Below are 72089 nucleotides of genomic sequence, written 5' to 3'. Positions count from 1 at the left end.
GATATTGTTTAGCAGGGGTGTCACTAGAAATTATGAATGGGGGGGCTGAGACCTCCTAGGAGAGTTGCAAAAATGAAAAAGAAACCATCAATTAACACCTGCCCTTAATTCGGCACTGTATAATGCAAAAGTAGTTTTCTTTTTAAGTAATGATACATTTATATGTTTTCATCAGTCATCGTGGTTCTTTTGTATCAGACATCCAAATTATCTATTTTCTTAACTTTTATGTTGACGTTACACAATCTTCAGTTATTTTCTCTTGAAACAGAGACGCTGTGTGTGAGATCCTCTGTGTCACACAAAGCACAACACAAACTGATGGAGATTTTAGCAATGCAGTGCAGAGCGATTGGTAATGGTGTCACAGACTGATCAAAGAGTAAATCTTTCAGATTCAAACTCTGGTTTCTGAGATGTTGTATGGCAGCAACACCTCTGCCAAGTCCTAATGCCCCTTTATCTCAGCATATTGTAAATAGCTTTGAAAAGCTTATACATTTGAAAAGCTAAGTCTTTGCAATCTATCATGCATCCATATATATATATATATATATATATATATATATATATATATATATACACACACACACACACACACACACACACACACACACACACACACACACACACAGTTGTTCTTGACCACATTGCACATAACCTTCATACTTTTACCTTATTAAAAACACAAAGCTAAATATTCTTCAATTCTATAAACCATAATCATTACTATTATTGCTCATATGTTTTATTCTACAGCAAAGAACTTTCTATTAGTTCTGGCATTAATGTATCCAGTTTTATCTGCATCACATCATTATCTGTTATAGTATGGGTTTTTTCCATAGGTCACATGGGGTGACTGCAGAAGTAACTTTAAATCTAATCCTAAATGTAAACATTTCTATATGATGTGTTTGTAAATACTTGTCTTTACACATGCACATAATGACCCTAATCTATCACTTTCAGGCAATTTTTTGTGCAAAGCAGTCTTTAGATTCTGGCAGTTGTATTGCTTTCTTAAGATGTTATCATATTGATTCGGTGACTGTGTGCATTTTCTCAGCCAGAACTGGATAAGAGTTATAATCTTTGCACTCACTTATATACAATATATGTTTGGTATGGATGTTATTGTCTCATGATGTTTCATCCAGGGGTATGCATACACCCCACCACACACACATGCACTCACACAGTGCATGGTATGTACATTCTTTGCTGTTTTAATAAGTATTCTGTCACTCATCTGCATTTCAATGCAATGTGCTGTAAAAATGAAGATGTGCTGTTCGCTAAAGAGTTTTCTTGGTCTGGATTCATAGATGTTCAGGCGAATCTGCATTCTGTAAGAACTTCCTTTTTTACACAACCCTATTAAATGAAAGTCCCTTTTCATAAATATTTCAATGCTAAAATTAATTTGGTTGTTTAAAAAAGAGAGCCCTGTAAATTCAAATTATTTTGTTATAGTGGAGCCAAAGCTCCCTAAGAAGTTCCTGTGATTTTCTTTGGTTTTACACTGTGCTATATTAGACAAGGCCAGACACAGAATTGTTCTTCCATTGAACTGTTCATCCAGGAGACTAGTGAAGAAAGCCATGTGTAAGATAATTGTACAGTGTAGCATAACACAGGGAGATAAACCGCTAAAGATTTAAGGTTCTTAGGCTGCAATAGGAGTAAAGCATGTGAAAAAGTGCCAAAAAAAGAGGCAGGGAGTCCAGACCAGGAGAGCTTTGAGCCGGTGGTCATCGCACATGTACAGAGAGATGAAATCATCCAGTGGTGTTGATTTTGCTGATAGGAGCCCATAGGTTGTTTTCTGCCTAGTTTTGGGCAAGCATGAAAAGATTCCTAAGATGCATGACTTGTGCCTGTATGACCTTGGGGTGGACATGAGAAGGGAAAATTCCACTGCTGGGAAGAGCCCATTCAGCAGCTTTCTGTGGAGGAGACGCTCCTACCTTGAACTGAGCTAAAACTCCCATTGTGTCTGAGAACCTGACTAGAGCCACATCATAATGTCACAGAAATTTAAGGTATCATGAAAATGAGAGATGTTTTAAAATTTGTCAGAGTCACATGCAATCTTGATTAGAATTATGCCATGTCTGTTGCATAGTCTTTTAGGTTTTGTTTCATTTTGGATTCAGTACCTACAACATGGTAAAATACAGTGTGCTCACTGGTGGTAGGCAGTGAGTGGTGCATAAGTCAGGATTTCCCTCGAATTTTCTTTCATTTGCTGTCCTTTCAGCACCGAAGGGAAGACAGCAGACAGGCAGGAGCAGCAGATTTAACGTGGGCTGTGAGGTGACGAAAGGCACAGTTCAGACTCTCCCATGTCTTCAAGGCCACAATGACAGTGACTTTAAATAGAGCAAAGTAAGGTCCACTTGAGAAGGATGTGTGTTTTTGTGCGTGCATGCGTGTGCGTGAGCATGTGTGCACGCACATGAGTGACTGGGTAGGTGTGTAACCATAGATTCATGATGACAGATTGCCAAGCTATAAGATGGTGGTTGGAGTGTATGATTCAGGTGCAAGATAAATGTGAGGTTTTTTATGTAGGGGGTGTTAGTTTTATTAGGCTGGGACAGACACAAGAGAGAGCATGGTTGTGTGTGTAGTTCTGCTCAAGTGAGCCTGAAGAATGCCTGTGGAGTATGAACTGGAAGAATGAGCCCCTTTCATCACTTCGAGCATGCCATGTCTCTCACACACAGGAAGCTTTAAAATAGATGCAGGTCTACTGTCTCTCCCTGTATCCCGACAAATGTCCCTTGGCGTGTAGTGAAGACACACATGCACATGCAACACATGCTTGCTCATGCCACAGTTTTTCTGTGTAGGAACTGGGTAATTACATTTAATGGTTTCCATTTTCGCGTGCTTTTCAGCCTGACTTTGAAGTTCTGATTGAATTGTCTGTGCTAGGGGGAAATTGCGACTTTTTGACTGTGTGATTGTGTGCGTGTGTGTGTATGTGTGAATAAATTATTAAAAAGGGTCCATGGGCTATTGTAATGCAATCTTAAGATCCAAGCTAATGTAACAATAATTATAGCATTTACAGATTTATGGTGGCAGTGGCAGAAGTACAGTGCTTGTGGCCCATGAATCCGTAAGATAACTTGAGGTCTTGAGAAGGCTACACATTAACCTGAACATTCCCGTCAAGTTCACTGCCAGCACGGTGAGAAGAAACTCCATTTGCTGCTCGTAGCCTTGGCATAACTTTGGACAACCAGTTGTCGTTCTAAATTCATGTTTCAAATCTGACCCAGTCTTGCGGATTTCTCCTTTGTTGCAACTCGTTACTTACTGGTCTTGCTCTAAAATCCACCGGACCTCTACAACTTGTCCAGAATGCAGTTTTAAATCTTCACACATCACTCCGCTGCTGCGTTCACTTCATTGGGTTCCAGTAGCTGCCTGCTTCAGATTTAAAACTTTGATGCTTGCATACAAACCCAAAAATGGACCAGCCCCTCCATACACAATGTCAGTGGTCAAAGCCCGGTCCACACCTCATGTACTCTGAACCTCAAGTATGGCTTGGCTTGAGACACCATGTTTCAAGTCTCATGGAAGCATAAAGACTATTCTCTGTCCTGACTCCCAGATGGTGGAACAAACTTCCACTGACTGTCTGGACAGCAGAGTCCCTTGCAGTCTTCAAACACAGAAGAATTTTTATTTATTTGTGGAATATTTAGAATGACCATTGATCCTCCACCTGTTGGGTAACCGATCTCTAGCATGTATAGTTTGATATTGTTTGTAATTGCACTCGTCGTTGTCTGAGATATGTGTTGTCTGAGCTTATATGTGTTTTGCACTTCTAGGTATCGGAATTAATCTCTGTATTTCAGCAGTATTATAGTTCAATGGTATCTAGAACTTTAACCTACTCTACCGGCTAGGATACTTTCTATGAGTAAATAACAAAGCGCCTTTGTACGGTGCTCTGGACAAGAGCATCTGCTAAATTCCAGAAATGTAAAAATGTAAATGTAAATGTAAATGTTGCAATGGAACTTGAGTAACAAAAGCCCTGGGACAGCACAGCTAAGTTGCCCTCATATCATCATTAAAAATCTGTTTCATCTGTCACCATTTGTTGCCCAGAGGCTGGAAAACTATAGACGGGATGGTGGGTAAAGATGCCTAGTGCAGCCAGAGGCAGGGGTGCTTTGGCAGGGGAGAGGGGAGGGGGGACCACCTGCGTAGGCCTCATTCTCCCTACAGGATTATCCTGGGTGTGTGGCGGGGTGCTGGTGCGCTGGTGGCAGACCCAGGCCAGAGAGTGAGTGGCGTGGAAAGCTGAGCTGGCGTGAGGTGCCAGGGGGGCTCTGCCACGTATCGCACTGTCCCCACGCTGCTCTCTCTGCGGCTGCTTTGGGTCCACGCCGTGCCGTGTGCCTGCCAACCCATCTTTCATGGACTGGCTGCCTCGGCTGTCCCTCCGAGGTGGGTGCTCTTTCTCATTCAAAACAGCCTTACTGAGTTACCCTGCAGTCCTGCACAAAGGCTCAAAGGGCTCCGCTCATCCCCTCCTGCCCCACGCCAAGCTAGGCATAGCTTTCCCACCAGCAGTCGAGTATGTATTCTTATATATAAGTAAGCTAGCCGATGTCTATAAGATAGCCGATGCTCAGAACCGGTACATTCCAAGGCTTTGTTGTTGAATCCCTGAGAGTTGCAGACCTTTGAGCTTTGATTTAAATTAAAGTGATAAGTGTAATTTGTTTGACAAAACTTCAGTGACCATTCAAAATTAAATGCTGTGTCCTTATTTCCAAAGATTATAGGACAAAACAGTCAAGTGTTTAGTTTGACAGGCAATATTCAGAAAGAATATTATCAATGTCTTAATTATTTTAAATGTCTTAGAAATGTCTTCTTACTATTATTTTCCGTAAGATAATAAAACAAAAACAACAAACTCTAATTAGGGAATTTCCCTTGACATTTGGCCCTTAAAATTGGTAGCTATATGTGTTCAAATCTGTCTAACCTGTAGACACTGTAGGAAGGGTTACCAGGGTCACTAATAACATATAAGTGTAGTGGCTGAGAAGTGTAGTGGCTGTAATGACAGAAATTACTATATGGAGAAACAGAGAGTGAGAGAGAGAGAGAAAATCTATGTAAATTCAGTGACAGTCAGGACAAACATTAGCATTAGCAGCATCGATGTGCGATTTACTTTCCTTTTAACCAAGTTTCCATTCATACTGATATATAAGGGATGCAGGACCAAGTCTGGAACGTTAATCTCAACTTGCTGTACTAGCCACAAGGGAAGGAAGAACTAACATTACTTCTTTGTACACGTGTGCTAAATTTAGCGGTCAACTATTTTAATATTACTTTTGGGTATCTTTTGATAAACAGCCTAAACTATGCATAGAGAGGAGGATGGCCCTGAAGTAAAGGATGTAAAACATGTTGAGCTAATTGTGATGGATCATCTGTGGGACGACAGACACTTCTTTGCCCTACTTGTCTAATTTCAAGATTAATAGTTTGTCTTGGTTAATTATTTTAGCTCTCTCTATTTGTTAAATGCTGAACCACATCTGACCTTCTGCTCCTGAGTCAATGTGTAATGACTCTATTTGGACTTCTCTTTTCACTCCCGCTAAGTCTGTAAACTAATAATTGTTGCTGTTTTAGTTTTTCTGCTGATTCAGCTCATTAGGGAATAGCTACAAACATTTTGTCCCAAGTATAGGCTGTACCAACGATTGATGGAGCACCTCTGCATGTGCTCTGTGACCAGTTCTTTTTCACAAGCGTATGCCAATCCATTCACACTAACCTTTTCAAAGTGGCAGAATTACAGACCTCGGCACCTTTGAAACCAAGCTGGATAATACAGCTAGAGAAAAGAAAAAAAGTTGAACAGTTTCTTGAAATAGAACTGAATAGTTTTTTTTTTTCCTTAAATATTCATTGTGGCTCCATTTTTTTGAATTCTTTGTATCCTGTTTAGGCTGGGGGTCGCTGGCTAAGCAGTCACAGTATTTTGGGTACCCACTGGGCACTAGCTCTGCTTTCAACCTCTCTGACATTCTAATCATAACCCCAATTCCATGGGTGTTCTGAGGAGAATGCTGGCCAGAGCTTCTGGCAGGCTGGCTCTCTTTGTGCCCTAGGACAGTGCCGCAAATGGGATTAAAACAGAGGATAATGGAGGTAGAAAAATGTATTTCACTCTGCAAAGCTCTGACATGAGGCTACATTACAGAGCAGCATGGGGAGAGAGAATGCAACTGTTGGCAGGGTTTATATATTTAGGTTGATGTCATGAATTCATTTCATATGATAATTGGTTTGATTATATATATTAAAAACATGCTGTTAAAATAGGTGTATTTAAATGCTGTATTTTGGTGGGAATTGCAAGTTTTTGCCCTAGTCTTCTACACTTCAGAGTTTAAAAAGGGCTATGTGCTCAAAGGTTGATGTGAATTCCAGTGAGAAACAGCATAGAAACATTCCTGACCACTTGACGGCTCTCACCCTCTCAAGTTTCAGCCCTGCCTGTGGAAATCTAATAAATGTTTGAGGGCTTAATCAATTTGCAATGCTCAAGGAACATCTTTCTAATTCAGTTCCTTAAAGACACAGTGAATAAAAGAAGAAATACTTTCACAAAGAGAATGAGTGAGGCAGAGGCATAAATCTTATTCATGGCACACAAAGTGGTCAGTGGGCGAATAGAGGTGAGAGATGGAGTTCTTTTTGGAGATCTAGCCTTCTCATTATCTACACGGCTTTCTTCCGAAGGAGTCTGGGATTGGCTTCTTTTGTGTGTAACAGCAGGTAGCAGAGGAGTGTTGGGTCAACCCGAAAGTCCTCACTCACCACCCCTCTTGTCATCCCAACTGGTAGGGGTAACTGGACGGGACGCCAAGACTGTATGAGGACCATGCACAGAGATCCCTGGCTTTGTTCTCTGTCAGATTAAACTGGGAAACATTATTTTTCATCCATTTCACTACAGATTACTGGAAAGCGGCATGCTGCTTTGAGTTTAACTGCCAACATTTCTATGAACTTGTAATATGGACCCAACACATCAAGTATATATACTAGCTATACCACATGGTTTTGATCATTCATAAAAAGGCATGTTACTCTGCCCACGAACTCATTCACACTTGGGAATGCAGTGGCAATCTGTTATTGCGAGTCCATTTTGAAAGACAGGTTTGATCTTGGCAGGGTGGTACTGCGTTGCTGTTGCCTGCAGTGACAGGAATGCACCCGTTTTGCTTCCCCGGACAGTTGTATTATTCAGATTGTGGTGCTGTGTTCCCTTTGATTCTACCTTGTCTTTGCATTTCCCCAGCAGTTAGCAGGAGCGACAGCCCCGTAGGAGGTTAGCTGCTCTCTCGGGCCAGAGAATGGAGCTCCCCACTTAGCGCTGCAGCTAATCGAATAACGGCCCCAGCATGGTGCCCAGCATGAGGGTTGTCTCAGTGGGACAGAGAAGGCAGCTCAACCGGAGACTGCAGGTACCTTTCATGTAGCCTTGCGGGCGAGCGGCAGCGTCCCGCTGCTGGAAATTAGTCGTTGGCTGGCCTCTCATTCTGCTGATGTCAGGCGCGGGCCCCTGATGAGAGATTTGTTGATATGATAACTCGATTAGGCCGCAGGCTGCAGGACACGGTAGCAGAGCCAGAGAGCAGAGAGAGGCCCTGCTCCTGCTCCTTAGATTCCCCTTTGGAGAGCAAGGCCTCTACCTGCAAAAGATCTGCAACTTAACCTGCAGTGGGTCCTCAGTGCTATTCACAGATGAACTATACACTAGAAGCCTTAGCGAAAATAATGATATCTTCAGAAATAAAAGTCCTGTTGGTAACTACATTTGTTTATACATACACTTTTTACTTATGTGGTCACCTAGAAAAAAACTGGAACAGTCTTCGTGTATATTTAAAAGAGTTTACAATTAAGAGCTCAGTAGCTCAATGTGACAGAATGCAGAAAAAGCTACACAGTGATACTAAAATAAAAAAAAAAATTGAATCAGAACTTTTATTTGGAAGGGCAGATTCACAGTGATTTTCTCTTAGTGCAGATGTTCTTGTACATTTTCATCCTTTTTTTTTGTAATAGTATCAATATAACATATGGTGGTTGTCTTACGCAGAGTTATACTAGTATTATTGTCTTTTCTCAGCACTACTGAACTGAATCATACTGAAGCATATCTAATTTTCCTGATTTTTGTTTAGTCTGGAGGTGGCAGGAATTCCATCACTTTTAAAGAAATGGTACCTTGCTGATACTAAATACTTATTCTGTCTCTCCTCAAGTTATTTGTGGCATGGCATTTGGGGGCCGTTCAGTCAATTAAGTTCACATCTCCGTTTTGCCAAACAAAAGTGTCCAGCATTATGGGCACGCTAAAGACCAAACAGGAGCCTCCCCTTCCCAGCCTGACCATTGAAGACACGAAACAAAGGCCAGCCCCTCTCTGTCTTGATGACTCCTCTCTTTGTTGCCTCCTTGGCCTCCATAAAGGAAGAGGGACGCTCTTGTTTGCCCAGGAGGTGGTTTAATGGCCCTGGGCAGAACAATGGGGCCACATTCAACCGCACTAGAGCGGCTCATTATAGGGGCCTGCTCCCAAAGCACTGGGCCCAGAGATGTTCCCACTGGGCTCACTGAATGGTAGCAAGGGACAGGGGGGAAGGTTTGAGGGTAGAAAGGGGCCATTGAGGTGATGGGCAGGTTGCATCTGCCCCCAGTGCCTCCTCACCTAGCCTCTCGACAGCCAGGGGCCTCTCCTCGCACAATGGGCAAATTTAGTGTGTCGGGGTGGCTTAAAATGCTCACTTTAGAAGGAGCCATTGAAGGAAATATCAACACTGTGGATGGGGGGATTGGTTTATTCTTCTATTCCAAACCCTTTCCATTGACTATGTTCCTTTTCCTTTCAGCTCCTTTCTTCTTTTTCCCCATTCACAGCATTTCTCTCATCCCCCAATCTTAAGACCTTGCTATTTTTCCCATACCTTGCAAAGGGGCGGATGACAAGAATTAAGTTAGTTCTGCCACAACCCTCCATTTTTGTCCCCATCTTGGTTGTGGCAGGTATCGGAAAGATTGATGAAATGGACCATTAATCAAAAATGCCCCACTGACTAGCTGACAAGGGTTAGGCTGGGTAGCACAAGCAAACAGTGTGGAAACAGTAATTGTTACATTGAAGTACAATACTTTTAATATGATCTGTACCTTTAGTTAGACTAAGCTTTAGACTGAGTTTTAGTCAGACTAAGTCTGACTAGTTTAAGGATTAAGTTTTAGCCTCAGTCTGACTGATTTAAAGATTATGAATATATATCAAGAGTGACTTCAATGTCTTCTGTAAAGCACAATATGAACAACAGGAATTGTTCCTGCACAGTCTTACTTCCAAGCTCTAGCTCAAGACTAGCCTAGTAGTCTAGTAGTCACTGTGAAAGCACCTAAGGTAATAGTCAAGAGTCACAATATTACACCTCCCTGACTCTTCAGAATAACTGTCCTTCTAGACACCCATTAAAAACGTTGCAGTCATTTCTTTTATCTGGACTTTTTTTTTTTCTCATTGGACTACATCAGGAGACATTTACATGTTACATTACAGATCACAATTTAAGTACCATTCATGTACAAATCCAGAGAATTCTAATAGATTGACAATATTACTCTGATCATCACTTTATACCCTCTAGGGCTGTTCTGGCAACCTCAACAACCCTGCTCTTATTCAGCTTCATTCATCCTCTCAGCCCTTGCTCATGTACCTGCCTGGAACTCCATTAATGCGATATAGTCCTCCCCATCTGGATGCACATCAGGTTTTTCTTTGCTACTTTTGATCAGAGTGGTAATATTATTTTTAAAAAATGATCTGCAGGCTATCCTCACTAAATTCAGCAGCATGCCATAATCCTGGCACTTATACCTTTTGTTTGGCATCTGTAACAAAGAAAGTAGGCAGATTTATTTATATATCTTTTCTTCTGAAGTACAGCTCAGAGAGTTTTTGGACATGACACTCAACCTTTGAAACATGTACATACCAGCAGTGATGCAAGACATACATATAAAAGGTCATAATTCTACCTAAAATCAAAATGCTTTTAAATAGATCAATAGAGATTACCTAATCACAAATATTATTTTTAATCCCTAATGCTTGCTAAAATTTTTATTTTATTTTTTTTTACAAAAATGTAAAACCTGGACATGGATTGCTCCAGAGGTTATTTTGCATGAAAGCAGCACACTGTGTGGTGAAAAAGAGTGCTGTTTTAGCTGCCTACAGCCAGGAGGTACGTTACAAGTGCCAGACTTCTCAATGATGAAAGCTCTCAGCACAGGGGAGGCTTAAACTAAGAGCTCGGAGCAAAAAGGCAGCCCGCTTTTCAACTTAACATTTCTCTCTCTCTGACGCCTTCATTTTTTCTCCCTTTTTTCCCCCATAGGCACTCTCTCAAAGAGGGGTGAGTTTAGAATCTCAGCACCTTGGAGCAAGGGCCCCCCACGGGGCTGTACTAGGAAGGTAGCGGTGGAATGAGGGCCATTTTGATGGGGTTCTGGTGGAGCAGCTGGAATCTGAACCAGGAGGGGCTTGGGTCTCAACAGGCACTACTACAGCCTCACCATGCTATGACCTGTGCCTCAGAGAGCGGTGCGGAGGAGACAAGTGCTCTTACAAGCCGCTGGTTTGATCTTTTTATATCAGCAACTCGCAGCACTGCATTTCCTCTGTACAGTTTGTCAAGGCTTTTTCACCTTTAGTTTTGCGTTCAGTGAGTCTTGTCAAAAGAGTAAATCTCTGAATAAGAAGAGGTGGGCCAAAAGCTGTGACCTTTCTATTGTATGCATCAAAGCTTTAAAATGTCTTTCTACAAAGCAGAATATCATTTGTACATTTGTATAATATATATTTTATGACAGACCAATTGATGCATGTAAAAGGTTGAAGCAAATGCCAAATTTGTTGCAATAAAATAAAAACACAAAAATTATATCAGTGAAAGTGCTTCTTTAAAGAAACATGTACACCTTCTACCTTTACCTATAATCACAATTCAATGCCAGAATTAATCTTGTGTGTTTTAGTACATGCATAAACTAAATAACCATCTTGAAAAGTTTCAGTGTTGGGATTTGTCAACCTTCCAGTATGTGCAGGAACAACTTGTCATATGCAAAGTCATAAATGCCCTCATTTCAATGCCAAGACAAAAATATGATGCAATGACATGCAATGTTTTTTAAAAATGCTGTTCTGTCATTGAATTGTTTCTCTCAGGCTCCATCTTATGGTAATCCTCTGTTTTATTCACTTCAGTTTTTTCTACAGAAAGGTGAGGAAACGCAGCAAGTCAGGCTCAGACTAACAGTGAAACCAAGAGGCCTAGAAAGGGAGTTAAGGCATAAAATCACCTTCTTAAGCAGTAGGAGTGAGTTATGAAAAAATGGTTTGGGCTGTGCTACCTAACTGAAAAAAAGGCCATGGAGTGAATCCAGCTCCAGGAGCGAATGAGTCTCAGAAGGGGATTGTTGGCTGAAGGCCCAGGCCAAGGCACGGGGTGCGGGGAGAGGCAGGACTGCAGCGTGTAACCTCGGCCCTGTTTATGTTCCACATTCTGACGGTGGGGAGGCCTTAAATTGGATCCATGCTGCAGGGGATTAGGCCTATGAACCCTGGGATGTGTGTGTGTGTGTGTGTGTGTGTGTGTGTGTGTGTGTGTGTGTGTGTGTGTGTGTGTGTGTGTGTGTGTGTGTGTGTGTGTGTGTTGAAGGGGGATAGATGGCGTAGGACGGAGGGAGGCAGGCAGACGTGTCCTCAGGGGTTGGGAAAAAAGTGTTACCCACACACCAAGCAGACACACATAAACACACACACACACATGCACGCACACTCATACACACATGCATATCATCTTCTCCCCGAGTCTGGCAGAGGCCAATGGATCTTCCGTGTTGAGGCCTCCATGTGTGGCGGATGTTTTCCACGAGCGAGGCGGCCAGCTTGGCCGCAGCTGTCCAAACCGCAGGGCCTGAGGAAGGGGAGGAGAGGAGAGCAGTGTGCTGGGAGGAGCGATCCAGTGCTCCTGGCAAAGGTCAGACAGTCCAAGACGGCTGCAAGTGTGGGAAATATACAGAAAGGCATGTGCAAAATGCCTTGTGCCACAGTATCATTTTCCTCCATGACTGCCTGACGAAAAAGATTGAGTGAGAAGAGTGTATGTTCATGTGCATGTCTGTGAGTGCATGTATGTGTGCATGCACACACATACTTAAACATAAAAGAGAAAGTGTGCCAGAAATGTTTTGAGTGAATGTCTGTTGTAGAATGTTTTTTAATCATTAATCACACATGCATATGATGTCTGCAGCTTTCTGTGAAATATTCTGCTTTTTATACTGTTCAGTGTGACAAGATGATTGAAAGGGAATTCCTCAACTGAGTGTTTTGTGTCAGTTAGTATATGCTGTTATTCTAAATGCATGTATGTGATGTATAAAACAGAAGGAATATTGTGAAAAGTAATAAGTGCATTAGATAGATAGTGCAGAGAATTCACCATGTATGAGTATGACGACAGATGCACCTTCCATATTACAGAATTCACTTTAATCTATTGAAAAGACTGTTTATTGACAGGTGTATCACTACATTAACTGCCTCATAAGCAGACAGCTTCACTCCCTTTCACCTTTGTGTGAGCTCAGGGCACTTCCATTCACTCCACTACACCTGTGATGATAGATAATCTCAGTTATTTGCTTTCCCATGCCTGAGACAAACCCTCCTGTGAACTGGCCCTGGAGACTAGAGACACCCACACACATACATACACAAACAATCTTTTCCCTTTATCCAATTAGAATGTATCTGAGCAGGGTTTTGATGGGAATCAATGGTGTGTAAATATGATCTTACACCAACTCCTTTATGGACAAGAATACATCTTCAGTATTACTTTGAGAAGACTTTATATCCCCTGACATGTATTCAGTGGGATGGCATTGAAAAACTTCAATAAGTAGTCCATATAGGGCCCTACTCTCATAATCGGGGCTAGTTCATAACCATACATAACACTGTCTGTCATTATATTGTTTTCTGTGAAGCAGCTGATTTGGAGCTCTTTAGCAGATAATTGTTTTTATCACAGCAGCAGCTCTCTTGCTGCCTATATGGCTGAAGGAGCTTTCCCTGAGAGAGCCTCTGGCTGCCACCAAAGAGCTAGAAAGCTGCTAGCAGGGACTTCATGAGAGGAACAGAGCAGGTCAGCCAGAAGAAACAGTGTAAAATATCCACTAATGTGCCATTAAATGTTCTTGGTTTATTTTGATGTTGTGAAGCAAAAACAGCATTGCAGCTGTCTGAGATATAAGTACACAAAAACTGTTGTACATGTGTACAAGCAGTGAGCATAAAATGATTATAAATAGGTGGCCAGCTGTTCAAATAGATGACTTCATATGCTTATACCTATATATTTGAAATTTCTTGAAACTGCTCTGTGAAAGTGTTCATTACACTGGTTAACAAAGATTTTGTCACTTTTTTTTTGTGTCCCCGCAAAAATAGATGTTTCTTGTTTTACCCACTGAATCTAAAAATTTTTCAGAATTTACGTTTACATTTATGGCATTCAATAGACACACTTTTCCAGAGTGACTTACAAAAGTGCTTTGTCATTTACTCATAGAATATACCCTAGCCAGCAGAGTAGGTTAGAGTCCAATATACCAATAAACTAGAATACTGTAGGAATACAGGGATCAGTGCTGATGCATAATACGTGGAGCCCCTCTATGTTGACTATTGTTGGACACTGAGGAGAGATGAGGCTAAATACAGGTGAACATCATACACCAATCATATTTTAGAAGTATGTACAGAATTTAAATGTAATTATAGCCTTATTTAAAATTAGGTACCTAGTAACATTCTCTGTCAATGTCACAAATATGCTTGTCACATAAAACCATGACTGAGAGAAACATGCTAAAACAGATTTGAATTCAGCATTATATTCAGAATTCAGTAATAGTAAAAAGTATTAGATGGGTCACATATTTTAGTTTGGGGAACTAAAAATATAACAATTTTATTGTCGAGTGTTTATTTTTATTATACAAATTGTAAATCAGCCTCATACTTATGCTGCAAGGCAACCAGGTAAAGTTGAGGGAATGTACCACATTATCTGGCTATACTGAGCTGTTCCCATGGCTGCTTAAAGTGAAGCCCTTTACTAACTTGCAGGCCTCTGTCCCCGAACCTATGTTTATGTTCTGTGTAATTGCAGACCTCGGTCTGAGGTAGACCTTTCTACACATAAATGGTGGAACAGAGTTTAAAACCCAATTACACTCTAAGGACTGCTGTTATAAGCAGCAACACACAAAATGTGCATGCGCACACGAACACACACACACACAGCTAACTTTATTGAACCTGAGTGACCCCTGGATCAGAGTAAGGACAGTACAGCCCACTCAAAGCTGAAACTATGCCACCTCAGGAATGTGGTGGCTTTTTTCCCATGAAGTAAACCAATTATCTGACAAGTATATGAGTTTATACTGAATGTTTTGACCTCAAACATTAAAAAACATTATACAGTAATATGTTCACTTTGCTATCTAAGCACATTACACACTTTCATCTGTGACCATGTAGGGTCTGATAATGTCATAGAAGCTTTTATTGGCAAAAGTATGTGGCAAAGATATCTTTTGATTTTTTTTTTGCAATATATGGACAAAGAGTCAGTATGAAATAAGCCCCAGTAATGTCTAGGTAATGAAACCTGCCCTTTGTGTTTAATGTGGCATGGCTTGGACTGCTGGAGGGAAGAGTGATGTAAGTGTTACAATAGCCTTAAATGCTCTGATGAGTAACACCACCTATAATAATTGTCAAAGGCAAGGGGTAGCACATTTGACTGTTTGTTCACTTTCAGACACACACACACACACACACACACACACACACACACACACACACACACACACACACAATTCGTAGGTCACACCTGCATGTGTAAACACACTCACACACGCACACACACACACGCAGATGTACACACACACTCTCTCTCCCCCTTTATCTGCAGCTTAGTCTTTTTCTCATGATGATTTACATTTCCGCATGCTGCAGTAAAGATACTGTTTTCCTGCAGGTGTCCCATCAAAGGCTGCAATGTGCCTCCATTGAGGTTACTAGCTCTTTTACAGGCTGCACCAGGCCATGGATGAGGAACTCATGGGGAGGCTGTCTGGAGCCTGGGTTCAGTATGTCAGGGCGTCAGGCATCCCTGGTATTTGTACACTGCTCCACCAGCATGCACTCTCCCAAACTCCTTCTTCTCAAGGTCTATGGAGTAATTAAAATAATATTGGTATCACCAGCATCCCAACCTTTTCTGTGCATTGTTGTGTGATGCTTAAAATTGTTATATTTGATATAAGCAATCTTGTTACCTTGTTTGGATACTTCTTGTTATATTGAATGAGGTAATGTTTGGGACATATATTGTATATATTGTCACTCACTCTTTAGCCATAAATCATGACCTCAAATATATCTGCAACAACTCCCGTGCCTAGACCTTTATTTCACTGTAGTTATTCAAGTGTATCCAGTTAAAGGTTGCCACACGAGTACCAATGTGATTAAAGTGACAAGCATCAGTAGAGGCTGTAGGATATCATTCTTAGCTCTTGGCTCTCCCTTGTCTCCACGTATGTCTCTACCTTTACCCTCTGTATTTCTGTACCATCACCAGTTCAATGAGGAAACATGGGAATGCGATTTTCCTCTCTGTGACAAAGGGAAGGAAAATTGAAAAGGGTGGCTGCAAATGTGACTCTTTTGTGGAAACCTTGTGGCGGGTGGCTGGAGCGGAGATGGCATGAGCACAGCTTCTTGTATGTTGGAGCCAAGGGAAGTTGGTAGACTTTGACTGGGATGGCTATCACTCACATCTGTTCGCAAACTACAATACCATGACTAAAACAAATCTACTCTATGCAATGGCTGAAAACTTTCACCTAAACAATAGGGAGCAGGCATGCTGGATAACATGCAAATCACCATGTGTGTAATCAGTAAAAAATTGTTTTCCTTTTCTACGTGGCCCGGAGCAGATTCTCTGGTAGGCAGGTCCATGACAATGCTGTTCCCACAGTAAGATATAGCTGGCCTGGGCGGTATAAAAATAATGGCCACTAGCACTGTGCCAACTGAGATTCTATATCTGTTCTATGATGAATCCCAGTGATGGAGCCGCTTGGATAGTGGGTAGTATTGTGACGGATGGGCTCTGTGCTCAGGAAGAAGCCAAAGTGGTCCTTCCGAAAACATGCAGTGTAATACAGCTTTTTATGCACGTTGCGGGCCTCTGATAGCTGCAATGGCATGGATTTGTATCCCAGTTACAGTGAATGGGCTGGCGATTTGGATCGAGCTTAAAAGTGAAGCAAGAAAGCTCTGGAAAATCAGTGCTCAAAGGCACATTTCAACTGGAAAGCATTTCTTTAAAGCTTTCATTCCTTGGTGGTTGACAATCCTATTAGAGCACCAACATATTGTAATTAAGAAAGAAAAGAGGTATAAAAAGAAGGAAAAAAATAATTTGAGGCCATTTAATTGGGGCTAACTTTGCAGTACTCCAGATTTCCCTTATTGCATTGATGTTTAAGTAACGTGCCCAGCATCTGTCAATTTCCAATTGTCACTAGTCTTTCCCAAAGCAAAAAAAAAAAAAAAAAAAAAAAAAAAAAAAGAGACTCCCTAGAAAATAACGTTTTCTTTTCTTGGAGATTTTGAATCAGATGAAAGAGAGAGAGAGAGAGTGAAAAAACAAACCATCTAAAGAAAAGTACCAAGCCTAATGATCCCCCATGTCATGAGGCTCAGTAGCCTCAAACACAGAAGCCCCTCTTCATAAACACCATAGAAATAAAACAACTCCCTGTTGCAGAGCTTTTAAAATAAGGCACTTAACTCATCTGTAGATGCACAAACATTATATTTATTTCTTTTTGATAACTAACACTGAAACTGTGTTACTTTGAACACAATCTGCATATATTTTCTTCAGTTACCATAACTTTAGACAATATTTTACTGATACACACAAACTGCAAATCTTCTGAACTCATTTTGCATAACCATAGCACAACTGTTATCAAAAAGCACAATTAACCTTATGTTGTCATACAGAATGCACTACTATTCAAAACACAAAAGCTTAATTGTTAACGCATAGTTCTAAAGGTATTATAAACCAAATGAGAAGACAGTAATGTAGTTTGAATCCATACAGATGAGTAAGAAATTAAAGGAAAAACCTTATTAATGAGTGGAGACAAATTAAAATGTTTCCAGAGAGGTGGGCTATGTGGTGCAGTCTATATATTGGCATGTACAAATATCCTCAACATACCCAGTTCAACTCGATCTTGGATCAACACAGAAAGAAAGTTCATTACAGCATTTTTCAATGACTATCATACAAATTCTGAACACAAATTCAACAAATGTTATCTTCAGTTTCCAAAAGTAAAACTATTTTTAGCAAAACCTTTGACAATATTTACTTGATACACACAAATTGCAGATCTCATAAACTTTTTTTGCATAACCAGTATAGTGGCATAGTATATATAAATGCTGAGCATGTCCAGTTAACCTCAGTTTTGAATCAAGATGGCAAAAAGAAGAGATATAGGTGACTTTGAAATAAGGGTACCTTGTTGGATGAGGATCTTAAGTCACAAAGGCTGCTCAACTGACCAGGGCTTCTGTAGGAACAGTGACTAAAACGATGTCTGACTTTAGATACATGGGAAACACATGAGTACATAGTTGGAAAGTGAGGTCAAACTTTCGCTAAGTAGCTATGATGCTTGTGCATTAGTCTAATATGTAAGGAGAAGAAAGCAAAGAGGCTGAACAAGCCTGAATACTTTATCCCATGAGAACATGACATGCTTTGGGTCCACTTGTCCCCTAAGAGGGAAGGGTCACTGCAGATTAATACAAAGTTATTCTGGCTGATCACCTTTATCCTGTGATAAAACATCCTGATGAGAGTGTTCTCTTCCAGGTTGACAATGTCCCATTCACAAAGCACTGAATGGACAATGAATGGTTTGATGAGTATTAAAATTGCATTTGCATTTTGGGAAGATGAGTTAGATTTTTTGGATTTACATTTAAAATTTTGAAAAAGTGGGACATAATTTCAGAAAATGTTTTATTAGCTGTAAGAAACTGTATTAGATAATCCACACTTTATTCTCTACACCATTTTGGTTGAGGATGGGAGGCAGGGGCTTTATGGCTCCATGCATCTCCCATGTGCCTAGTGTATGTCAAAAATAATTCAAATAAAGCTTCATTTGATTAATTTGTAACTTTTTAAAGTCTTTAAAATATTTAAAAACCTTTATTATAATTATTTTTAAAATTTTATTATTATTATTATTTTTGTAGCTTGCTACGATCTGAGTTTCAGGAGGGACTTTAAGAATCTAATATGTCAGTCATTTTATGCAGTTAAGGAAGTTTGGTTTTATTGGCACCTTAAAGGCACCTCATGCAAGCAAGGCTCCATTCAAAAATGGCCTCAAGTGTAAATATTTATGTGAGTAGAAGCCAAGGTCAGAGGGAGATTTAAAGTGGACACCACTGCTCTTGTAACATTTTTTACTTATTTATTGCTGTGTGTTGTGTAACAGCTTAAATGTTTGGTGTTTAAGTCAGTAAGGTCATATTTATACATGTTATGTTATACAGTAAGAAGTGCTGATGAGGCAATCGTCACAGGTTGTGACTGATGTGTGTGAGGACCAGTGGGGGGGCTGAGGACTTGTCTTCTTTGTTGATGTTGCTGAATATTGCCTGTCCCACACACACACACACACACACACACACACACACACACACACACACACACACACACACACACACTCATATAATTCATAATTCTTAGGTCAACCTTTTCTCTTCAGAATCAAAATGCATCTTATCACTTACCTTCTGCAGCAGCTGTTCAGTTGCCCTGTCACTCAACACACTCTTAAAGCTAATACCCATCAGTACCTCATTTAAGTAGAGTTTCGTTCCAGAGTTGGAGAAAATTTAACTGCTGATGTCTAGTATACTTCTACTGAGAGAGAGTGCATGCCTAATGTCAAGAAACATAATATTTAAATAGTAAATATTTAAATAGCATTTTATGACTGTAGCATAGAGATAAACCATAGATTAATAAATTGTTGTCAATTAGTTGATAACTATGTCTAGCATTTGGATGGCAAACAAACAACTTGCAAGAAAGAGATTCATGCAATCACCATCGGATTTGGAATAAGTTATGTTTACATGAAATTTGGGATCCTTGAAGATAAAAACTTAAAATGCATTCAAAAATGCACAAAATTTAAATTCATGGGGGTGTTAAGAATATGTTTGTGTCACACAACTGCCCTCAGTCTGTACCTGCAACTCCTGTTTTCCCGTCACCTGTGTCTCATCTTTGCTACACTATTTATTCTCTCCGGTTCCATTCATTCCCTGCCAGGTATTATCGCTGTTCTATCACGTGTACTGAGCAATTCCCTTGTGTGTATATCTGGCTATTACCCTCACCTATTTCACTTTACGATTATTGTTTATTCCACTACAAATAAAACTTGGCTATCCGCAAGCGTCTGGCTTGTTCTAAGCTGTTACCGTTTGTATATATATCACATTCATACACATATCATAGTGTTGGTTCATCTTTTTCTTACTCCTCCTTGTTATCAAGAAAACTTTTCATTCACAATAGCAAACATTTTCAATCCTTTTGCTCTGTCTTATAACTTTTGCTCTGTCCAACCTTTATATACAGTACTGTGCAAAGGTTTTAGGCAGGTGTGAAAAAATGCTATAAACTAAGAATCCTTTCAAAAATGGAAGTATTAATAGTTTATTTTCATCAATTAACAAAATGCAGTGAACAAACAGAAGAGAAATCTAAATCAAATCAATATTTGGTGTGACCACCCTTTGCCTTCAAAACAGCATCAATTCTTCTAGGTACACTTGCACACAGTTTTTGAAGGAACTTGGCTGGTAGGTTGTTCCAAATGTCTTGGAGAACTAACTGCAGATATTCTGTGGATGTAGGTTTCCTCAAATCCTTCTGTCTCTTCATGTAATCCCAGACAGACTTGATGATGTTGAGATCAGGGCTCTGTGGGGGCCATATCATCACTTCAAGGACTTCTTGTTCTTCTTTACGCTGAAGATAGTTCTTAATGACATTGGCTGTATGTTTAGGGTCATTGTCCTGCTGAAGAATAAATTTGGGGCCAATGATATGCCTCCCTGATGGTATTGCATGATGGATAAGTATCTGCCTGTATTTCTCAGCATTGAGGACACCATTAATCCTGACCAAATCTCCAACTTCATTTGCAGGGATGCAGCCCCAAACTTGCAAGGAACCTCCACCATGCTTCACTGCTGCTCGCAGACACTCATTATTGTATCATTATTGTGCATAGTTGAGTTGCTTGACCTTGTTTCCATGTCGGAGATATGACTTTGTGGCTGCAACTCTTCCATGAATACCACTTCTGGCCAGACTTCTCCGGACAGTAGATGGATGTGCCTGGGTCCCACTGGTTTCTGACAGTTCTGAGCTGATGGCACTGCTGGACATCTTCTGATTTTGAATTTTGAAGGAATAAAAAAATTGATCAAATGCAAAATTTTGCCTGATGTCTTGTTGGAGCAAATAAGTTGAGAAGTGATGATTTCTGTTTTCGAAAAACAGAGTTTGACAGTGCATATAAATGCATTATTATCACGGTTGTACATGCATAATATACAATACTTGAAACTAAAGTAATATCACTACATCTCTTTTGGAGCTTTAGCTAGCATGAAGCATTACTGTGCAGAGGAAAGAATTAGCAGTTCCTCTGAACAGGGATGGAAAATAAACACCAGAGTGAGTACCTTCCTAATGAAAGTCGTTGAAACTCAGTGAAACACTAATTGTATGTGAATTACAGACACTTCACCAGAAGAGGAGGTCATTATAACAAAGAGGGATGTGATTGCTCTCCAAATAAATGTAATTCAGTGCTAAGGAGCTTACACCTCTTGTTATCCACCCAAAAGAGAATCATACACGAAGCGCACCATGGGGAGAGCAATCTGAGAGATTACTGCTTCAGAGGGAGCCACCATTAAGTTCAGGTCAGGCATCTCTAATTGTAACCTTTTTTTGGAAGTGGACAGAGGTAATCTGGTTCTCCCTCTTGGGGTTAGGGTAATGAACATTACTGCCTGGGTCACTGGCATGCAATGAATACCAAACCACGACCACCAAGAGAACTTGAACGGTAATGACTGATTTTCTAAGCATTCATGTCTTAAGAGGTCCTCACTTATAACCAGAGCAGAATGGTTCATTCAGATGTCTGAGTGAGTATGCCCATTCTTAAAGTGAGAAAAAAAGATTGGCACCAACCCAACTTGATGCTGTGCTTTGTTGCCCAAAGGACAGGTGTGAATATGTGTGCAGACATTAACCATACATGCATACTATACATGACCATACATATATAAACTCTTGAATACATGAATTTTGGGCCTTGAATATGAATTTCAGGCCTTTCCACCATCACAAACACCATCACTCACATCATTTGGCTATTGTCATAGGCAAAGTGGTTGTTCCCACTGTGAAGAAAGACCTCAGATAATCTGTATTGATAAACAGGTAAGCAATCTTCAACCAACCATCTGATGGCCTGTATGGTGTGGCTCATCTGTTTTTAATAGGAAAGGCCATCAAAATGCCTTTCAAGAATGAAAAACACTAAACAACAGCAAAAACAGCAATAATATGAATAGAAACAAACTTTATTTCTTTGCCATAAAAAAAGCAGGGCACGTAAGCTCTCTTGGTTTAAAATGGCCTCTGAAGCCCATTGTCTCAATATCTTCACTAGGGAATCTTTCTGTGTCTCCTTCTCTCTCCCACTCTCTCTCTCACTCTCACTCTCTCCCTTTAATTCTCTGTATCTCCCTCTCCATTGTGCTTCTTCTTTTGGGGAAAGGCCTTGGGATGGTGACTGGAGCGCCGGGGGGTCTTTCTTCCAGACATAGCTCATGGAAAAAGCTACATTGTAGGGAGCAGCAGGCAGTCTGAGCCGCAGCAGTGGCCTCCATACCACTGGAATAGTGTGTGCACTGAGGTTAAGGGTCATGTCACTCCTGCACTCTCCAGCTGCACTTTCACTCTACCTGCCCTGCTCCCTCCAGGAGGAGACGAGCACTGTTAAGTAAGAAATTGGGTTTTAGCTCTGAGACTAACTAACAAACTTAGACAAACTCATTTCATTTCAGTATCAAAATTGGGATAAGTGGAATGGATGAATAACATGATATATCCAAAGTCCTGGGCTGATAGTTAGCAAACATATCATAATTAGATTGCCTTTAGGAAATCCATGGAAAATTTACTTGTAACTGAAAATACTCACAACAAAGTGTAGTAAATACACTGTTTTACATAACTTTAAACCATTAAAATAATATTATTTGGAGTTTATAGATCATGTAATAAAGTTATTATTATTATTAAATTACATTTTAGTGCACAGTATCATCACCATAATCGACCCTGAAAAAAGTAGTATTTCTAGCTCATATTTTGTTAAATGAAAATGTAATTACTTTGGAAAACTTTTGTACATAGTCATGGTCACTGGCTCATGTATTGGTGTATGTATTTCTCTCCTTGTGGCATATGAATCAGTGGCCTTTCCTACATGGAGCTGGATTGCTAATGAAGGACACCATCAACCATTTGGACCATTTGGATAAGTCCCAGATCTGCTCTGCCTTCTTATCTTATCTTTACCCTGAGGGAATTCACAGCCGCATGCCCACATGCACCATCAGCCATGGGAGTGTAAACATGGTGCTCCTCCATGCCAAAAAAACACAAGTTTTTGAGATTAAGATCTGCAGAATAATCATTCACTGGACACTAACAAAGATGAGTGCAGTCTCCTTGTAATCTCTCTGGGAATGGTTATGAGACAAACTTTTCATCTTGTCAAAATATGCTTTTGTGAAGAGCCTACAAATTAAATATTTCCAGCAATTCTCTTAAAGCATAATCTGTCCTCATTCATTTCCCCATAAAAGTAATTTCCCCATAAAAGTAATTGCCATCTGAATATCAAAATGTAGAATCAAAATGTAGAAAATATAGAATTGTTCAGCTGCTGAGACAAAAGAATAAGGTCAATGTAATGGGCTCCAAACTCTGTATTTTCCGCAGTACAGTTTTAGTGCCATCAGCCATTCCACATCAGAGCCAATGGCCTCAGCCGCTCTTCTAAGAAGCTGTTGCGAATGATGTACAGGCATGTAGGCTGCCCTATGACCTGCCATTACCAGTACATTAACCTCCTCAGAGATGGACTTCTCCAGCCCTAAAACTCCCTGACCCTGAGGCCCCTCTCAGGCCTACAGGGGGTTACTCTGCTCCCTCTGCACCCAGCATGGTCACTGCATTGTGGCCTCTTTGTGCCTGTTTTTTTGATAATGTTCCCGTTGCCTTCACTAACACCATCAAACAACTCACCCCTCCTCCAGTGGGACCGTGGGCTGTGTCATGGCTCAGCATGAGAGCTCTCTTGTAGGACACCGAGGGCGACTCATCCAGGGGGCCACAGGTACCTTTCATGCAGCCTGGTGGGTGAGCTACAGCGTCCCGCTGCTGGAAATTAGTCGTTGGCTGGCCTCTCATTCTGCTGGTGTCAGGCACGGGCCCCTGATGAGAGATTTGTTTATATGATAACTTGATTAGGCCACAGGCTGCAGGACATGGCAACAAAGTGTCTTAGAGCTGCTCCTGCTAATTAACCTCCCCTCAGGAGATCACTACTAGGAGTAGCAATTGGTTAATTTGGCAGTGAATAAATTTGGCTTTTTTATTTTTTGTTGCAGCCCAGACTGAATCTAGAGATCTAAATGGAATCTAAATGGATCTAAATAAAAAGTGCTAAAAAGTTTTAATTTGTATATTAGTCTTTATATTTTTATATAGATGGCTCTTAATAGTAGCACACTTTATGAAGGAAACTATTCATTGCTATGTTTTAGGTTTATTTACTGGTTTATTTCATTGTTCAGAGATGGTATTTAAAGATATGGTTTGATACTGCATTTGCCTGTTATAAACAACCTTATGGGTCTTATTGCAAAGCAAAAAATATAAAAACTATTTGCTTACAAAAAAGTATTTGAAATTTAGTTTTGCAAATTTTAGGTTCAGATTTCATAGTGTTCTTTCAGGATTGCTCCACCTAAGTGTTCTGTTGCAGCTGAGGCTGTCAAACTTTTGATTCTTTTTTTTTTTTTTTGGTGCTCAAGCTAGATGAAATATGCATGCATTGCATACCCATCACCATGGCTATAAAATACGACTGCGTATCACCATAGAGATTCTTGGATATGAATTCACTCCATTTCAGGCCAATATGTGTGGAGTTATGCCTTATCTATTCCCTGGGCTCTCAAAGCATCAAACTTGTTAGATATATGTTAGAAACTTCTTTTTGGATGTGCGTGAGACAAATGTTCAACCATGAGACTGATATACATTGCTTAATATAAAAAATACATAAATACTATAAAAATCCCAGTGAAGTGTAAAAGTTCAAACTAGACTGAAGCCAGAAGTATAATAGACCATCCATATGAATGCTCAGTGGACCAGAAGTGAGGAATTGTTTTACCAGACATTACCAGGTAAAGGCAAAGCCTTTGACCTGCTGAGAAGTATCTGCTTGGCATAATGTATTTAAGTTGTTTTTTACTAGACCATCCACCCCTCTCTCTCTTTCTCCTGGCCGATTCTGCTCCCTTTAGTCAGTTTCTTCGCTCGGAATAAGAAGGTATGAAAGGTTTATATTCAATAAACACTTGCATTTTTTTTTTTCATAATTTAAAAGAGATCCTGCAATATTTATTTATTTATTTACAAGCTATTGCAGCTTAAGAATATGTCATCGTAACAGAACTCTTCAATACCTAATGCATTTGATGTCTACGCTTTTAGTCACAGCTAGTCTTGAAACATTGTTGGTATATATAAAAAAATAAATGTTGCAACACTGACACCAAGTGGCCAGTTTATAGCGTGTGTCCTGTATATTGAATGATTTTAAGCAGTTATTCAAGTCTGAGAGTTATGAAGGCATTCTTTTGCATTTTCTTCTCACCACTGTCTTGACATGACATGCTCTTAGCATGCTAAGTGTAAATATCCCCAGTAAAAGATTATAGCTAGTTCTGTTTTAATAAATAAAATGTTTCACATGAAAGTCAATAAACTAAAACAAAAATATCAAGCATCATATCCATTCTTTTTTTGTTGTTTACTACATAATTTCATTGTGGCTTCCAGCACTACAGACCACAACATATTAGGACATATTTGACAGGTTTGAAAATCTAGATGGTATTAATGGAGTAGAACTCTCCAGAATCAGTTTGTAGATACGAATGGAGAATTTGTTACTACCACTAAGGTCCATTTTGGTATCGCACAAGGCTGTGGTTTTAAATTTATTTCCCCTTTATTCTATATATGCTGGCAGTAGGCATGGTCATTTACAGACGTGGCATTACATTTCAGTGCTAAACTGATGATATATGACTTCACATTTCAGCCAAACCACAGAAAAAAACAAAAACTGTATAAGGTTGAAAAAGATATTATAAATTGGATGCAAAAGAATTTTATTTTATTAAATTCCTAATTGGCCCAAAAGCATTTAGGGAAAAAATGTAAATTTATCTTGATGGCCTTTCACTTGGTGTATGTTGGATGCTGGTGCATGGTGGCTGCATGCATCTCTAGTTTGGTTCCTTTGTCCAGATGTTTGTCACACTGGCATTTGGTAAATCTTTATGATACTGGGATGCATCCTTGCTGATAATTTGATATCAATTTGTCTTATGGGTACTAGCACACTTTCTACACATACTTAACATTTACAGCATTACCAGGTGCTCTTATCCAGAGGGACTTAGAAATGTGCTTAGTTATCTACTTAGAAAAGTATACTTAGCTGCACAAATAGAGTCAAAAAATGCCAATAAACTGAGATACTGCCAGAAACTGCTACATTCAACATGCTGTTATGCCCGTGTCACAAGCTGCACATGCATCCCTCCTTCCTATTGGCTACCACTGTAAGAGAAGGCAGATACTATGCTACATTTTGGGATTAAACACAACAAAGAAACTGCTCAATCCTCATCTGAAAATATTGCATAGATCAGCATAATATATTTAAATCTTTAAATGCAATTTAATCATCAGAAAAACATTAGCGCAAATCATGGTACATACATGCACTAAGAGACCAATTCATGTAAGCAAGTAACCCTTAATAGAACATCATGCATATTTGTCCATTTAAAAACAGAAGAGAGTTTTAATTAAAATTTTAAATAAAATTAGGATTGAGAGTAGAAAGAGACTGTAGTTCTACAAAATCCTCTGAGGTCAGTGATTCAATTGTATTTTTCTGAAGATTATGGTTAGAGTTGCTCAAGACCCTCAATAAATGTTCAGAGAGGTTTGAAAACTGATTGGAGGACAGATCTAATTTCTTAAGCTTCTTCAATGGGCCAAAACCCCCCACAAGTAAGTATGTAAGATTATTGTGCTTTAGATCTAATTCAGTTATTTTCAGCATGTCTCCAAAAAGGACAGAGGGGAGACTGGTCAGCTGATTATGATGCAAAGTTGAGGATTTCACAGCAGAAAAATACACAAAATGCTCATGGGGAAGTTCAGTTAAGAGATTATTCTCCAGAAGTAGTTCTGTCAATTTATTTTTATTTGGAAACAAATTGGGTTGTATGCATGTAATTCTGTTGCCCTGAATGGCTATTTCATGTAAGGAACTAACTTCCTTTCATGTAAGGACGTAACCCTTAATAGAACATCATGCGTATTTGTCCATTTAAAAACAGAATAGAATTTTAATTAAAATTGATATCTGTACTATACATGATAGCTCTTCTGAGACAGCAATCTGGTGATTCACTAATGTGTATGCTGTTAACTGCTATTGCATGTAATAAGAAGATTTGCAAAACAATGTTTGTTATGGTTAGAAATTCTATATAGAACAGTGGTGTAAAAATTGAAAAAAAGATATGAAAGCTTCAAATGGTCACTGTAACACAGTCCAACACCATGATTATTATGGAATTTCAGTGAACATCCATGATTTCAACAATGCCATTGCAGGGAATTAGGGAAAGCCCTGGCAGTATGGATCATATAGAAAAAAATGTATATCTAAAATTAATAATAAATGGAGTGGCCATTACAACTAAATAATCAAACGTCAACATTATATAAAAGTTTATATACTGGTTTGTACATTATTCCAGGTATTCCTGGTCTAGGTAGAATTGCTATGGTCAAACATAATTAAGAAATTGAGTACCTCCTCCTATATCATCCTCAAAAATAGTGTCAAGTGTTTATTTACTTAACAATAACATTGGCAGTTTCCTATAGAGCCACAGTCTCAGTCTCCTGTACTGGTCTCAGTATAATTGATTTTTTGTAGGAAAAACGAATCAGGTTGACTGTTGTAAAAAGTCTTTCTCTCTCTGAGAGAGAACAATATAAGGAATATGTCAACTTAGCCAGCACCACTGTACAGCAGATCTCCAGCAGCAACATTATGGCATAGGAAATCATCAACACTTTGAATGATTTGGCTCTGTCATTCCAGGAGGAGGAGGAGAGACTGTAGGCTGGATTCTGAAGGTAGGTGAACTCCGTACAGATAAAAGCTCTACCTGTGGCGGAGATTAATGTTGCTTTCCTCGTGGTGATGCTGGTTGTAGTAAAGAGTATAGTAGTTGTTGCTCTAGGAGTTGCAACTGTAGTTGGCATCACTGTGGAAGAGATTGTCAGAGTAGGTGTAGTGGTTGGTGTTGTTGCTGTAGTAGTGTAGAGTACTGTAGTAGTGATTATAGGAGTATAAGTAATAAGTGGATTGGCTTTAGTTGTTGGTGACTGTGTGGTAATCTGAGTTGTTGAAGTAACAGTGGTTTTTAAACTTCTAGCCATTGTTGTAGTGGTTGAGAGCACTGTAGTTGTTATCAAGGCTGCTGTTGGTGTTGCTAGAGTTGTTGGTAATGTAGTTGGTAATGTTGAAATTATTTTAGGAGTATTAATAGTAAGTGCAGTGGTAATGACAGTTGTGGGGCATATAAATTGATCTGCTTCTAAAGAAAGGATAGATTGTTTTTTCAGACTCTCAGGGTGCTCACAGATCGCTGGAGAGGAAGATGATATCTTTTCCTTATTGTCTTGTATCCAATTGTAGAATGGTAGAAGGTTGCAGTCACAATGCCAGGGATTATTGTTCAAATGCACTTTACTGAGTTTGGGCAGGTTACGGAAGACATCTCCTGGAAGAGTTGTCAGGAAATTATTAGCCAGATTGAGAGTTGAAAGAGACTGTAGTTGTGCCAAATCCACTGAGGTTAGTGACTCAATTGTATTTTTCTGAAGATTAAGGTTAGAGAGTTGCTCAAGACCCTCAAAATATTTTCCAGAGAGGTTTGAAAACTGATTGGAGGACAGGTCTAATTTCTTAAGCTTCTTCAGTGGGCCAAAAACCCCCACAGGTAAGTATGTAAGATTATTGTGCTTTAGATCTAATTCAGTTATTTTCAGCATGTCTCCAAAAAGGACAGAGGGGAGACTGGTCAGCTGATTATGATGCAAAGTTAAAGATTTGAGAGCAGAAAAATCCAGAAAAAGCTCAGGTGGCAGTTCAGTCAAGAGATTATTGTCCAGAAGTAGTTTTGCCAATTTGTTTTTATGTGGAAACAAATTTGGTTGTATGTATGTAATTCTGTTGCCCTGAATGGCTATTTCCTTTAGATTCTGGAGATTATCAAAAATTCCATCAGGCATAGATGTCAACTCATTTTCATATAGTCTAAATACTTGCAATTTTTTGAGCTTTGAAAAAAGAGATGCTGAGATAGAAGTAAGCTTGTTCTTGGCAAGATGGAGCTCCTGGAGATTCACCAAATTATCAAATGTTTCCTCTTCAACTAACGAAATATCATTAATATGTAGCTGGAGTTTTTCAAGCTTTTTTGCATCATCAAAAAGGCCTTTCTCTATCTTCTGAAGTTTGTTTAATCTCAAAATCAAACTTTGAAGGTTGGTAAGATCTTTAAAAACTCCAACAGGCAGTGATGTCACATTGGTTCCTGAAATCTCAATAGTAATAAGATTTTCTAAACCTTCAAATGCACCATTTTCTATTGTGACTGTGGATATACCAAGAAATTCCACTTTCTCTAGTTGAGGGTTTTTGGAAAATGCTCCTTTTGGTATTAAATCAATCTTACTCTGAAGAAAGAACACCTCTTTGATTACATTTTCCAATTTTTCAGGAACTGCTGTCACTTTTTTATTATAAATTTTTTGATATGGCTCAGGCTCAAGTTCCTTTGCATATAAACAAAACAAATGAAGCAGGATGTAGATGCACAGGATTTCTGTCCTTATCAGCATGTTTTGACCTGCAAATGAACCAACAGGAATGCTTAAATGGCCATATTTGATCAAGAGATCTTTCAAAGTTTCCCAAAGATGTGAACTACATTATTATTTTTTTCACTAACTCCCATCAGTACAATACACCAACACACACACACACACACACACACACACACACACACACACACACACACACACACACACACACACACACACACAGAAATGCAGTCGCAAATATTGAATTTAAAAAAACTATATATGATAATGGTTTCTAGAGCCCTGCATTTAACACATAGTAATAATTTCATAATATTTTATTCTCTGACATGCACTTCATTAATATAAGTGTTTCTACACATATTTTCAAGGGAAAGTAGAAAGTTCTTACCTTAAAGCTTCTTTCACTGTCAGAATGGCATTTTGAGTCAAATGTTACCACAATGTTTTTATCTCCTTGTCCCAGCATTTGCTCTAGCCTGTCTCCTGTGAAAAGTGTAATGGGTGTGGGGAATTTGCTTTCTGTTTTCAAAGATAACAGGGAGATAGAATACAGAACCGCAATAAATTAACAACAACATCAGTAACAAATAAGCCAAGCCTTTTTTTTTTTTTTTTTTAAATGGTTTATTTGAAGGTTGTGTATTGTTTTTGGATTGGGTTTATCATTTTTCATCCATTTAATACATCATAAGAATAATACACTAGTTCAAAAGAATAATACATCAGTTTATTTAAACTTATTTTGGGAATATATAACTAGGTATTATATATTATGTAATATGGGGAGCCATTCAGGAAATACCTGATAATTCTGAATAAAGCTTGAATTAAGCCTGAATACATAAAACTTAGTATATAACACCAATGTGCTAAACCAGCCATGATGACTGCACAGTCAGTACAAAATCTGGTGGCAAAAATCTTAAATAACACCGAATTAATTAATACATTGGCATTAATACATTGTTTGGCCCAAAATAATAGTCCATCTTACTGAACCGATGAGGAAGGAACTTTATTCAATGTTTCATAATGATCCTTCATATGTAGCTAACTCCAGATCAGCAATAAACATGCTTCCACGCACACATGAGCCTATGGCACCTGTCTACAATACTCATCAGTTCACTCAAAGGGGATCAAGGTAGACAAGATGCAAGTGTGAAATAAAAACAGCAACTAGTTTACTGGTGGGAAAAACATTTCCTCTTCAGCAGTGAGGCACTTGCAGTGATGTTTGGTGCACAGTCAGTTACCAAGCAGTGTACTTTTTCAGCAATTCTGTCTATCATTAATGCACTTTTTATCTCTGTTATGTATGTCTGTGTGTGTTTGCAAATTTGGTGACTCCAAAAAGTATAGTAGCTATCTTCGATCGATCTATCCATAGTGATGGAGGTCCAAATATTAGCTGTCAAAATGACCAGTTCTACAGTTATCACCTCTGCTTTTGCTTTGTCCTTGCACTTGTTGTACTTAGCAGCAGCCATGGATTTCAGTGTCTTTCTGCTTGGAAGAATGTAGTTTGGGTCAGGTTTGGACTAAGGCCCTAATTCTTAAGGCCCTTCATCTTCAATCTTCATACTAAAGGCCTGCAAGTCCTTGATGATCATGTGAACCAAAGCTTCATCCAGTCTGAGTTTTACAAAAAACAGAACACACAGTAACATCTCAATTATAAAATGTTTTGCATTAAAACAACACAATAAAGGTTATTTGGGTGTATTATGCTATCACAGCTAACAAATACAAATTATCAAGCACAGTTTATTATTTGTATGTAAAAAGATCTACAGATCTTAGTTCATTTCATAGTGATGTAAAATTTACAAAGTAAGCCTGGCAAAGTTCATACCACTATACATGTTATGTTACATTTGGAATAGATTTTAGCATGTGTTAATATTAAAGTTACTGAAGCATTTAAATTTTAAAACTGAAGCATTTAAAATTACCATCTGGAATCTTAATGGAAAATGAATTATGTTTTTAGGTAAATGGGCACAATCCAAATTATCTCTTTTATTATCTCAAATTAACTCTTTTATAACAGAAAGTGGGGAAGGTCTTGAAAAACATGATCAATCCATGGGTCACTGCTCAAAATATGCCAATGCCGGTGAATGTTAAGTTTTTTTTTTAAATTGGAAAGGTGGACATATGTGCACACAAACGTAAGAGGGGCTGAGTCGTTAGCTCATGGAGGATGATAGAGAAGAGTATCATGAAATTAGTGAGATCACTAATTTTCCACAGGTTATTACTCAGTTAAATGTCATTGTACCCCCTATAATGAAATCAATGTCATTATTGATGCAAATGAGTCACACTCTTAAAAGATGATTGCATGGTAAACTGAATGAATGATGATAATGAAAATGTAAGAATACAGTTGTCATTCTCTTTTCAAAAAATCTCAGTACGAAACTCTGAACAAATTTTCTGAACCTATACATCTATGAAAGCTCTGAACTCACAATCAGATATTAAGGTAAAATTAATAGAGGGTAACCAGGTATTGATATAATCCAGGAAGCATATTCCTGGACTATTTTCCACTTTTTCTATTTTTCCCCACACAAAAATTGTCATCAGTGTATCTATACCATACCCCAATGTACTGTAAAAGTTCATTGTTAGAATGTGTAAAATCTTGTTCAAACTTCCCCATAATAAATGTGAATGATTGGGAGAACCGGGAACCGATAGCTGTACCTTGAATCAGTAAATAAAACATTATGAAACAATAAAATTTTTTTGTCAATATTTCTTGCATGAGTGACAATAAAACTTCTGTAGGGAGCTGTGGATCACTGTTGTTTAAGTAATATTGTAAAGACTAGAGGCTTTGTTGACTGGGGGATGTTGTACATTTTATAAATCTTCTGCAATGTACAATGTACAAAAAAATGTGCTGCAATGTATAAAAGCTTATATTCATCTTCCTGAATCAATGCACCCATCTTTTTTTTTTTTTTTTTAAACAGATGTAATTTCTGCACTAATCTGATTCACAATCAGATTTTAAGGATCAGATAACAACAGTTTGTATGAGCTGGTATCTCTAAGTTGTTTTTCTTTTTCCTGAACATATGCAGTTTAGTCTTGAATCAAAAAAGAACCATCTTTATAAATAATGATGGATGATGTCTTACACCTGTGACTCTTTGATGATGTGGCTAATGGGGTGTATTTGTTCTCCTTGACATATGTATGTTGAAATATGTATGTATCTAGTGGAGGGTTTTGGGAAAATTCTCCTTTTAGTATTAAATCAAACTTACTGTGAAGAAAAAACACCTCTTTGATTCTATTTTACAGTTTTTCAGGACATGCTATCACTTCTTTTTGTAAATGTTTGACCTTTGCTCAGGCTCAGGCTGCTTTGCAAAAAAAAAGAAAAAAAGAAAAAAAAAGCAACATATAGATGCACATGATTTCTGTCCTTATGAGCATGTTTTGACCTGTAAATGAATCAACAGGCATGCTTAAACGACCATATTTGATTATCCATATTTGATAATGACACACTAGTGAATTGTCATATTTTACATTTTACAAGGTTTTCACCCTACTTTGTAACAAACCTTTTGATTTTCTATTACAGTACTAATCACAAATTTTCTTGTTTTTCCTTCCTGCACAGAAGTAATTCTATTAACTATATTAATGGATCACACATATTTTAATTAGCCTAAAATATGTAAATGAAAGTAATCGTATTTTCAAGACTTTGAAAATTAGTTGAGGCCAACTAAATAGCAAGCACCCACTATTTTCTGTCTCACTTGTAACCCAGCTTCCAGTGCTCAACTGAATGTAGAAATGCTGTGTTATGATGATAGCACTCTGTTATGTTCCTTTTTATTGTAACTAAGCACGAATGTTTTCATGTTGTTTTTGATGGGATTCCTGTAATTCACTCAGGATCTGAAGGAGTGCAGTTAACTGTAGTCTGACATTTTGGCTGATGTACCTGGGGCACTCAGGATTTGTGGGGCCAGTGGTGTCCCCATTACTTCAGGCTACCTTATCTAGCTAAAAACCTTGAACCTACTGAGCCTAATTGTTTATTACTTACAACTTTCTATCTTATTTACCTGGATGTGATATATCAATTGAGAGGCAACACCTAACCATGACATCTTATGTCATGAAAGTAAATGGACAGAATCAGAAAAGACACTTTGGTAAAGCTAACACAGGTGAGGGGTCATTACAAACAATGATATACTTTTAATTAGCCTTTAATTGGTATCACAAAAGTGTAAAAATAACATTGTGAACACATTTTGTACTGACAAAAAAAAAAAATCTGTGTTTTAAACCCTCAAGCAGTGTATTTAGGCTTAGGCCTAATAGTCAAGTTAATAACAATTTATCTAATAAAACCTAAACCTAAAGAAAATCTGATTTACATGTACCAAACAGTTACATATGTATTGATCATTTTTCAGTCTAAACTACATAAAATTCCAGTGACATATTTCCCATAGACTTCATACAACAACAACAACAACTACTACTACTACTACTACTACTACTACTACTACTACTACTACTACTACTACTACTAATAATAATAATAATAATAAGTAACTAATATAGCATGAACATTTTTGGCTGCACTGAAAAGAGGGAAACACTTGTGTACAATATTTTAGACAGTTGAGTTTGGACGTTGTTGATGATGTAAGGCTCCACTGCCCTGTTTGCTCTTCCTCCAACAGACACATATGATGATACCAACAATTACTGAAGTGCAGACTACAGCAATAATGATGATGTGGCTCATTTTAGATATTGCATTATCTTTTTGACCACCAAAGGAGTCATCAAGGTTTATTATGCTGATATTAGTCAGGTGTGAGGGACTAAAGCACACAAGTGATGAGACATTCTTGACTTTATCTGAGTTCTTTCTCAACCAGTCTCGAAGTGGTATGATGTCACTGTCACATCGCCAGGGATTCTCAGTAAGCACTACTCTGTCAACCTTGGTTAGTGAGTTTAAAAGCTCCTGTGGTAAATATGATAGAGAGTTATTTTGAAGCTCCAGCTGATATAAGTAGGAAATACCATCAAGAAATCTTCCTGGAAGATAATGAATTTGATTATTTTCTAAGGATATGTTGACTAACTTAGGAAGGCCTCTGAACAATCCTTCCTCAAGCCTCATCAGACGGTTGGTGTGCAGAGAAATTTCTTTCAGCTCATGCAATCCATTAAAGGCACCAGGGGACACATGGGAGATCTGGTTTCTGCTGAGCACCAAAAGGCGTATCTGGGTTAAATTACTGAACACATTTTCCTCAAGCTGGGTTAACATGTTGTCATACAGCCACAGGTCCTTTAGGGGCATTGGTCCAAAGGTCTTACAAGACAGAGTCTGAAGCTGGTTGTCATAAAGTGAGATTTGCCGCAGACTGTGAAGATTCAAAAAGATGCCTTCAGGAAGTTTAGATAATTGATTATTGGAGAGATAAAGCTTCTGTAGCTTTAGTTGATGTGTGAATATGTCTGGTGACAAATGTATAATTACATTGTTCTGCAAATGCAAAGTCTCAAGGTTAATCAGGTCCTCAAAAATGTTGGCTGGCATCCCTTTTAGAGAGTTCTCATGAAGGAACAATAATTTAAGGTTTCTAAGTCCACAGAAAGTTCCCCTGTATATTTCTTTAATGTTATTTTTCTGTAGCATGAGCATTTCCAAGTGAATAAGACCCTCAAATGCCTTTTCTGGAACAGACGTAAGATTGTTTTTGCTTAAGTCTAAGCTCTTCAAAGTTTTAAGCGGGCTAAGCAGAGACAAAGGGAGTTCTTTTAATTTGTTGTTGCTCAGTGTGAGGGACGTAAGTGATTGCAGATTTTGAAATAAGTCCTCTGGTAGAGAAAACAACTCAGTTCCTGTAAACCCTAAAGCAATAAGGTTGTGTGTCTTGTCAAATGTATTGGGTAGAACCTTACTTATTCTAGAGTCCCGTACAACAAATATTGTAAGAGCACTGGAAAAAGCATCAACATCAGTTGGTTTCAGTAAAGAAACACTTGCATTTGAAATATATATAGCACTTGTAGTTGTAGGGATAGTGGATGGAAAATCTTGAATTTCATGGCCTTGACACAGAATTTGGCTGTTCCTGCAGTGGCAATGCTGTGGACATCCCCAAACAATTGCACTCACTGCACAAAGGCAAAGAAGTATATACTGTCCTAGATCCATGGACTCCTGGAAGGAAATGAAGCAGATTTTCAAGTAACTTATACATAATGTAAATACTATAAATAGATAAATAGAAAATAAAATGGGGAATATTTTTCTAAATAAAGCTTTTCATATTTTTTTCTCTTCCTAGTGTGAATAAAGTACATGTGAATTCCAAGTTTCAGTGAGGTACACTTTCAGTCACCTTATAGCACATTGAAACACACAATCTAAAGTTATAGAAAATGAGAAAAATTGTACTCCAGAAGTATTGACACTTCAGATGAACTGAGTACAGGTGCTCCATAATAATCTGAATGAGTATGAGTAAAAAAATTGTTTGAATATAATTTTCTTTTAATAAAAATTACTTTCACATGACATGGTTTTGGATGCTGCACATAGCTAAAAACCATGGGCTGATCAATATGAAATAAGACCATGAAACTTTTGTTCTTTTCTTTTTTTATCTTTGAAAAAGTCTGAATAAACATGAAAATATAAGAGTCAAAGCAGAAATTCATTTCAAATTTTACTTAAATGAAAGCACAGCAGTTTAAACATATTTTATGATTTACCTAAACTGTTTCCCCTCTTCCAGTTATTCCATCTACTAGATGAATCCTGAATTCATAACCACAAAAAACAACCTGATTCAGCACCTGATTCAGTCCCCCAGGGGGCTGAGATTTCTGGTTGAGACTATGCTTTGCTGCTTCTCACCGGTGTGTGACTGGAAAAATCATGTGTGTTAATTATACAGCAACCTTGGATTCCTTGAAAGGCACTATATAAATATAACTTTACACACACTAACCAAAGAAACAAGACATAAGAGGTGAGCTGAGAATATGAAGAGTACAGGAATTTTAAGTGCACTAGCATTATATGATATGGTTCGTATATGATATGTGTTATGTGTTGTTATCTTGGCAAAAGTAGAACACAAAACATACTAAATTGACAAACTGTAATACATGTTTTGAATCTGAGAAGCAGAAAACAAAGTGTTTTTAAAAAGGTATTTGGTCTTGGTAAAGTATTACAGACTTGAAAAGAAAATTTGAAATTAACCCATGAAAGTATAACACTTTCCAAAGCTAATGCAAAAATGTTTATGAAATATAATTTATGCAATTTTTAACTGCACTATTTCTGATAGTCAGGTAAATTATGATGACTTTCTAGACAACTGAAGAAATAACATTTTGCTACATTCATTAAATGCTATTTTTCATCACACCTATCATGCACCCATGCTCACTAGCCAGTCTGTGTTATAAGTACATAGACTCTTCTAGCGCATAGACTCTTATAAGTATATAGACTCTGGTCCATCTGTTGTCATGCACCTTTTTAACCTTTTCATTGCTGGTCCTGTCTTAGCCAAGCACAGTTTTTTAGAATAGACACAGATCATCTCTGAAGAATGTTGACTGGTTTTTTAGTTTAATTGTCATTTAATAGATCTGCTATATCAGTAACCTGACCTTGTGCCAGTGTTAGTTTTTGTGCTGTGTTCTTTGCCATGAATGTACTCATGTTTATTTTATGTAAATCCTCTGAACAAATTATATATTGTGTTTTCTTTCCTTCATATATTTATCATTCATTCACACTCTCCTCAGTGTTCATGCTGTTTCTGTTGGTGTGTAAATATGAGGAATAACTTTTAATGACAGTTTGATTTAGACAGTCTAAATACTAAATAAAGATATATGAACTAGTTGTTTACTTTTAGATTTGTGGCTTGTAGCATTGTGTGACACTTTACAATTTATGCCCAAAGAGAAAAAAGCAGAGATTCCCACTCCTAGCTTCAGGAAGCCTATGTGCTCAGCATGTTTGGATTTTTCCTGCTCCAAAATACCTGACTCACACAGTGACTACATGTGATGAGTCATGTGATGAGTCAAACAGATATGGTAGAGGAATCCTGAAGTCATAACCACAAAAAACAACAAAACAATTTGACACACCATCTCCATCTCCATCACCAGACTAAGACACAAGTAACTGCTTACAAGCTTACTAAAAGTATTATCCTGTTTGGACATCACCATAAAAACTGACCTGAAAATGTAGCTACTGAAAACCTGTCTTGATGCTCCTTGTTGAGAGATTGATTAGGGTGTGTTTGTTTCGTGGCTTGTTTCTCCCTTTCTTCTCTCAAGTTCTCTCTGAAAAGTTCTCTGAAAAGTTCTCAAGCCCCTTCCTTGCCTGTTTTCTAGAGGCAGATGAAGGACGGTAAGTGTGCCTAGCTGATTTATTTAATTTGTTTCCTGACCACTTTCAGCTGTATTCTCAAGGCCAACTGGGCCAAGAAATAAAGCCCTGTGGTTCTGACTCTAAAGCTCTACCAGATACCTGGTCACACCTGTTATGAATATATAAACTATGTTCATATGCAGCTTTACATTTATGATTGGTAGACAATGTTATTCAGAACAACTTACAATTTTCATGTTACAAAAGTAGGCAAGTGTAGTGTTGGAGTCCTGCCCAAGGACTCTTACTGGTATAGCATAGAGCATGTGCCTGGATTGTACCCCAGTCCTCCACAGGGGTGGGTGCATTGTTACCCACTACACTATACCAACCACAGTTTCATCCCTGGTTGGTAGTAAAAAGAAACAGCAGGCCTTCTTAATATTACAAACAGGAAGACAAGAAATGACTAAATTCCTTTAAATCTGTGTTGCAAAATACAGAGTTTCTAACAAATATCCTTTATTTGCTTGAAAACACTTTATCCTAATCACATTTCCTTCCATTCAAAACAGAGAAGACAGTGTTTAAACCATGTTTCCATTTAGTTCTTAGATTGAGTAATTTAGGAAAGATAATTTCACTTTCCATATGCTCAGGTCTCTCTTGTTCCTCTTGAACTAACACTTGTGTATCTGACAATATGAAAGCATACTGTTTAATAGGTTCAAATGTTCTTAATATACATTACACTTGATAGTTAAGTGCTCAGAGGTGTTCTTTCTACTTCTCTATCCAGTTAAATTTGGTTCCATCTTTATCTTTAAAACAGCTGAGATGTTTTCTTCAGATTCCAGTTAGTGTTTACATACTCTCCTAGTTATTTCCCATATTATCCACAGTTCTCCCTTGTGCCTCTTGAATTAACAATTGTGTATCTAAAAGTATACTGTTTAGTAGAAAACCAACTCCCACCCTTTATTATCTATTCCAGTAAAAACAAACCACATTACAGACAGACCCAAAATTTTAATCCGAGTAACTATTTAAACATATAATTAATTAATTGCTGTGATTTCCTTTTTTTTCCCTGTAATTGTTTTAGAATTTTGTCTTTCATTAAGTGCTAATATTATTTAAATGCCAAAGATCTTTTCTAGCCTCTTTATGTTAAGAAAATACAAATACTTTCTATTAAATGTTTGCAGAGTACATTGATGTTTTAAACATATCCACTATGTTATTTTAGATCAGTGACTAGCATGTAAATTTCTATCATATTCAAATGTTCATAATATACATTACCTTTGATAGTTAAGTGCTCAGAGATGTCAGTGGTCTTCTTTTTAATTCTTCTTTTTAATTTTAATTATTTAAATCATCAGTTAAAGATGATTCCACATTTTCTTTTACACAGTTGAGATGTTTTCATTTCTAGTTCTTGTATATTCCCCTAGTTATTTCCTGTGCCATCCTCAGTTCAGAACAGTGCATAGTCCTTTTCAAACATTCACAGGCTTGCCCACATTATTTGGAAATGTGTCAGGGGCTGGTTTAAGTTTCCGCCCTCTTGTAGGACTTTAAAAAGGCAGAATGAACGTGATTCTAAGCATGACTGAAGGAGACAGAGTTTCTTCTTGATGGCTTTCATTGGGTTATTTGTATAGGTTTTATTATTTTTGCCTCAGTTAAAATCCTTGCTCTTTGATGTGGCACTGATGAGGTACTGAAGTTGTGGTTAAAGCAAAATGTTTAATAGAGTAACAGATCAACAGTGTTAACCTAGACTTCCCAAGCTATAACAAAGGTGCATTCAAAAAACCATGGATTCATATGTTATTATATTTAATTCTGTGGAATATCCTATATTACTGTCCATGATTTACTTTACCATGAGCTGGGCTCACTGGAGTCAGTGTTAATGAGCAGAGTACAAGATCACATATAAAGTCACATGCTAATTCACTTTAATTTCCAACAGCTAGACTAAATACTTGGTAGTTGTTCCTTACTTGGTGTGACAGATAAAGAATGATTTTTCTACCACTTTTATTTCAGAAAGGTTGATTTTGGAAAGGAAACTGACATCTGGGCAGAGTTAGCTGAAAGATACATTGTTTACCCTATTCACATAAGATAGTTCAGCATGTTTTAGTAACATTATTGTATAGAGTTAACTAGTAAATGGATAGAGAAAATAATATTCTTGCAAACTGTTCTTTGCAGTGCTGAAACCAAACCAGGAGCACTAATAATGCCATGTCACACAGCATAAGATACAGTAATGCTACCACAAGACAGCACAAAACACATACTCATGATGAATACTTGTGCTGAATAAATGAAATTTGTGAAACTTTGTCTGTTTAACAAGGTTTATTAGTCAAATAATAATAGTATATTTAAACAATATGACTTAATAGAACTGTATATCATACATAAGCCTGAAATTCCTAGCATTCGCTTGTGTTAATATTCATTCAAGCATATTGTGGTAGATGAGTCAGAGAAAAGTAAAAATAAAAGACTGCTGATGGAGTTTGAGAACATATAGAAGTTATTTCTGCTTCAGAGTCTGCCTCAGAGTTTCACTGCAGTTGTGGTCAGATTGCTAATTGGTCAGGACTGTTTCACTCACATGGTTATTATCACTGCAAATATTATAGGTCATGCAGAAGTGCTTGCTTTTGTTTGCTATAGCATGCCAGTCAAATTCCTACTTTTATCATAGATTTTGAGTGGGATAACTTCACAGGTTAAATAGAACTGTTTGCACCCTTTTGCACGATAATGATTAACATCAAGCAAATTCATTGCGCCCTTCATTCTTATAGGCTAAGCCACGTATTATTAATTCTTCTTACCAGTCAACATCTAAGATATATCAAATGATTGAGGACATGCTAGGTGAAATCTTTCTAAGGTTGTGGTACACTGTGCCATTGTATGAGAACAAGCTACAACTTCAAGTCACCCAGTATGTATTTGGTAACTGCACCTTTCCTTTGCCAAAAGATCTGTGCTACCAATGCTGCTCAATATTGTTAATCCATGCAGTGCAAAATAGCAATAAAAACAAAACTGCTTCTTCACTTTCAGTCTGTGGTCTGTATCTCCTTATCATGCCTCAGCAATACTAGTTTGGGGGGGGTGTGGACTGCACAGTGTATACGTCATGATTAATGTATAGCAGTAGATTTCAGCAAAAGCCGTTATTTCTGTTGCTCCATAGGGGATCACTCACTCTGTCTCTCTCTCTCTGTTTGTGTGTGTGTGTGTGTGTGTGTGTGTGTGTGTGTGTGTGTGTGTGTGTTGTGTTATTGGGTGCAAACACGTGTGTGAGCATATTAGTATGTATGCATGCATTGGCAGTTTCTGAACTGTCATCTTATTTGAGGATGACAGATATTTGTACTGCTCCTTGGAATCCTTGTCTGTTGATTCAAAACACTTATCAGAGTGAATTCCAACCACATTCTTACTTTTTAAAATTTGTTCTCACGTGGAAAGAGTGAGTCCATGTGCAACAATAAATAACAATAAAACACACTCATCTAATACTGGAAAAGGAAAAGTGTTTGACACCTCTGACACCTCTGTTTTAATCATGAGATTAAGAAGGAAAAACAGGAAGTACATGTATTATAACGTCACATCATGTTATTGGCACCCTCATTGAGCAAAAAAAGTAAAATATATTTGTTGTTTATATACTTGATCTTATACTGAAAACATGACAGAATCCAATCTACAGAATTCTTATGTATATATTATTAAATTATAGAGTATACATTAAATTATGGAGTAAGTTTCAACTTTTAAGTTACCATTGTCCCCTTGTCATAACACAGGAGTGTAAACTGAAATAAATATAAAGAAAATAAATAATTTTAATACAAAATGTAATGTCCTTTTAAATTACAATAATTACATCATCTTAAATGGGTAAATAAATGAATCTACATAATTGCTTCCCTAGTATTTCAGTGGATATTAGATGCAATTAACAAAGTCTGAAGATTCTGCTGCTTCTGCTGCTTCTTGCTGCTAAAAGAAAATTACTTGACACAAACATCCTGTAAGTAAATGTCTCACATTTCAAAGTAAAGTATAACAATAATACATAAACCAATTTTTGGAGGCAATATAATCAGAAAACATAATAAAATTACATAAATTAAATGAGACAAAAGGTAGTTGACCTTTTATTTATTTATTTATTTATTTATTTTTTTGTATATCGGCCACCTTGGAGTCAGACTGGTATTTGTCTGTCCATCAGTTCTACAATATATCCTCTAGGGTCTCTGGTTTCCTTTTTCCTTCAAACACAGGAAATTAGGTCAATTGGCTATATTAAATTTTCATGGTGTGTGTGTGTGTGTGTGTGTGTGTGTGTGTGTGTGTGTGTGTGTGTGTGTGTGTGTGTGTGACTGTGTGTGTCTGCATGTCTAATAAATTTGTCCTGGTATGAGTGTGTGTGTGAATGATTGTGTTTGCCTACTCAGTGGTAGATGGTACTCTGTCCTGTCTGTGGTCCTATCTCCCCTCCCTGCACCTGATTCAGTCCCCCAGGGGGCTGAGATTTCTGGTTGAGAGTATGCTGTGCTGCTTCTCACTGGTGTGTGACTGGAAAAATCATGTGTGTTAATTGTACAGCAACCTTGGATTCCTTGAAAGGCACTATATAAATATAACTTTACACACACTAACCAAAGAAACAAGACATAAGAGGTGAGCTGAGAATATGAAGAGTACAGGAATTTTAAGTGCACTAGCATTATATGATATGGGTTGTATATGATATGTGTTATGTGTTGTTATCTTGGCAAAAGTAGAACACAGAACTAAATGGACAAACTGTAATACATGTTTTGAATCTGAGAAGCAGAAAACAAAGTGTTTTTAAAAAGGTATTTGGTCTTGGTAAAGTATTACAGACTTGAAAAAAAATAAATAATTGAAATTAACCCATGAAAGTTCCCAGATGAAAGTATAACACTTTCCAAAGCTAATGCTAAAATGTTTATGAAATATAATTTATGCAATTTTTAACTGCACTATTTCTGATAGTCAGGTCAATTATGATGACTTTCTAGACAACTGAAGCAATAACATTTTGCTACATTCATTAAATGCTATTTTTCATCACACCTATCATGCACCCATGCTCACTAGCCAGTCTGTGTTATAAGTACATAGACTCTTCTAGTGCATAGACTCTTATAAGTATATAGACTCTGGTCCATCTGTTGTCATGCACCTTTTTAACCTTTTCATTGCTGGTCCTGTCTTAGCCAAGCACAGTTTTTTAGAATAGACACAGATCATGTCTGAAGAATGTTGACTGGTTTTTTCGTTTAATTGTCATTTAATAGATCTGCTATATCAGTAACCTGACCTTGTGCCAGTGTTAGTTTTTGTGCTGTGTTCTTTGCCATGAATGTACTCATGTTTATTTTATGTAAATCCTCTGAACAAATTATATATTGTGTTTTCTTTCCTTCATATATTTATCATTTATTCACACTCTCCTCAGTGTTCATGCTATTTCTGTTGGTGTGTAAATATGAGGAATAACTTTTAATGACAGTTTGATTTAGACAGTCTAAATACTAAATAAAGATATATGAACTAGTTGTTTACTTTTAGATTTGTGGCTTGTAGCATTGTGTGACATTTTACAATTTATGCCCAAAGAGAAAAAAGCAGAGATTCCCACTCCTAGTTTCAGGAAGCCTATGTGCTCAGCATGTTTGGATTTTTCCTGCTCCAAAATACCTGACTCACACAGTGACTACATGTGATGAGTCATGTGATGAGTCAAACAGATATGGTAGAGTGACTGTAATCTTTCCAAAAACAGATGTACAAATTATGAATGACAAGTAATACAATGAGACTTTTATTATTATTTTAATAATTACCTTTTATATTATAATAAAGTTATAGTCATAATTGTATTATCCAGTGAAATATCATTAGATAACTTGTAACTTTTTTTCTGTGAGTTGGTGCTTGCAAATTCCTGCAATTTTGTGATTTTGAGATTATGGTTAAAACTGGGCTTGTCCAGCATCTGAGGTTTAAGGACATTTTTCTGTCATGAAACTATGTCATTACAATGGTACATTGCATTATATACTTTGTAAACAAAGCCAATTACAAAATCTTCTCATTAAAGATTTACCAATACTGGACACCCACCAACATGCTTACAAACATGCCTCTGCTTTCTAAGGAAACAGAAGAAGGCCAGCATGTGCATGCACATCATCAACTACCTCTATGGAAGGATCATTGAGAGCATCCTAACCTACAACATACCATGTCTGATACAGAAACTGCTCTGTCCCCATAGCACATCAATGCAGCAGGCAGTGAAGACTGCCTTGCACATTACTAGAGCAAGTATTCCTGCCATCAAGGACAATTACACCAAGTGGTGTATAAGGAAGGCATGCAGCAACAAGAAGGATCTCTCCCATCCATTAAACAGTCTGTTTACAACTCTTCCGGTCAGATGTACGGCATGGCGTATAAGAGCCAATTCTTCTAGACTCACAGGTAGACTCCTGAACACATCTGCCAAACAGCCACTTGCAAATTAATTTTCATCTGCTACCTCAGCTCTACTCATGCATTCATTTGCACTTCCTGCTGCATTTTAAACCTGAAATTAATACTCAGCTCACTTTAATCTCTACACATTATTTGCTTCTTAGACAATGACTAAGCTGTTATGGAATAGCTATCATTGTGCTCTGTATAATACAACATAACAGCTATCCACCCACCCCATTAACCATACCATCTTGTATATAGTCCTGTCATGCCCAGTGTTTGTTTAATTTATTGTATAGAGATTGTATAGTTTTGTATAGTTTATAGCCAGTTTATAGCCAGTTCATAGCCTGTGGTGTGTTTAGTTTATAGCCTGGATTTGTTGTATAAACTGTCTGGTTGTACTGTTGTCTGTACTTATCATTTGCACTGTATGCTGCTGTTTAATGTCAAATATAGCATTGTGTCCTGGAGAAACTATGTTTCATTCCCCACTTAACTGTGATAAGAAAAAATCACAATAAAGCTGACTTTGACAGGTGTATTTAATAATCTAACAGGAAATCTTTCATGGTAATTTGTGTTAAATAGCAACATATGAGCAAACACACTCATTAGTAGAAAACAAGATGCACCTTGAGTTAAACCCATTTTCAGTAAAAGAGACACAATATTTTAGTGTTAAATATGCTACCATGTTACTGCCTGATTATTATTATTACTGCCTGACTTATTGTCTGAGAAAGTATCTCCTCTCCCTCCTGCTCCCTCACAGTTCAGAATCCTGAGCTCTTGAGACCTGGGCCAAGTGTCACTAGGTTACAACATGGTATAACCAAATTAGCAATAAGGCACTGATGGATGGTATCAACACTGCTAATGACAAATCAGCAGTCATACAGGACAGAATTGTTCGCATAAAATGTACACACACACGAAAGGGATTTTACAGATCTGTAAATGCCTAAGGAGAAGTTCAAGTGCCATACCACCCGTTTCCCCAGTTCACTACAACTCCCAGCATTATGTTCATCACCGGATTATTAGCTGCACCTGTTTCTCATCTACTCAGTATATTTATACCTGCCATTTCCATATTCTCTTTGCAAAGTATTGCCACTAGTGTTTATTGTGCATACTGAGTGTTATTATCCTGATTGTCTGTTTGTGTTTCTGATCCTTTTCTGCTTGATTTGCTTGCCCTTTTGGATTACCATCAGAATTGTTTTTTGACCTGTTTGCTATGTTCTCTGGCTCTTTCAATTCTATCTTACTGGTTCTGACCCTTGCCTGTGACTTCTGTTTTGGATTATTCTGTTTTGATTATGCCAGCACCTCACTTTATCTGTAAGTCTGAGTCCTTCCCCACAATACATTGCTTCCCATTAATAAGGAGAATAAACAAAAATTCTGCACTAAAGCCACATACTCATGCCCTAGTAGAGACTTAACTTTTAGTCTCATGAAGTGACTAAGTTCTCTCAACACAGTTGCACAAAAAACCCGGGTTTTTGTCTAACACCATTAACCATGCCTCATTTAAAGTCACTCAGAGGTGTTTAATGGCCATGGGTCATCTGTTTTTAGTATGACTTTCAAATTTGATGACCTTTGCTATGCTAATGCACAGTATAGAAACTGGTTTTGGCCAAGTCTCTGGTATGGCAGTTCTGAAGCTTTTTTTCCCTTTTTGTTTGGAGGCATCTCTGTGTGTGATACAATGGTTTGACCTAAAACTTAATCAGATTGTCCTGAAGGTAAAGAGAATCAAATTTGTGGTTAAATGATGAGGGCCATTACTTACCCCACACTACCTTTTGCACAGCATATTGAGCTGGCAACTACACTAAGACCCATGAGCCATGTAAACTGTTGTCTATGTTAGTACAGGCTGAGGCTGGATATGGATTAACTGGGTCTGTGCTTGTACTGGCTGATGATCCAATATCTCCTCTATTCACAAACTTAAGCATCATGCCTTGTTATTGTCATGGCTAATGTGGTTGTTGTGAATATTGATGAAGTTGTCACGAGAGCTAGTGTTGTAGTACATTTTAGTTTGCCAAAGGTTAGGTTGACCATTCTTAATGCAGCAGTAACACTGACATGGTAGTAGGTGCAATACTGTTATTATAAACCACTGCGCTGTTGCTGGAGTATACATGCATCAGTGTCCCTGCATTGAGAGTGGCCTCTGATAAAAAAAATCTCTAAATATTCCCCTGTCATCAGTCACTGACCATTAATGAACAGTTTCAGGATGGCTATCACAAATGGGCTATAATGCAACAAATGGGCTATAAATTCTGACTTTACCCTTTACAGTGAATGCTTTCATACGCTAGAATGCTGTAGCAGAAAAGACTTCCATTGTTCAAAACAATGTCTCTAATGGATCTTAATCAGCAGCCTGACCTTCTGCCAGGGTTAACTGTTCTGTGTGCTTTAGCATGCTAATAAATGTACTAATGCTTTTGATTTGTAGATATGCTGAATAAATTATGACAATGCATTCACACAAGTTTTTTTTTCATATATATTTCATTTTATTCACAATCTCTGCGCTGTTTATGCTATTTCTGTCCAAATACGTGGAATAATGTTTAACAACTCCTGGATTTAGACAGAATGTCACGATACGGCCCCTCCACCTCGAAGTCTTCGTGTGTGTGTATATGTGTGTGTGTGTGTGTGTGTGTGTGTGTGTTTGCATGGTCACACCCTCTCTTGTTTCTCACCTAATGTTCTATGTCATTATCGTGTGGATAATAAAGTTGTGGATGTTGTTGATGTTTAACTTCAATAGCCTGTGAGCTACACCGTCTTTGTTGTTTGTACTAATAACGAGTTGTGTAAAACATACGTTTATCAAAGTATTAAAGCATATAGCATTGAGAGGCCTTGTACTGAGTTATACGGCCTATTACGCTGTGTATTTACTACAAACTGTAAGGTGCAGTGCTATTGACAAACAGTAGAGGGCACAATTTTGTATACTTTCCTTCAGCCAGCCATGTATATCTCTCCGAGATGACAGCTAAGCAATGAGTGCAAAATCAGCAAAAATGGCGTTGTATCAGTTCATAAATGTACACCCTAGTTCTAACCTAACGGGTCTACGGAACCATTTGGAGCAGTTTATTTCATTTGGAAGTTGGTAATGCAGGACACTGGCCACAGGAGGGCTCCATAAGACCTCAAAAATATTTTATTGCGCTTTTATTACTGGCATGCCACAAAGTCATTGATGTCACTCAGAGTAAAACTATCCAAATATATATTTGACAGAATGTTTTGAGGCAATAATTCATTTATTTATAAATTCCTAAATAATATAAAAGTTCAAATGTAAAATTTCTGACAGGGAAGGAAAAACACCACTATTAGGAGAAGTTGTTTCTTAATTTGTTAATATTTCTGGGCTACATCTATGAGCTACATACCACTGGGGCAGTGGTAGCTCAGTGGTTAAGGTGCTTGACTTGGATGCAATTGGAATTGGAAAGTTTCCAGTTCAAGCTATTGCCACCATTGCCAATGTTGGACCCCTGAGCAAGGCCCTTAACCCTCAATTGCTCAAGCTGTATTCCTTCATAATTGTAAGTTATTTGGGATAAAATGTAAATCTCAGACCTATGTCTCTGACAGCTACCAACTCAGTCAAAATGTCCTTAATACTGTATAAGTTATCAATATTTGCAGGTGAGCTTCCTGCTCTATCACCTCATAGCAAGCATTAAGACTTAAAACACAAAGGAATATTTTCCTTGCCTTTCTCTTCCTGTCTCTCCTTTTCTATTCACAATTTTGTATATAAAACAGTTCCCCATTGAAACTGTTGCAGATCCACAGCTCAACATGGCTATGATCAACACTTCCTATATCACACTCTGGTGTTCCTGTTTATCTTTGGGTGCTACACAAGTATGCACAACCCACCACCTCAACACAGAAAAAGAGATAACAGTGTGAGGCTGTCCAGAACAATGTCATCCTGACCTTTTTGGTAAACAGGGAGAGAGAGAGAGAGCGAGAGAGAGAAGAGAGAGAGAGAGAGAGAGAGAGAGAGAGAGAGAGAGAGAGAGAGAGAGAGAGAGAGAGAGAGAGAGAGAGAGAGAGAGAGAGAGAGAGAGGTCAGTATTTCTTCACTGCAAGTGATTTTTGTATTAATGATTTCTTGGGATAAAATTATTATTGTATTCCACTGCATGAAAATATAATGCAGTGTCACCAAGAAACTATGTAAATGTTATTATATACAAACCTACATAATTTTTGCATCTCTGTGAGATTTTGTATTGTTGGAGGCAGTACTGTGTTACTGCACTACAAGTTTTATTCTTGTTCAGCACAGTGATACAAAGTGATACATCTTTTTCAGGAAAATCTGTTACATCTTAAATTAAAACCACCTGAAATCCGTAACACATACACCTTGTGTGAGTCATTGTTACGCTGAGGAGGCAGAGCAGGATGTGGGGACGAGTTGCAGAACACAGAACATATGTTTATTAATACACAACGACAACGACAACATAGCTCACAGGCTATCAGGGTCAAACATCGACAACATTTACACTTAAACACGAGACTTATATACTTGCACACTAAGGATACACAACGAGGAGCAGGTGTAAATCACAGGGAGGGCGTGGCCATACGAACAAACACACACACACACACACACACACACACACACAGGGAGATGTTTGGGAGGAGGGGCCGTACCATGACAGTCATATGTAAATAGATTTTTGGTTTAATATATCACAAATGTCAGCCTTGGCAGATTTTCAACTTACAAAACGTAGCATCCAAAACACACTGTGCATTTCAAGAACAGATGGGTGGTATTATGTACCCACCTGCCATTTGGGAACAGCATAAGCATCACACATGCTTAATGCTGTCAACAATTTGCATGGCTACTTCCAATTCACAATCCCAAGTACTATATGTTATTATTCATATTTTTCACATTTCACATTATAGCTCACTATTATCCATTCCAGTTCATTTAAAATAGATGGATCTATCCAGAAATGGCCAAGCCTTACTGAGAGTTGTCAGAAAGATATGTTGAATGCAATAATAAAATCAGCACTAATTTAAAGGGTCCTGCAGTGCACAGCAACTCTCCGCACTCTGACTTCATTTTGGCTAACATAGCCTGCTGGGCCTGATGTACAACAGTGTGGCAAAGACAGAGCCAGAGCACATTTACAGCACCAGCAGGGCAGTCCCACATTCTAAGCCAACGTTAATACACACACCATTAAAATAACCTTCCAGAGGTAGCAGAGGTTATCACATAGAATGCCATAGAGAAATACTCAGGACAGGAAGAGGGATCCCCTTGGAAATTAGCTGTTGAATTTAGGCAGTCATAGGCTGTGTGTGAAGAAACCTTAACAACCTGTGTTGCTACATCCACCGTGTTTATGAAAGAATTATTGAGCAAGGTCAAGGATGTGGAATATTTCTCCCTTTGAGAAAGATAAGATTCCTTCTGTCAGATATACTTTGTTATATGTAAGAAAATAACATTTTCAGCAATAGCTAAAACAGAAAAACATGTTAATAGTCAAAGCCCTGAAACACATGACAAACAGTCTTGGTATAAGCAATTTCCATGAATTATCGATGATCTAGTCCAGAAATCTGCTCACCCAAGCTGCCCAGTGAGACTGTAATTTTATTAGAGGACAACTTTTTCAACGTGTTCCAAGTTGCTTCTGCAGAGAACGGTGACTGACAGTCTGAGACATGTCACCTCCGTACATTTGCCAGTACACTTACACAAGCTGTGCAGCACGGCAACCACCCTCATGCTTCTTCTCTCATCCTCCTCCACTCCTATACATAGCAAGAGCTAGTGTGATGGCCACTGAGGGGGAGAATGGCTCATAAAGACACACTGGAATGGGTTGCTAGGGGAACAAGCTGCACTGACTTGCACTGAGCACAAAACATAAAAGAGTGGCAACATTGGGGCGAGACTGTCCTTGGCCTCAGTTTATGTTTGGTTGATTGTGCCGGGTTGTCCTGCTGAATTCTAAATATAGAGTGTAACACAACAGGAATAATTACACAAGAAAAATTGATTAAAATATCTTTTACATACTCCTCCTAGAGGCACATGGTCTAAAGAAGACTTGTAAATTTTGACTGTCTTTTACTGAATTTTACTGAATTTACTGTCTTTTAAGAATTATGCAACTGCAATAAGAATTTAACAGTTAAAAGAGCAACATTATGCTATATTGTGTGTGTGTGTGTGTGGTGTGTGTGTGTGTGTGTGTGTGTGTGTGTGTGTGTGTATATATATAATATATATATATATATATATATATATATATATATATATATATATATATATATATATATATAAAGAAAATTATATGTAAGAGATAAAATATCTATGCAAAAGATAGATGGCAAGGCTCAAACAGTGACATATGAAGGCAGAAGACACTTCAGTTCAGTGTCAGAGTGAGAGGTAAGGGGTATTTTTAGTACAGTCAACACTAGCCATGAAGCATGAATTCAAAATATGGTCATGTTATGGCAGAAAGGAAATATTGAAAACTGATGCTTGCCTAGGCTATTAATTGTCTATTATTGATACAAATTCAACATGCTTTTAAGGAATGTGTCATATTTAAATGAGTTGATAAGAAATTTTCCGCAAAAATGATCTGGAGCTTAAATGCACCCATGTTCTCTGTCACTTCCTCAGAATGGTACTATGTTGAACTACCACTGATAGCTACATCTTTATGTTGAAGACAGAAGATAGCAAAATCACTGTAGAGAACATTAATCCTCCAGTTTAGTATGGATAGCAGTTTTGCTGTCACCTGGGTTCAGGCTGAAAAATAGGATTCTGTTGTACTCTGTATGAGTGCCCGACTATCAGAATAGGAAATTGGGATCCCCATACTTTGTCCTATCATGAGGAACTGTCTGAAGGAACTGCAATTAGTTGGTCAAGATGGCAGAACTGTCTTTAAACTTCTGGGATTGCAATAATACACAAGCAAATTGCAACACAAGCACAAAATAAATTTTTTTCTAGTCTCAAAAGGAGTGTGGGACAGATTAGTGTATGAATATAGCATAACAACTTTAATGCAGTTTCAGCTCAGTAAGCTTCTTTTTAACTTTTTTGGTGACTGTTTTAGCTTATACAATACAGTTTGACCAGCATTTAATAAGAATAACACTTCACTGTAAGAAAAAAAAAATTCCTGCTGTTATTGCAATTTTTGATTGTCTGCACTTGTAAATTTATTTTTGGAGGGAATGGAGATTGGAAGGGGATCTAATCCATTGTAATTGAAAGCAGTATCACAGGCCTTTGTGTGCTCAGCTGTTTGTTTCTAGAATATTTAGCCCAGTTATAGATCCACGCAGGTGTCTAATTTTCTGCTTCTCTTCTGGGAGAACAAACAAACACAAGAGTGTCTGCTCTGACATTACTCATGTTAATCACTTTACATAAATCACAGTTGGGAGACTGACAGTAATCAACAAAAGACAAAATGTGCACCATAGCAACCCAACTCCCATTTCCCATTTTATCTCAGTTTCTTCTCACACACGCTTGCCATTTTGTTGGTTTAACAACTCTCTGTGTTGGAACAATTCTGTAGACAAAATAATATATTTCCAAGAGATTTCTGCACTGAGTGTTATGAGAGTAATGTGCTAGAAACAAAGGGCAAACACAAGACTGGCAAAATCATTTCCATGAATGTAATTACTGAAAGCAGGAGAGGGGGGAGTGGCTTCCTGCCCTCCAACAATCTGCAAACAGAACTGTGCACGACGTGTGTGCAGCCAAGATCCTTCTCCATGACCGAGAAATGAAAATCATACACATTAAATGACCCTTTCATCCCTGCTTTTGCATATGAAGTTCCTGTTCCTGCAATCAGGCTGTTGCTGTATAAAAACATTTGATGAACCTCACATGTAGTCTCTTTGGACAAAGGAGAGGGGGCTTTTACTACAACACACTGAGCCAGGCAAAGCCAGCAAAACAGCAGGAAAGGAGAAGAATAAAAAAATGTGCAGAATAATAAGGAGCTCATGATTGGCCCAAGGAGCTGATCATTGAAATGCTACATTATAAAGAAATCTTCTCACCCTAACCCTCTAGAGATTTACCCATATACCCTTCAAATGTCACTGTCTCATCCTCTGTGGCCCTAATGCATTCCCAAAGGACTCGTTTTGATTCAGTGGTGCACTACTTTCTTGGTTCCTTGTTTGAATAGCAATAATTTTTGTCCATGTTTCCATACTCTATTCTTCTGCTGGAAAACTTCCTGCAAGATCACTACTCAATCTGAAGGAGAATACAAAATGATAATGATACTTATTATTTGTCACCATTTCTTGTTATTATCTTGGTGGTATGTGGCCTGGGAACTTATAATTATGCTAGGTATTTATTATTGTTAGCATTCTTAAGTTGACAAGCCTGTTACAGTGTTTGACTCAGGGGTCATCCACACCTCTGCTAGCCAAGCTGAGTTGCCTTTGTTTGTAGTTCTCATACCCAAGAGGAAGAAAAACAGCTAAGTGGATGAAGGAGAAATACTTTTCAGTAGAGTGGGAGTCTCATTATTAGCACAGATCACTGTGCTCATATTTTACAACAAATGGTAATGTCAGTAGGGTAGTATATGAGAATGACATCATTAGCATAGGGCAACAGTGTGCAGAAGCACATTAGCCAAGATTATGATATCAGCACATTCATGTGAAATATGCAAATACAAGGATGTGACCTCACATTAAGCAGGACAAGTCATCAGTAATTAAATCTAACTAGTTCATAGCCAGTGTCTGCAGAACTTGAAGCATTTCTGTTTTTATTACTGCTAATTAATTATGCTAATTTTAGTCATGCATTGTTATGAGCTATGGTGTTCTGCCATTCATGACATGCTTTTGTAATGACTAAATTTGTATGTTCTGTCAGCACATGCAGTGGTTATTTAAAGGAATGCCAAATTTACAAATGTTCATTATTTGCACACATGGGTACATGCTTAACATTAATAGTTCTGTGAATATCAGCCAAGTTTTTGGAGACTTTATTAAATATTAACAATTACATATTATATTATTACAATTATATATATATATATATATATATATATATATATATATATATATATATATATATATATATATATATATATATATATAATTGTAATAATATAATATATAATTACATGTATGTATATGTATATATATATATATATATATATATATATATATATATATATATATATATATATATGTATATGTGTATATATATATATATATATATATATATATATATATATATATATATATATATATATATATATATATATATATATATACACACATTTAAAACAATTGCATTAAAGTCAAGTAATCGTGGTGGTTGGAGAAGTAGCATCACATATAGAATCTTTTAAAGTCTTTATTAAACTCTTTGCACCTAAAAAGACATGACAGCAACCCCACAGGTGCAGTTGCAGTGTATTGACATGCACCTTGCCCTTCTTGGAACAGCAGGAATCAGCTTAGACTTCACCAGCTTTTACGTATTTTGTGTATTTGTAGGAGTTTTGTATATTTGCTGGTGTTCTGTGTATTTGCTGTTGTAATCACATAAATAAATAGGAACAATATTAAGAAATATAATGTAGTTATAAAGTATAATATATTAGGGTTACTATTTATAAATATTTGTTCACTTTAAGCAGAAATACAAACAGGTATCTTCTCAAGTTTGTTAGTATAAACATATAAGTGAGTAGCCTTGTAAAACTCATGAAATATGAATACAGATATTTTGAGTTAAGAAAGGCCATGCACAGAATGCTGGGTAATCTTAGCATTAATTAACCTGGGGATTATGACCCTTCTGGGACTACACTTAAGGCTAAACACAAATCAAAATATTTTCGCAACTTCTTAGCAAGACATTGAGCTGTTTGCAGCTTGTTTAATTCGATGGTCGGTACCCATCTCCTGCTTTAAAAAAAACTAAGAATACCTACAATTTTGAAATAGCTTGAAAACATTTAACCCACTTCATGACATACTTCTTACCAGTCCTCTACTGTCTCCAACAGGGGAGTGAGGCCTGTACAAGGGCCACCAAGATTACCAATGGCAGAATAAGTGCCTTAACAGTGTGTGAGAAGAGCAGGCAACTCTGGGGCTACCTGTTCACCCCTCCTTTGTGCCAGTCTTGATTTGTGAATCCAGTGCAGGAAACTTGCTCAGCAAGCACGGAGAGGAGGAACAGGTGCAGTGAGAGCTCCTCTGCGGCTGGGGTTTGCATGCAGATCAAGATGCTCAGCTGGGGACTCGGATTTCCAAACAAAATCTGTCAGATGTGGGTAGTAGTGAGCATTAATCTGTAGGAGCCTAATTGGTACATGGGCCATCCCTCCTTTTGTGTCTTGGACATTCCCAGTTTCTTTATTTTGGTGTGTCCCTAGAGCAAAGACTACCTGGACTATCGCAAATAAGGTTTGGGTATAATGGGAGGCTTGGCTGCTCTGCTTAGTTTCTGTGCTTGACATTATTCGTCTTATTTCTTCAGGATAGACAATATTGGTTTTAAACATACAAACACAGAAACATCTGTGGTAGCATAATATTTATAGAATATAAAACTATGATCAGTGTTAGCACTCATAGAAATGCTAATTAATTAATATTTGGCTCAGCTTTGATGAGCTACAGAACTAAAAATGGTCTTTGCCTTTTTTCCCCAATTTTTTTGAAAGATGCACTGATACTTAACATGTAATGACATAGTCAGTAACTGAACCACTGAAGTGTAAAAAAGAACTCCAGTCAACTCCATTGTTTATATCTCTATAATAATTGCTTCAGTAAATTATTTCCTTTCAGGTTGTTAAAATATGCTTTTTCCACTTAGTTCATGTTAAGAGACAAAAATCACAATACATTGGATTCTACTGACAAAACAATAAATACATATTTATCAGAAAGAAATGAAACACCCAACAATAATTACATGCAGATTTTCCATAGGCAGTTCTGATATAAATAATTGACACTACACACTGAATGAATAATGTGGCAGGATCCCATATTAGAAAAGCTCACTCAAGGGAAGTTGATTTTTTTCAACTGTGCTGAAATTGGCTCTACATGTCTGTCTCTCATGAGAGAGAGAGAGAGAGAGAGAGAGAGAGAGAGAGAGAGAGAGAGAGAGAGAGAGAGAGAGAGAGAGAGAGAATTAATAATTGAAGTGGAATAATTCTTTTCTTAATTAATTTTTGGTTATGACCAGTGTTGGCTAGGGACAGTGAATTTCATTTCCATTTGCCTATTCACCAACACAAAAGTCAGCCTGAACTTCATCAATTCAAAAGTATTATTGTGAAAGCATGCAGTAATGCTCAGTTATAGGTTTCACTTGTAGCTGGTTAGGGAGAGAAACAATAACTCACAATAAGTGCTACTGAGCAGTGGTAGCTTAGTGGTTAATGTCCTTGACTTATAATTAGAAGGTTGCTGGTTCAATCCTTTCTACTGCCAAGTTGCCACTATTGACTCCTAAGCAAGACCATTAACTCTCAAGTTATACCTCAGTCATAATTGTAAGTTGCTTTGGATAAAGGTGTCAGCTAAATGCTGTAAGTATGGACCAAGTATCACAGAGGACTTGAGTTAATCTATATGAAGACATTACAACCAATTCTTGTTTCATAACAAGGATCAAATCTAGTTACTGTACATAATAGATTTTTTAAAATTTTGTTTCTGTTTTATTCTCAAATGTCTAACTATGAAACTATAAAACGGTGTGTGTGTGTGTGTGTATGTTTTCATTTCTCACCACAGTGTGGAGCTCTGTCTCCAGCTTGCTGCCCCATTGCTGGTAAACCAGAAGGAAGTCCAGATTGATGGCCCTCATTTAAAAGCACACAGCTGGTCAGCGCTTGTCCCAGGGATTGCTGCTCTGAGACCAAAGTTTTTCACTCATTGTTACTCTGGGACCTCTCATACATAACAAGGGCAAACTCTAAATGCAGATGCTTGACATTACAAAAGCTTTTGCATACCATATTAGCATGAATGCTTCACTGATGCCTTTGAAGCTATTACCAGACTTTATTCTATAAAAATTAACTTCAAGATACCTGCAATGCATTTCTTTTCTTGTCTTTTAGCTTCTTACTACGGTAATTGTCCTGGTTGCAAATGTTTCTATGTCAGCAGTATTATTTGGCATGATTCAACTGGGCTGTCTCAGCCCACTAGCTATGCGGAACAAAGAGTCACAGGGAAGAGCTTCAGGGAGATCCTGCTTTACAAGGCAGGGGTGGCTTTTGTTCAGGTAATCTACTTTCAAGCACCTCCAAAAGAAGCAGCCACAGGACCTGTCATTGTGACAGGTAGTTATGGATTGCGGGGGGGGGGGGGGCGTCAGGGGTGTAGGATGGCACTACTTCCATACATCAGACGAAAATCAGTGCCTGTGCATTCAGTGTTATCCTGTTGCTTCTGAGCCAGACACAAGCCTATAGCTATTTGGAATAAGCATTTCAGTTATCTGTTTCACACCTTTTTAGGGTGAAGTACAAGAACATTATTGTTTATGTATCACATAATTGGCTTTTGATTGAGTATTCATAAATAATTACTCTTCTTGTTTTCCTTAATGATTCAAATTATTGCTAATTATTTATGTTAATACTGGCAATGTATTGTTATTAGCTATGGTGTTCTGCCATCCGTTACTTGCTTGAATAATGGCTACATTTGTATGTTCTATGAACACATATAATGGTTATTTAAAGGATTGCTCAAATAATTTATAAATAATAATTTTTTTTTTCCCGCATAGATACAGACACATCACACTAGATGAAACATTTTTATGGGATATCAGTTTTAAGCTATAAATAACTACATTTTTTCTATAACAATTACATTTAAGTCAACCAATGTTTTTTAACATCATGTTAAAATTTGGTATATATGATTCTTTAAAAAAAAAAAAGGTTGTAATTTTTAACAAACATTATCTCCAGTCACACTGTTATGGCAAACTAGTAGGTTCCCACTAAAGCTGAGCATGGAGAAAGAAGTTCACTGGGAAAAAAAGGAATATCACACATGAGGGTTAGACAATCATAAATACAACTGTTTGGCAGTTTATGCCTTGTGCCAGTGAAGATATTCACAGCACAATATTTAGCAGTTGTGTGACTGAATCATATTTGATTGTTGTGGTTCCATATGTGACTATTACAACAAGGTCTGGCTGAATCCTGCTTTCACAATAGCTAATGAAGAAAGGTGCAGTGAGCATAGCTCATAGTGACCAGGGTCGCCCTGAGGATAAAATTGCTAATCTAATTGACAATTTTTATAACATTGTTACTCTCAAGGAAAATTTGCACTTTGTGGTAAAAGCTGCGATAATCAAGAGATTTCGAGCTGGAGTGTATGACAGGGAACAAATTCATTTCTGCCTTATAAGAGTTTTTTTTTTTAAAGAAAATGAGAGGGAAGTTAACTTCTCCCTAATGTTACAGTCAATTGGAAATGTTAGGAAATGTTACAATCTTTCAGCATATTGTCTCATTAATTTGGATAAGGGTTATGTAAAACAAAAGAAGAAAATGATGAGCCTAGACTTTAGCCTAAGTTACTTTCATGTGAGTATGTGTGAAATTGTCCTCCACTGTTTACTTTTCACAGAGTGACCTATCAATATGAAACATATAGTGAAACTTGAGTAAGGGACAAAGTCCAAAATAATAGTTTGGCTCACTGCTGTTTCATCAGGTTATTCTAAGGAGGATCTTAGTCCATCTGTAAATTTTCCTATTTATTTTCTTCTTCTTTAGTGCTTCCCATTTATATTCATTGAGAATAATCGTAACATAAATATACCCATGGCAATGCAGATATCAAGCAGGTCAATTATGGCATTGGGGTTTTTGGGCCTGAGAAACAAGGGTATCGTAACAGTTTATCATGAATTTCCCTTGACCGAGGACAGAAAATGTTACATTTTCATGTATCTTATGACAGTTGTTGTAAATTTTCAATTAACTGAAATACATGTTTGACTTATTGAAGATTTTAGCATGACACAAAGGTAACTTCTAGAACTAAGTAAGATGCGGCCCTCAATGTTGGATGGCAACACACACTAAGTCAAATAAAAAGTCTTATAGAGTTAAAGTGGTTATGTTATTGTGCCACTGCTGTGTTAAAAAAGTAGAATACTAAGAGAAAGTATAATAGTATGAGAATTTTAATGTTCTCAACCCCTCAAGCATGTTCAGTTGCCGTCTAAAGGTTTCCAAAAGCATATTTAGTGTAAAATTAGTGAAACAATATTAAGATCTATACTTTATTTCTTTTGAAGTATTTACCAAGTGATTTGCAGTGCTAGGTGGTAAGGTGGCCATTAAGCTCAGAAAATAAAGTTAAAACATCCCATGTTTTGCTGGGGGTTGAGGCTGATATATTATTGCCTAGAGCTACAGGCATTTGCTGAATCCATTCAGAACACCACCTGGTGATGCTGTGTCTAGAACAGTTATTTGTAGACTATATGGTACAGCCCTTGATGGACTGGGATGATTGTCCACAATGAGTGTCCTACAACCATGAGCATCTTTAACAGTCTTTAAAGTCTACAAGTAAATTCAAATACATTTTCATACCTTGCTTTTATATTATACCATCTTCTATGTTATAAATGAAATAAAAACCATGTCCCTATTTGAAAATGAAAATAAAAACAAAAACTGCATTACATGTGTATTGTCCCAAAGTAAAAAAGAAAAGAAAATGCACCCATAAATAAAATAAATATAACATTAAAACACATAGACGGAACATCGGGGCAACATCATTGCAAGTTCTGTGTGTTCAGGGCATGTAGGCTAATGTGATTTATGTGAAGGCATTTTTTCTAATGTGATTTTAACCATATCATGCAGTGCATTCATTTAATTTCTCACTCTAAGCACTCTGAGATTGTTTACTATGTGCACTCCCAGAGGCTATGGCTACACTTTACAGCAAGGGTGAACTGACAGAGAAAGGCCCAGCAGCCCAAAAGATCAACTTAGTAAGAATCAGTGTTGAGGAATGTGCAGCTTTTTCAGGCTTCCCTCAGAGTCTTTACAAAAGAGGATGTGGTAATAACAATTAAATTCCTGCCATTCTTTTTTCATTCTCTGGTCAGAGACAACTGACAATTTTGCAAATTCATTGCCATTTCCGCTAAGGTGTTTTCCTCTTTTTGATTCCAATTTTCTCCAGAGTTATTTACTATACACTGGAGTTTTCTAGAGTCTCCCACAGCACATGAGTAATGCCACAGATGACCTATGTCCACTCAACATCCTTTGCCTTCTAAAGATCACCGCCCCCACCACCCCTGACTCTCATACTTGCTCTACATTACCATCAACAGATTGGCTGTAAATACTTCCATGTTTCTATGTATTCTCTGTGAGCTCTTGTCACAGTGATGTTGTGAGCAAACCTGAGCTTGTTTATACCTGTTACTTTTCTAGGTGAACTGATTTTTGCCAGTGTGTATGGATTTTTTTCCCTCCAGATTGTATGCTCAGACTGGACTGTTAACCTTGAGTTTTGCTGATACACCTGCCGGTTCATTTTTGTGATTTTAGACTTGTTTGGTAGCCTAGCTATGATAAACTCTGCATTTACATCTACTCCATTAATTTTCTGGCATTTCAAGAGAAGAATAATGAAGGAAAATAATGTGTAATAAAAATGTAATAGACTCTATCTGCATTTTTGTTTAACAGAAATGCACCATCTGCTTTCACTCAATAAGAATAAAGAGAGCAACTGTCAAATATATTAACAAACAATTTTAGTACTCTGTGTCAATTTTCCATTTTACCAAAATGTAATACATTCTACCACATTACAATGAAATAAGACAGTAAAGGACAGCTATAAAGATGTTCACCCTCTAGAGGCTTTTACACAGATGATATGCTAATCTCTCTCTGGAATATATGCACATATTTCCACTTTGTCCAAGAATGTCTTCTTCTTGTCTTACACTTAAGCATCACATGAGAGATGTCCTCACATTCTGGTGCCACTAGAGAATACATCATACTCTTGATGCCAAAGGCTCCTTGCAAGCCTCTTGCACGGTGTGCCATTGGTTTTAGTTTGGCCCATAGGATGAAAGCATTGCCAGGCCAGGCCTCATCAGGACCTGCTCCCCCCTACTTACAGGGTCACAGAGCACTCATGCCCAAGCAAATTCAGTATAGCTCCAGTGTGGGCAACAGCATCTACTGTGTGACAGATGTTTAAAAAGTTAATTATGGGCTAGTTGTTTGATGTCCTTGGTGTATGCTGCATTGGGATGCCACATGAATATGGGCTAAAGATTACACAATGTTGGAAGATATGCTGGACTCAAAAAGGTTAATGAAATAAGTAAGGTACAATGAAATAAGTAAGGTACAATGATGATTGGAGTGGGTAGATCATTGGCTGGGCATTGGTGAAGCAATACCTCTAAGGTCTTTATTAGATCTACATCTAAATAAGTTGATACTTTCCAAGAGCATACAAAATACCATTAACCATTAGGCATCGTAAACATATTCTGAAACTTGACTTATGCATATTTGAAATATTTTCAGAATACAAGTGTGCAGTTTTTGCAGGGATTCGAGAAATTTAGGCAAAAAAGAAAGTACACTATCACTTCTGTTAGCACCTTTATGGAGCAATGGTGCATAAATAAATTTCTGTTTCATATAGTTACACCATAATCACTATAAATCAACTGCATTGTTCAACTACAGTACAACATGACAGGATCTTTAAAAACAAGTACAAATACCACAGGTTGTTTGTCATGTTTCAGTAATTGCTGCGTTTATATGTTTGGACACATTCACTTCAGCTGTTTGCTTTTTGTTGTATAAATTAGGTTGCATTTATATTCAAGGTTTTCTTGTTTTGTTTAAAAATGACAAGCTTTATTCACGTTTTGTCACCTGAAGTCCTAAATCTCTGCTTGGCATTCCATGTGTCAAGGACAATCTCTAGTGAACAGTGAGACCAAAATGAAAAAAATGTGGGGAAAAAATTGTAAACTGGCAGGTTTTAAGCTCACAGAAAAATAATTTGAAATGCTAAATATGTGTGTTTCTCGAACAGTGTGTAATATTGTGCTAGCCCAGGGGAAACAGAGCAAACAGATGTTGCCTATATTCTCACAATATACTGACTAATCAAATCTTATGTAGAAAAATGTAGGAAGGCCCCATTATTTTCTTAAAATTTATATGCAGTAGCATACATAAAGCACTGCAACTAACAAAGCACTTATCTCTCTTAGATGTAAAGGAGAAATACATCTGACCTCTACCAGTTCTTGCTATTTAAACAAAGGCTATGATATGACTCTTTTGCTCTTATCTTGGAAACGATCAGGCTTAAACAGACAGGAATTCCCTAGAATAAGGCCCTCGGAATACGTTGCTTCCTCTATACTGAATCAGTAATAAGCAAAAAAAAAAATCACTTGGACAGAACAGGCACAATGAGGATTAAATAGGCTATAGACAGGGCCAGCCCTAGACCATAGGAGGATTTAGGCAAGCTCTTCTTTGAACCCAACTCTCTCCCAGCCCTCTGAGCAGACTAACATGTACTTTACATAAACGATAATATGAAAAATGTTAATAATGATAAATTATACAAATATAGTTTTAAAAGACTGATATGATTTACAGTTATGTATTCATGTTTCTCAACACGTACACTGACAAAACGTACAAAACAAAATGAGCTATTTTCATCTAAAATTAATACACTTGTCTGTGAAAGAGACAGATGAGATGGCTTCAGAAGAGTTTTCGATAGTTTCAAAAAACCAAAGCCTACCTCTCTTAAAGCACAGGGCCTAATGAATCTAAGGACGTCTGTCCTGCCTAATGCTGCTAATGTTATCATCAAGACAAGACTGCTTAGGTTTCAGCACTAGCAGTACTGTAGACATATGTGCTTTATCTCAAAACAATCATGGTTTATGAAAGGCAGATCAGATAATGTATTTAGTTACATCTATTTATTAGGCAATTCACAAGAAATACTGTTTGTAAGTAATATTTAGATCAGATATTCATACACACAAAGTCCACATAAATTCCAATTTGCATAGCATAATTGAAGATGATATTGATCCTGCCACTACATTTCTACATCTTATTATATGTGGTTGTACATTTCCATTGATATGTTAATACTTTTGAAATGACTGAAAGAATTAAGATAAATAATTGTGATGAGTGTTCATGAGTGTGTAGGGTATAGTTTAAGATAGTGTTAACTCACATCAAATTTCACTGAAGAGCACCAAAATCTAATCCCTGCCCACTCTGTATTGTATACTCATGTGTGAAAATTCACTATTAAGTATATACATATCAGCAACAACATAAAAACCACTTGCCTCATATTGGGCAGGTCTCCTTCATGCTGATGCATCGAGGCATACAGTACACAAGACCTGTGACAGTGTGGTATCTAGCACCAAGATGTTAATTGGGTTCCCAAGACCCTGTTGCTTGTTCACTTGTTGTCTTTCCTTGGACCACTTCTTTAGGTATTAACCACTGAATACTCCACAACAATGGCCATTTTTGAGATGCTCTGACTCAATCAGGTAACCATCAAAGGCACTTGTTGTCTAATATATCCCATCTATTTTCAGGTGCCATTGTAAGAAGATAATCAGTTTTATTCACTTGTCAGTGGTTTTAATGTTGTGGCTGATTGGTGTATGTATACATTTTATTTCATATTGTTAATATTATTTATTATTTTTAGCTCAAACATCTGTGGTTGAAAAAAATATACTGGGGGTACGCATCACATCATAACCTTTTCTCTATATTTCTGTAAAATTAAACATGTATAAACTGTCAAAAGGCAGATCTTTGGAGTATTATGTAAACCTAAGAGTGGCATGAATCCAAAGTTACTCAGGTCATTCTACAACAGCACCGTAGTGTGCCCTAACTTGTAACATCATTAATTGTTCAGGAACTGTGCTGCTCTCATCGCAAACATCTTCAGGGAATTGTACAAGCAACTGAGAGGATTATCGTAGGTGAGCTTCCCTCCCTCCAGGACATCCACACTGCAAGATGCTTGAAAAGAGCATGGAGGATTATGAAAGATCCTAGACACCAAACTATGGACTGTTTACACTGCTACCTTCAGGGAGACAGTACTGTAGCCTCCGTCCTTGCATGAATAGAATCAAGGACAGTTTTTCCCCATAGTCTGTTAGGCTGCTAAACATTCAATCATGACATGTCTGATTGCTATAGCTGTCACGATTAGTCCCTCCCAGCTTCTGTGTTCTGTGTTTTCCCTGTCTTGTGTATTTTAGTTCCATGCCATAGTTTCGTTTTTGCTGCTCCTTGTTTGATTTTCCACACCTGTCCCTCGTTTAGCTCATATATTTAAACCCTGCCTTGTGCTCTTGGTCTTGGCTGTTCATTGTTTCTTTGAATCCGTGCATTTATGTTTACTTCATGGCGTTTATGTGTTTAGTGAATGTTTTTCTGTATACCTGTAAGGTTGTACTCTGTGTATCCTAGCCTTTGTGTTTCTTAGCCCTGAGTTTTCCCTAAGCTTTGTCATAGCCTGCTTCCCTTGTTTGCCTTCATGTACTTGTGTGTTTGTTTAATCATGTATCCTCGGACTCTCGGCATTGGTTCTATGAACCTGGACTAATCTGACTACGACTCTGGATATACCCTTAATAAATCTCGTTCTTCTCCGCACATGCGTCTACCTCCTTATCGCTCACCGTTACAGTAGCAACTTCATCTACACTACCTCACATTCTACCTCACAGTACTGACCATTACACTCTGCACTGTACGTACAAACTCTATGGACATAACTTTGCATATTTTCCACATTAGATACTTTCTCATAATTATTTATAGAGTTTTGCACTGCTGCCCTTGCATTGTTGTTGGTACTTTTTATACTTCACTTGTTTTTATATTTATCTGTATATTTGTGACAATAAAGCTGAATCTGAACCTGAATCTAAACATGGTTGAAGGACCTGGAGGCAATGGAAGCAAGTGTAAAAGAAAAAGATATAAAACTGCTTTGTATAATAGTCAATTTAATACAAAACATATAAAAAAAGTCCCACTAAGAATGAGATAACCTATAGAAGAGTCTAAGTCAGACGAAGCATGGGCAGTAATCACTTTTTTCAGACCTGACCAGGTGGTTCAGGTAGCCTTTTGAGACTGAGCTTAAAGCTGAAGGGAAGACTGAGATTGACTGGTGAGCTCATTACAAGTGCCTATGTCAACTTCATATTTTGCAGTGCTGTAGCAAAATTCATGAAATTAACAAAAGACATATGTATACAAAGGCCATTTGTTCTTTGTTCAAAGCTTAGAACTAATTTAGAGTGGTGAGTCTTCAAAAAAGGTACTGACCAAAACCATGCAACAAGTTCTTTAAAAAGAAAGGAGAAATATAAAAAAAAAGAAAAAAGGTGCAACATGCATTTGTGTGCAGATCGTTCATCACCTATCCTCCTTTTTCTCATAATGACCCTTCTAAGAGCTCCAAGGTTTCTCACATAATCATGACTGGAGGAAAAATTCAAAGTCATTAAAATGTCAAACTACTGTCCACGAGTCTTATTTGAATCCCTATAATTATCTTGTCAGACATTTAATGATGGGCTATACAGCAATGCATTTTACCAGAGATGGGTGGCTGACTGTCACTAAAAAGACATCCTACTACTACAAGCCCCTATCTACTTTAATACTGTATGCATTTTTCTATTCATAATACATAGAAAAAAAGTGATAGCAATGAAATATGTTTTTTCAAATAAGGATATAAATGAAGTCCTTTGTCACTACACAAAACTGGGTTTTAGTACATATTTGTACATATGGCAAAAAAAGCAGTGTAACAAACCATGCTATAGCTAGTGTGAATGTATTGTTTAACATTTAGTTGCAATATTTATCAAAGCTCCCACCACAATTATTGATATCGTCAGATAACATAAAAAAAAAAAGTTTTGGTGGAGACAAACCACATGGGTTGTATTCCTACTAGACTTGCTACACATCTCCAGTAATTTAACATCACATTTATTGTACTTCTATTACATGATTTTTGATTGTTAATTTGTTCACACAATTGATTGTGTGATCTTTCTTAAGTCGATAGATGAAGAGAATAATACATTTAAACTGTAATAAAATAGTAGGTCAATGGGATTTACTCTTGAGACTCATGAAAGATGCTAGAAGCAAATTGAATAAAAAAGTTACTTGAGAATTAGTGACTTAGTACCAAAAATATTTTCTTTCTTGAGCAATTATATACAAGTGAAATATTACCTTTCTCCTACTCTTCAGTATCCGGTCAAGCTTCTAAATCTTTATCGCATTAGCCCTTTTCTGCTCATATTAATGGGGTATGCCAGTAATTCTGTCAAAGTCAGTTATATGCAGGAGTACGTACAGACCATCAACAACAAAAGCTACACTATATTCAAACAATTTATGCAGCATATCAGATGTTTACTTCCTTTGATTTGACAAAAATTCCTGTTTTGTTGACAAGGGAACCTAAAGTGGGGCTGTGCTGTGCATATTCCTGGCATCAATTAACTATTTAGGGTAATATGAGAATGAGCACAGTGCTTCTCTGAATTACTTTTCATTTTTTTCATTTAATTATTAGGAGTGACTGAGTAATTAGACCCAGTGGTATAGCCCCAAGTGACACCATGGAGGCACTTTTTATTTATTGAACTTTAAAAAAAAAAAAAAAAATTACAATCCCCCCCCTCCCCCCCACCAGTACTGTGTATCCTGTATGCCCTTCCCCTACACCAGTGAATATACCTATGTACATAAAACATACAGAGAAAAAGATAACTAAAAAAGAGAAAGGGTACTATTTAAAAAAGACCACAGGTGACCAGAGACTTTTTACAAATGATACTTTTAACAGTATACAGGAAATATTTCATGGTAGTTCACATTAAATAATAGGGTATAAACCAGCACACTCATTAGTAAAACAAAAAGGAATTCATCAATGTTTTTCCTGCCTTAACTGTAACAAAAATCTAAATGATTTTCATGAAAAAAAGGGTTTCTCCCAAGAACATGATTTTAGTGTCTGATACTTCAATATTTGTGAGTGTTAGCCTGTGTCTGACAGAGTCGCATCCCTTATCCCTCATTTTGCCTTCCCTCAGAGTTCAGTCCTGAGTTCTAGAGACCTGGGCCCAGTATCAATACATGTGGTGCCTATTTCACCTGCCCTCTGTGAGTGATGTGGCTTTAAAGAGGGCCAGACAGCTCACTTATAATGTTCCTATAAAACTGCCAGGCTTTCTTGAATCATCAACACCACCTGCCAATAATGATGGATTCTCCTGTCTAAAAGCTCTGACTTTAGCTGTTGTGTACAAAGAAATCCAAACTCATGTAATCACTTATTTAATCAAGCATTTCATCACTATTTTCAGACCTTGGTTTGCCTTTCTAAACTCACTTTTGAATGCTCTGCACCAATCAGCCCTTTAGCTAGAAAGAATTCTGAGTGTCTCAAGCCACTGAGCTGCAGAATTCTCATCTTACAATTAAAGAACATATATTTGGTTCTAATATTTTCAGGCAATGTGTTAATTGAATTTCATACCAAATTTGCATGATGCCCTTTAGGACAAATAAAAAAAAGTTTTAGTTTCCAGTTTTCAGTGTTCATATTGAAATGTTATTAATTCAAATGTTATTAATATACTCACCAACAGCAGTATCTCTTAGGAGGTCCAAACCTCTAGACTGAAGTTCTGACAAATTTACATTTTACCCTTAAAAACAGTGTTTGAAATCAATGCAAACTGCTGAAACATTGCAACTATAAAGGCACTGCTGCTTATATATTTGCAACACAGCTGTCATTGTCTTGAAAAATTTCCCTTACCTCTATTCGGTCTTTGTCCTTGTTCAACATTGGGTTGAAAATACTGAATTTGACTTGCATAAAATCTACCCTCTTTGACTGTGCAGGTAATGCCCAGTGATCTGTGAAATTATGAGCTACCATTATAAAGGCTTGGTTACCACATTATTCAGAGTTTTCTGAACTTCCCTGCTCTTTCTCATTCATCTGAAAGTCAACGCTCCACATCTCATTCATGTGAGAATCAGCTATTATTATTGTTAAGGTGGTACAAAAGCTGCTCTCCTATAGAAAATTACCAGAAATTGTTTCAACACTCTTCACATTTACATGCTTGATTTTGCTTATTTGTTAGTTTTTTCTTTTATTTCAGTTTTTTCCCCAAAATGTTAGTTGTTGAAATGTTCTCACCTGTTTTCTGGATCTCTCCTGTTGCATAATGCACTGTGAGGAAAAAAAAAACATGTTTCCTCCATTCTTTCCTCTGAGGCTGGCTACCACAACTTGTTGAGCTGCCACTCACAGCTTTCCAGTCTGGACAGCTCAACACGATTAGAGAAGAGCGCTGACTGCTCGATTCTGACATCGTCCCCCTGGGTCAGGAGGAATGAAACCAACCTCTCTTCCCTCTGAGAGTGCGACCAGGATTGGACTCCTGGCCAGCTGCACTAGCAGATGCGGCAGCTTCCTATCAGGCTTATTAAAGCTTTAAGACAGTCTGCTTTATTATTTCAATATGATGGAGATAATGGATAAGGTCCATTTTTATTGCTGTTGCCATCTGGATAGGAATGGTTACTAACTACCTGAACAGTGAATAACAGCCTTAATTAGGACTCACTGCCATGGCCACAGGAGTTTTTACTGCAGAAACAACAGGGGATTTTCAAATCAAACACCCTCTATTATGTCAAATAATGTCAACTTTTTTATTAATACTTTGTTATATATTTGCTTTAATTAATGTATTTATTTTACAAACAGGACAGTTAGTATAGAGGGTACGTTTTGAAGAATGTGGCCCTTGTTGATCATTATTGATCCTGCATATATTTTTAATTAAGTTCTACAGGCAAGTAAGCAAGACTGTGACCTCTGTCTGATATAGTCGATGTCACGGAATGCTCGCCTCCCGCGAATCACGTGGTTTGGCCAGCCACGTGCAGTAGGAGGGTCATGTTCGTAGCCACACCTGCACACACCTGTATTGTTAATCTTTGTGCATTTAAACTCTTGTCATTGTGTGCAGTGTTGTCGGTTATTGTTGCTGTAATGTGTTAATGTTAAATGTTCTTCTTGTTGTTGTTAAATGTAACCGTGTTGCGTTCATTGTTTGTCACACGTGAGTGCCGTCATCTTTATGCTTCAATTAAATGTTCGTCCATGTCGAGGAAGTCTGTGCGTCCTGCTCCATGCCCTTCAGCACTCGGCCCACCCTGCCTGGATCCCAGGAAATTGGGGAGAGGACCGCGACTGTCGCGTCTTCTCCGAAAGCAGAGGGGAACACCCCCAGGAATTTTTTTTGGGGGGGGCTGAGGCTGTTGAGCCTGGGCCGAGGAGGACAGAGGGGCACCACCATGATCAGAAAGAGGGCGGTCAGGTGGATCCAGCGGGATCTCCTGAGTTACTTCTCCTCAGCGAACTTGCCAGCAAGACTGGAGGGGTCTGTCCAAAGTCCCGGAGGCAAACCATTTAGGGAGGTGGCACGTCTGGAACTGGGGCGGACATGCACCCCCGCATGTCCGTCGAGACCAAGGACACGTCAAGGTGCCTGCGGGGACAGTGGGTGCCACATCACAGTGCTTTGTGTCTGTGTGTGTGTTTGCGCCTTTTGCTTTTATAGGTGCAACGTCTGTTGGAGCATACTGAACTGCCCTGAGAGAGGCAGGGAAGCTGCCTTTCTGTCTCTCGCCATGAAGTCTCCCTTGCTGGCGGCACCTGACCCCCCTGGTACTGAGTGGGCGCCAGGCACTGCCGTGCTGTGTGTTTGTGTTTACATGTACACGGCGCCCAGAGGTTCGCGTTCATTGGACGGATGCGTCCGGAGCCGCGCCCCTTGGGGGGGGGGGGGGTTCCGTCACGGAACGCTCGCCTCCTGCAGTGGGAGGACTTTCGTTTGTGGCCACGCCTGCACACACCTGCACCTCGTTTCATCTATGTGTATTTAAACCCATGTCAGGATGTGCAGTATCGTTGGTCATTGTTGATGTAGCATGTGGATGTAATGTTCCCTTTATCGTTGTTAAAAGTATTTGTGTTTATTGTCCATGTTTAAATGTTAACCGTTTCATGTTCGTATCAATTGCGTGTAATTCTTGCGAGTGCCATTAGTGTTATGTTTATATGTAAATAAATGTACGTCCCAGTCACTGGAGTTTGTGCGTCCTACCCCTCGCCCTGCGGCACTCAGGCCACCACGCGTTACAAAATAGAGTTGATAAAAAATTCTCATATTTTGTCACTGTTGTAATTCATCAAGATTTTTCAGGAACACAAATATACACATGTTAACAAGGCTATATTGCTGGAATTTATCCTTGTATTAATGGTTTCATGATTAATTTATGTGGTATTGAAATAACCTAAACACAGCCTATTCCATACTTCCTCTCTTCAGTTTCCCAGGTTAACTGATCCAAAGATTATTTGCATACTGTAAATGTAAATCAGTAGTTTGTATAATTGCTCGAGGTTTGTTAGATCAACTGACACAGTCTTTTAATCATAAGTGCATAGTAAAGCTTGCACTGAGGCCCTGGGGACTTTGAATAACCTTATATTAAACCTGGGAAGTTCTTCTTGTTTCCAAATTAGAAAAATTGATCAAGTGTTGAGGTGTTAAGTGTTAAATTTGAGATTAAATGACGAGGGGAATTACCCCACACCACCTTTTGCACAGCATATTGAGCTATCTAATGATGACACATTTTCCAGAGGTGTTTATTGGACATGGGTCATCTGTTTTTAGTGTGAATATCAAATTTGACAACCTTTGTCAGTGAGTGAGGTGTTCTCAATCAATTGGATCATAGTCACATGTGAGTGGGCACCCTGTTTTATTTAAAGAGCAAGGATCTAGCAAAGTCTGATCTTCTGATCTACCTTCTAAGCAACTATAGGCATTTCTCACATTGACTAAGGATAATGTTCATGAGTCCACCATCAGGAGTGCACTGAATAAGAATGATTTGATTGGCAGGGTTGCAAGAAGAAAGTCAGTGCTCTTCAAAAAGAACATTCTGCCTGTCTCCAGTTTATTAAAAATAAAATGGACAAGCCAGAAAACTATTGGAGCATTGTTTTGTGGATGATTCTAAAATATATCTTTTTTGTTTAAATGAGGAGTGTTATATTTGGAGAAAGGAAAACACTGCAATTCAGCATTGCTTCTGTGAATCACAGAAGGCCATGAATTGAAGTTGTTTTGTATGGAGGAATGGGCAAAAATTCCTCCAAGCCAACATGCAGGACTAATCAACAATTACTAGAAATGTTTAGTTGCATCTATTGTTGCAAAAGGGGGTCACACCAGGTATTGAAGGCAAAGGTTCACATACTCTACTTTTGCCACTCATAGATATGTAATATTGAATAATCTTCCTCAATAAATAAATGACAGAGTCTAATATTTTGTCACATTAGTTTGATTTGGTTATCTTTATCTACTGTTAGGGCTTATGTGACAATCTAATGAAGTTTTAGGCCAAATGTATGCAGACATATAGAAATGCCTAAAAAGCTTCACAATCTTTAAAACACCAGTGTATATAGGGTGAGGTTTTGTCATCCAGCTCCATAGTTAACCAACTGGTCCACATGTGAGCTAATCTGTTGTCTTCCCTTTCTGTTGTGGACTTCTAAGGTACTGAGATACTGTGGTGTTGATTTTTCACACACATGCAGTGTTACCTCAGGCTATCTTTCCCCTCTATGGTATGTGCCCCTGTCTAGTCTACCTGCCTAGACATGTCTCTCTTGATTTTGTTTTGCTTCCTTACTTCAACCCTTTTCCTGCCTCTCACCTGGGATTCATTCATATTGCTAACAAATCAATTTCAGGTGTTTTCCTTTCCTATATATATAGCCCCCTGTTTGCCTGGTTTTAGCCAGCTTTATCTGTCCATTTCTTTGCAGGTATTTGTGTCTATAGTTCTCACTGCATGTTAGTTTTCTAGTTTTTGTTATTTGTATAATTCTAATCCTATGCTCTGCAACTCATTTGTATTCCTTAGTTTTATTTTAGTCTTAGTCTTCCACATAGTCTTCACATCTATGCTCTGTGTCAGTTCCATGCCCTACTTCTCTCACCTATGGAACTAAACTTTAATAGAAAAAACATTTGTATCTAGCACCCTCATTTG

The 72089-nt window shown here is 37.7% G+C and overlaps 2 protein-coding genes across 2 annotated transcripts; both read right to left on the bottom strand.

Annotated features, from left to right (window-relative positions):
- Positions 1-26838: 26838 nt before the first annotated feature.
- LOC113570433 (uncharacterized) lies at positions 26839-30134 on the bottom strand. Its single transcript, XM_026998832.3, has 2 exons — positions 30076-30134; positions 26839-29710 (listed from the first exon to the last, which is right to left on the bottom strand). Exon 2 carries the CDS (start codon positions 29700-29702, stop codon positions 27669-27671), a length of 2034 nt encoding a protein of 677 aa, XP_026854633.3. The 5' UTR covers positions 29703-29710; positions 30076-30134; the 3' UTR covers positions 26839-27668.
- A 4213-nt stretch (positions 30135-34347) lies between these two features.
- lrrc15 (leucine rich repeat containing 15) lies at positions 34348-35910 on the bottom strand. Its single transcript, XM_035524043.1, has one exon. The coding sequence runs from the start codon at positions 35908-35910 to the stop codon at positions 34348-34350; it is 1563 nt and encodes a 520-aa protein (XP_035379936.1).
- Between the last annotated feature and the right edge of the window lie 36179 nt (positions 35911-72089).

The sequence above is a fragment of the Electrophorus electricus genome, chromosome 7, assembly GCF_041902795.1.
Source record: "Electrophorus electricus isolate QZ-2024a chromosome 7, ASM4190279v1, whole genome shotgun sequence".
NCBI lineage: Eukaryota > Metazoa > Chordata > Actinopteri > Gymnotiformes > Gymnotidae > Electrophorus > Electrophorus electricus.
Note: the sequence above shows the minus strand (reverse complement) of the source record. Positions and strands in the feature narration are given on the sequence as shown.

Bases quoted from the DNA above. Each gene is read 5' to 3' on its own strand.
- lrrc15 (XM_035524043.1), bottom strand. From the start codon at position 35,910: ATGGATCTAGGACAGTATATACTTCTTTGCCTTTGTGCAGTGAGTGCA.
- LOC113570433 (XM_026998832.3), bottom strand. From the start codon at position 29,702: ATGCTGATAAGGACAGAAATCCTGTGCATCTACATCCTGCTTCATTTG.